Source organism: Cibotium barometz, chromosome 23, assembly GCF_041138505.1.
Source record: "Cibotium barometz isolate CiBa-2024 chromosome 23, ASM4113850v1, whole genome shotgun sequence".
Classification (NCBI taxonomy): domain Eukaryota; kingdom Viridiplantae; phylum Streptophyta; class Polypodiopsida; order Cyatheales; family Cibotiaceae; genus Cibotium; species Cibotium barometz.
The window spans coordinates 15,635,347-15,707,435 of NC_141068.1; the positions used below are offsets into that span (position 1 = coordinate 15,635,347).

Consider the following 72,089-nt stretch of genomic DNA (forward strand, 5'->3'; position numbering starts at 1 on the left):
CACTATTTGATGGGTGGAAAATGTAGACTTACCATATTAACCACATCCATCCAATTCACGTTCACACCCTCTTGCTCAAGTTGCTCGAGGAGGGCATATGTGACGTGCATTCGGGTGGTGTACCTCGCACCACTTGCTGCACGTGACCGACCACCCTTTTCTAGAAGCATGAAGTATGAATACTTAACAAAAATGAAATTCCCATTATGCCAATAAAAGTGAGTGATGTTACTATTAATACTTACAAAGTACATGTGGAAAGTATCCCAACAACCACTTCTTCCGAGATGGGATCTCCCTATGCTCTCCATTCGATTTGCTGTGGCCTCCTCTTGCTGCTTATACCTGCAGGGATTTGCATTGTGCTTTGTGCACTCCTCTTCCAAATCTCTTGTTTACAATGCCAAGGCTTTTCTCCCCCTATCTTTACCTTGCGTGTTATGTCGTTGCGCCAATGCTTCATTATGTTCACCATGTGATCTTTAATCCATCTAGGATGGACCTTTTCACTGCTTCGTGCTAGCATAAACTCACTCTTCATTTGACTGACGACATGATCCTTCTTTGCACTATCAAGTTTATGCCATGTAGTCATTCAATCATGGGCAAAGGCTATATGACATAACTTGTGGATTCAATACTTCATCTAGTTGCCAACATAATTTAGGACCACATTTTTGTCCACTACTTGGTATCGATAAACGAGCCAAATTGGATTTCGACGCCTCCTTTAGTTCACTTTTTCATGCAAATTCTCATTCAAATTTTGAATTTTTGGCGGCCCGACACCTTTACATTAAAAATGAGAATATACCAGCTAGGCCATGCATAAACTATAAAAGAAGCTCCACCTCCCCCTCATTGAAACCCAAATTCACATGCGTATTCAACATACATGGAGCCTGTGAGTGCTATGAACCTTTCAATTTTGTCAATTTAGAGGAGAAAACTTTGTTTCCATGTAGTCGTTTGTAAGTACCAAGTCACCCAATGTCAAAAAATTTGCAAACGAGCATTTCAAAAAATGGGGCATATTTCAAGTGGAGCACTTGCAACATCCACATCACAGTGTTATCTTATTTCTTCTTTAGTATATTTTTTGCATGCCTTCTCCTCTAGCTTGCTAGGGTTGTAAATCACAAATTTGACTATCTCAACCAAGAGAAATGGAGGTAGAAGTAATCATTTGATGGGTTAAAGATGATGTATCAACTACCTAGTCTTCTCGAAGCCTATCTCTCAAGCAAGAAAAACTTCTTGTAAGTCATCAATATCTGGGTAAGTTTCATCATCCATTATATGCCATGGATAGCTTCAATGTTGTGATAGACATTGCAAGTGAGTCATCATTCAACATGGTCAGAGAATGTGGATATTGAAGGTAATTTTCATTACATCATTGACTCAAGATTATCATTGACATATATTAAGTGCCTTAAAAGAGCCTAAGTTAGGGATGCTAGCAGTACAATAATCAACCGTGAGAGCCCTCCAAGATTTTCCTCCAGTATGCCTCATGCAGACTATAATAAGCCATCACTTCCATTGGGAGTTGTAAACCTAGATTCTGATGACAATGGGGAGGAGGTATCTCAAAGCATCATACCTTATATATAATCAAGACATCAGCAAATATATCAGGAAAGTACACAAACACCCTTTTTATTATTTTGCTTTAAATTCTTTCGAGATTAAATAAATAAATTGATAAGCATGTATATGAGAGAATGTGAGTTGAGGTATGTCATGCTTTTAGCGGTTGAATTTATTAATTATAAATGATCACCTTAGTATAAAGACTCATAGAATAAACACTTTTGGAGTTAAAGAATTAGAAGATAAAATACTTGACTAGTTTGTGACTAGATTTTAGGTATAACCTTCATTAGGGACTATTTTGAAGCATTTGTCTTTCCGTGTGTTTAGAATCAGATTTTGACATAAAGACAAAAGTTGTAGACGAAAAAAATCTCTACAAGAGTGTATGAGACGCTAGAAAACCAAATCCCTTTCGTTTTTGAGATATTCGAGTGCAAAGTGGGGCACTTGGCTGTTTTTGACAGTTTTATGCTAAAAACACAACTTTGGCCGTTTTGAATGCTTTCAAAGAGACCTTAGAACTCATTTTGAGAGAACCATCATTGTTGTTGAGACATGCTTTATAGAGCATTAGAAGTCCTAAAACTTTATAGTTTTGACTTTTCTCTAATTCTAAATAGATTGAAAGATATAACTCTCCCAAAGAGACCATTTGTTACGCTTTGGCTTAGAAATTGCTATCAAGATTGACTACCTTCTCTATATAGACCAGATGGACTAATACGTAAGCATAGTTATGACTTAGATATAACAACTGTAGATAATCTTACTAGTTACAACGTGATAATTCAAAGACGAAGAGAAGTTAAGGACTATTTGAATTAAAAGTTTGTTTCTATACTTGAGGTTGATTTTGATTGATTTGAATATGCTTGTCTTGAAAGAATGTGGATTAGAGATCAGTGTAAGATGATAAGAATGACTTGTGATTGCTTTGTTTTGAAATGAATGATTGATATGCATGTGTATGATGAGACTCGACATGAGATTTTGAGATTCAGGTCGGCCATCCTTAGACAGGGAACGCCGGATAGAGAACAAGATTTATGTCCTCTGGGAGCCATGTTGTAGAACCTAGAGAGGGCATACCCTAGATAGCCACGATGTCTAGTATGGAGGTTGGGTGGACGGGCATCAGAGAAAGCCCTAGGAGTGGCTGGATTTTAGTAATTATGACGACTAACCATGCTGTCGAGCATGGTGATGATGACAATATCATTGAGATAGACACATACATGGTGATTGATTGAGATGTTATGTTTTAATTGATAGAGATTTTCTATTATGTGAATGTTTGCTTGAGATTCTACAATTCTTTGCTGATGTGATAAGAATCTTGGATATGGCATGCATGCTTATTTTTCTATTTGAGAGGATCGATTTGATTGTATTACTATCTAGAAATATCACGATTAAGTAAGTATCAATGTTTGCTTAGATTAAGTTATACGTGTAAGATATGATCAGAATTTGGGACCACCACATTTCGAATGAAAGAGACAAGGCCTTTCTCGTTCTTCCATGGGTTGTTCAGGGTTCCCATCATACACTACCCTTATGACTCTCCAATTGTCTTGAGCCTCATCAGCCACCATAAACCCATAAAAATTAGCATTAGCAAAGCCACATTCCCTCATTGTATTATTTAGCATGTTGCAGAATAGTGTCTGGCTAGTTTCATCTTCTTTCATTTTGCAAGTTTCAATAGTCATTAGTTCTTGCACAGTCCAAATCAAGTTGGAAGATATAAAGTTAGTGTCCCAGTTAATAAGTCCTCCCTCATACACATCCAAGACTTAATAGTCATTAGTTCTTGCACACTACAAATAAAATTGGACGATACATTAGTTCTTGCACACTACAAATAAAATTGGATGATACAAGGTTAGTGTCCCAACAAATAAGTCCTCCCTCATACATATCCAAGACATAATACATACACAAGGCATGCCATTGTGTTCTATTGTAACATAACCCATGAGAGGTCCAAGTTTGCTTCGATTAAGAAGATCCACTCCAGAGGCAGGTCCTTGGCGGACATCTTAAATAGAACACATCTTTCCTCTAGCATTCCTTGTCATGGGAATTAGCTACCATGGACAAATGTATACCGTTGATCATGTATAAAGTGCTAACAAGCTATTTTGTAGCCTTCTCCAACATGGATATTTGTTCTTTCCTCTTGGGCGATGAATCTTCTATGATTAGACAAGTAACAAATTAATATCATTAATGCATTGAAATTAAATTAAATCCTATATTCCTTACCTTTGGTTCTCCACCAAATTAAATCCTATATTCCTTGCCTTTGGAGGGCTTAGTTCTCCCAAGAAATTGGTTAGCTCAACATACCCAACCATTTTACTGGTGTCATAATCTTCAGACTCCTCTTTCACCATAGAGCTCATCAGTAACTCTTTTGCCACATTCATTTGTATCTTCCTTGGTCTAGCGTTCTCATCAACCTTCAACACATCTACAACTAGTTGCCTAGTCTTTTCTATTTCTCTTTTAGAAGTGCGTGGTTGCACATGGTGATTGTGCTCAGCAATGTGTACCATTAGTCGTGTCATTGTATCAAAAGAAGGTAGAATGTAGTAGATTTGATAGTTGCAAGTAGCGACACAATGAGCAAGGCTCCGATAAAAGTGGCATACTATCTTGTTCTTTTCTTCCTCAGTCATCATTCCCAAGTCACACTTTGGTAGTATACCTTGTGGCATTCAATGAACCCCACACAACGACTCATCCTAACTGTATAATTGAGTGACATCACTGGTCTTGTCTACAAATTTCCATCAAATTTTTGTTCCATCCCATCATCTGTTGTTTAATCTTCCCAAAGGTAGGTGGAAATTCCATGATAAGTTCCGCATTATATTTCCTTGGAACCTCTTTGACACAAGTTTTATGCTCAATGTTAGCAATATGCACCTTCAACATAGTGCTCCCTCAAAAAGTTGTGGAAGAATCGTTTGTAGATTTGGCAAGGCTCTTAGATTTATTGTTTAGGGCTGCAACTTGCAACATGTATAACTTCGCACCGCGTTAGTTATCAGAAACTAGTCATGTGGATACTTAAAATTACCAAAACGTATGCGGTCTACAACCCAGCATAAGAGAAATCACTAAAATCACTTGTATATAAAAGTTGACTCCAAAAATAGATCACATTTTACTTTTTTATCAAATTTTATTTGCATGTCCATATACACACTAAAAGGCTATCTTTGAGCGCATTAACTAATAAAAAATGCAAACTTAAATTTTCACTTAATTTTAATACTTAGAATTTTTAATGTTGAAAAACTGTTAGAATTCTTTACTGAAATTTGTAGAATCCAAAACTTAAGATTATCTTTAATCATAACTTGGTTATTCTCGAAGATATGTTACATTCTCTCCCCATTAAGAAATCGTCATCCTCAATGATAAAAATATCTTATCCTCAATAATTAGACCTTGAGAAATAGTTGTTCTTATTCAACTATTATACTTGATATAGTACTTTAGAAGTCGTATACCTTTTCCTTTCAAGAAAAGTATATCTTTGTCCTAAGATCTCTTCAAGTAGCCTTGGAACGAATGACTTGCTTGTCTAAGATCTTAACTTGATATAAAAGCTCTTAACTTGATTCTTCATTTCTTACCTATCTCTTGGATAAAATCAACATACTCGGTATTCACTGCATCTATTAGACTCTCAATAATATAGCATTCTTTTCTCTCAGTATTGTGCTCTCTTTCATTCATATCCCCGATAGATCTTATCTTGGATAAACGATGTTATCTGTTAAGCTAGTCATGTATACACTAGAGTTTAGTAGGTCTCCTAAACTCATCTTAATTCCATAAAATTTAACTCCAAATAAGAAACTAGATAGATTTTAAGGCATTACAAAAAGTATCTTGATCTTGTAAATCAGTCACTATCCATGTCATAAACAAGCCTTCTTGGAATCACAACTTAATAAACAGTAATAAATCCGATAAAAAACATTATCGCGTAATGTCTTAAACTTCAATTAATTTGTAAACTCTTATTTTCGCTTTGCTTGCAGCTTTAGACTTAGTCAAAGTTCTTCAACAAGAGAGTGATCCTCTATTCTTTCTTCAATTAAGGAGCTTAGAAAGCGAAACACTTTCAAACTTTACAAACAAATGTGATTACATAATCTTTCTATTGATGGACTTGCAACCTCCACAATAGATATAGATTTTGTAACCTACACTTATTTACTTCACGATGATAATTTACTACTTAATAAGAAAATAGTATACTACATGAAATCCTTTTCTTGTTCCTTCAAAGCAGACATCATTCTAAATTCTACATCACACCTTTGACACTGTAAGCAATAATCTTTACCATCATCTCTAATCATGCAAACCTTCTTCTCATGACATAATACCTTGGCCTTTCTAGGCACTAACCAATCTATCCCTATATGGCATCATATCTTCTCAAAGCCAACACATGGAAATCAGCTTTTGACTTGAGGCTCTGCCTATAAACAAAAGACATGGAAATCAGCTTTTGACTTGAGGCTGCCTATAAACAAAAGACATATTCTTGACATACTCCTTACATGTCTGTTGATTTCCCGAAAGCAAGCTCTACCATAAGCTTATTTTTATAAAATTAAGTTATTCCTAACTGTTTTACCATGTGGGGTAATTGAAAACTATGGGTGCTTCCCAAGTCAATCAACACTTGAAATACACTATTCACAATCTTAATATGAATTTTAATAATTGAAGCTTGGTTTTCGACCTTACCTACTTAAACAAAGGCATTGACATGTGCATATTCTTCAATCTCCTCGGTCACAGTTGCAGTAGCTTTTCCTCTTGCTCCATGAGCGTTGTCATTACTTGAAAATCCATGTACATTCTCTTACACATTTTGCCTTGTTTTCTGATCTCTTGTAGTTAATCCCTCATGCACCTCACGTGATGTTGGCTTATTTTTGCACTCATTAGTATTATGACCCTTTTCTAAACAATGAAAACATAGGTCTTCACATTGCACCTTTTTTACCATCTCTCAATGACAAATATGTGAAATACTGGTTACCATTCTTCTTCTCGCCCATCTGCATTCTCATATTCTACATAAAATTTTTCCTTCTCGTTTGACCCTATCTATCATCAAAATTTAGATGATCTTGCATCTCTTCATCTTCTCAACCACCCTCTTCTTCTTCATTCCAATCCATGGAAGTTCGAACGCGCATGGCTCTCATTCTTTCCCCCAATTCTTCATGCCTATCGAATAACTCAAAAACGAAAGAGATTTGGCTTTCTAGCGTCTCATACACTCTTGTAGAGTTTTCTGTCGTCTACAACTTTTGTCTTTATGTCAAAATCTCATTCTAAACACACAAAAAGATAAATGCTTCGTAAAATAACCCCTAATGAAGGGTATACCTAAAATCTAGTCACAAACTAGTCAAATATTCTATCTTCTAATTATTTAACTCCAAAAGTGTGTTTTAGACTAAGAGAATCATTTATAATCAATAAATTCAACCATTAAGCAAGCCATACCTCAACTCAAATTCTCTCATATACATGCTTATCGATTTGTTTATTTAATCTCAAAAGAATTTAAAGAAAAATAATAAAAAGAGTGTTTGTGTACTTTCCTGATATATTTACTGATGTTTTGATTGATTGGGAATCCATGTTTACTCTCCAAAAGTTGTGGAAGAACCATTTGTAGATTTGGCAAGCCTCTTAGATTTGTTGTCAGGGTTGCAACCTGTAACATGTATGACTTCGCGCACAGCTATCAAAAACTAGTCATATGGATACTTAAAATTACCAGAACATATGCGTTGTACAACCTAGCGTGGGCAGAATCGCGAAAATTAGCTATATGTAAAAGTCAACACCAAAAATAGGTCACATTTTACTTTTTTATCAAATTTCGATTTTCATGTCCATCTACACACTTAAAGCCTACCTTTGAGCACATGAACTAATAAAAAACGCAAACTTGAATTTCCACTTAATTTTAACACTTGGAATTTTCGCTGCTGCTGAAAAACTGTTAAAATTCTTTACTTGAATTTGTAGCATCCAAAACTTAAGATTATCTTTAATCATAACTTGGTTATTCTTGAAGGTATGTTATAGGAAACAAAGTCAACACCAACATACTGCAAAATATATCAAGAAAGCACTACAACAAGAACACATCACATTGTGTGAATCATGGAGAACTTGCCAGACGAAGGAGGATGCACTCACCCAAAGTAGAGTAATAAGGAATTGGTGGAGAGGAGGATCTACTAAAGAGCCAAAAAAATGTGTCAGCTCTAGATAGTTCGTTTTCTTGGTGGGAAGTGAGAATAGTACATTGGAGATATATCATGTCCACGGTAATATATATTTTACCATCACTCCTTGATCCTTGAGCTTTTTACCAAAGGGAGATTTTAACTTAATACCAAAGCACAACAGCCAAGACATGTAGACCTAGTAGAAAAATAGCAAGCAAGAAAATGTGGAAGGTTATGTGCAAGCAAATGCTCAAGATGATGTTGGCATCTAGTGGTCATAGAGGAGAAAAATGGAGACATGGAATATCTAAAGCGGGAAAAGATTATCAGATGCTATATCCATGGACTAGGTGCTTGAAGATGAGATTGAAGTGGAAGCTATGAAGAGTGTGATACTCCTTGTGAAGTGTAGAGAATCTAAGGCTAATTAAACACCTTATCATGTTCATGTGAAGAATGAACCTCCTTGTTCTTGTTTGGATTTCAAGAAGAGGGTTGAAAAGGGAAAGCCATACCTTGCTTGCAAGCACATCTATTTCATGTTATTGTGAGTTGTAGGTCTTCATCAAAATGAGCACATGTTCACACACCTGCCATACCTCTCAACCAAAGATGTATCTCATGCTCTTAGTCATCCATGGAGAATCGTGGATATATGATGATAATATTTGCACCCCTCACAGAGGATATGTATGTAACTAGCTAGAATAAGGTTTTTTGTTACTGAGCATTTGAAGTTTTCCCTAATCTTCCTTTAGTAGCGGAAGTCAAGTCACACAGATTTGTAGCAAAAGCCTTCTCACACATGATATGTATCCGGTTCACCAACTAGGATTAGGTTTTTTGGTGTGCTCATCAATTGAAGTGTTTTGTAATTTTAAGTGGCAACCATATGTTTTGGGGATATATTCAAACCAACATAATAGTCTTGATTTTGTGTAATGGAATGTATCCATCTTAAATTTATGTGCAACCAATCCATGCTTTTGTATGTCTTAGTATATTAGTTTTTGTGTGCTAGAGTTGAAAAAAAGCTCACAAATATTCAAAAAAAAAGCTCGCTTACGGAAGCTTGCAAAAAAGAATCCCCCTCATCTAATCTGTATTTCTTGTTTGCATGTTACAGCAAGCATGCCCCGAAGATTAAGTATCCTCATCAAATGTGATTTTGCCGAATTCAATGAGGATTATGGGCTCAACCTCATGATCAAAAATCCATGGAAGCTCGATGATCAAGATGTCATCGACAGTATGTGGTTATCAGTCTTCAAAGAGACCCACAAAGGGGCCTTGAAGATCCACGTCAAGATGACTAGGGAGGAGTTCTATAAGGACCTAATGCTATTGCATCACAAGGTCTACTAAGATCCCCCCCACACAATGTTAGTTGCATTTGCTTGTGGCTTTGTGCTAGAAAATTGCAAAGCTAGGAGGAGTCCGACAAAGAAGGGGAAAAGTCCAACAAAGAAGCCATGGGGAGAGGTGGGCTGCTGCATGGGCGAAGTTTGCAAAGAGGGTGGTGAATAATGCTACACACAAAGGGGGGCTACACAAGAAGATTGACAGCTGGAGGTTGGTGAATGGAAGCGCACGTTTGGGATCGTCCTTATGCTTGCTCGAACAAGCCGTGCATTCAGATCTCAGAAAGCATGTTTCGATTGCAAGGGCAACGGAACGCGTAGTGCATGCATAACTTGAAAGCCATGTTCTAACGGCAAGGACTATGGTAAGCACTGCATCTAAGAGGGTTGATGAGAAGGAGTGGTTTGAGAAGCTTATATATGATGCTAAAGCCCGTCGCTTAGGAGTGAAGGGTTGTCGAGTGTGTTGTGGCAACAGTGAAGGAAAAGCTAAGGGCTTCACGTTTTCAATTGCAGAATGTACAAGCAGTAGATTTTGTTGACCCACACGTGGTCTGCAAGCTCAATCAAGGCTGACATACATGCAAGCACAGATATTCTACAAATTCTTGGAGCTTCTACGAACTCGCTAGACATGGAGATGATGCATGTGGCATCCTTGCAAGTTCGTAGAAGTGGTTCTTGATGATGTTTAGTTTTTTGTTCCTCCTGTACATGTTGGGGATAAGATGGTTAATCATTTCTTTTTAATGGGTCTGTTCTATAGTTGGAGCAGAATACCTTGTTCTATAGTTGGAGCAAGATACCTCCGCAAGATCACTTGGGGAGGCTGTTCATCATCTAGAGTTTTGCCAAAGGGGTTTTGATAGTCAGGTGGAGAACAATGCTTTCGCTCTCGTTCGACTATGACAATTAAAATTGATGTTGATTGTGCAGCATGCAGACTAAGGTTTCACAGCGAGAGGTTGTGGGTGTTTGCATTTTTCGATGCAAACATCCCTGCCATCTTTTATGCTTTGTCCACTTACGTAGCAATCAAGCTAGTTGCTTACATGCAAGCTGCAACGAAGTTGTCTCCTGCATGCAAGATGATTTTAGGTTGCCCATCTCTGATTGTGAAGGCCACTGCATCAAAAAGTATGTTAATGTATCTTTTATGTACACTTTGCAAAGGTTGTCTTTTTGAGGATGACATTATATCAAAGCTTTCTAGAACTAAGGCAATGCTTTCTAACACTGAATCAGAGTTCTCTAGAACTGAGGCAATGGCTTCTAACACTGAAACAAAGCTTTCTACAACTAAGGCAGTGCTTTCTAGCATTGTTTCAAGTACTAACGCAAGTGGTAGAAAGCATTGTGCTATAGCGATTTCTAGCATTGTAAGAAATGCTTTCTAGCAGTATAGCACATGCTAGAATGCACTACTGTAGAAAGTGCTTTCAAGGATGGTGTCATCAACTGAAAGCACACTACATCAACTGAAAGCATCCAAAAGCACCTTCATTAAAGTCATGTGATGCTTCTAAATACTTTAAAGCACCCAAAAGCACAAACTCAACAAAAGAAAAGCTACTTCCAAGCACCCAAAGGCGGCCTATTACTTGTATGGTTACTTCTGAACTTCTCTTTCAATTATAATGCAAAATGCATTCCACGTGATTTGGTTTTTTTTTTTTTTACTTTGCCAAAATATGTGTCGTATATGGTAGACTGTTGACATGACGAGAATCCTTCGATCGGCCTCAAGGGGTTTTCAAACACGTTGACAGCGAAGAGGTCACCACGGCCCCTACTTTCGGATCAGCACTAAAGCAACACGGAAAATTTGGAGAGCATAATGCAGCAAAACCATTGAGAGCTCTGTGACCTCCCTCCAATATATCTCCACCAATCTCATCCACACTCTTCAAGGCGGCTTCTATGCCATGCAAAAGAGGCTATTTCCCCCTAACCCACCACCACCCCACCCCCGGCCCTTTTCTCTTACCGTCATAACTTCTATATGAGGTTGCCGGGTTTTCCTTATGATTGTTCACCGTAATGATAGATGATTGTTGTTCTCAGAGGAAAAAACAACTGTTGGCATCTTCAACAAGCCAAATAGATTCAAAGCTAGAGCTAAAAGAAATCAACATAGACTTTCATGAAACTGGATATTATCCATACAAACTGACCATCAAACAATCAATGTAGCAGAAATTTGAATAGTGTAACATAAAAGCACTGGCAATATCCAGCAGCAAGATGTTAGATACAATTTGGATTTGACTGGATAGATTCTAAACACAAGCTTGTCTGCATCCTGCCATGTTCAGGCAGAAACTTTCAGAAAACAACACACAACTATGGGTTTTGACATGGACACAAGTAAACTCAGACGCCCACATTGTTGGCATCTCTTCTGAAGCAATAACTTTTAAGGGCATGTTGGTAGTGTCACAACGCATCAAACAAGAGAGTTATCGTCTGCAGGTAATCTGCGAAGACATTTACAACGCTAAGATTCAACGCCCTAGAGAGTGTATGGCCAACCTGCAAGTACTTCGGCTTTTCAACTCCAATGTACACCAGTGGAAGACTCTATGGACTGATGCACATTACCATTTAGCGTGCAAAGAGGGCCTTTCAGTTTCACCGGCCTTGTGGGCAACTTGACTTCAAAGTTCGAGTTTTGACTGCCACCAGTGGAGGCTTGTGGAATGACTTCACCTAAGAATTCTTGGGCAACATCACCATCTTCATCCATCATAAGCTTCTCTGCATACCACTGCAAACCCTGCAATTGTGTTTTTTGTTATTCATCACTCAAAGCAGGACAAGGAAAGGAGATGTTAAATCCAGTCACTTGTAAATAGAATAGATTTGGCAAACAGAATATCATGTAAATCAATCGGATGACGATAAGAGAAGAAAATGCTAAATCCAATCACTTTTAAACAGCAGATTTGACAAACAGAATATATGCATGCATAAAGAGTGCACTGTAACATGGGTGCTTGCGGAAGCGTGTTTATGAATTGATTGATTGCGATTAGCATCTAATCAAAGACTTAAACCCATGTTCAAACTTCTTCTTCTTCATGCTCAATACACAGTAGAGAGAGATGACCTAATCTACCATCTATTACTAACATGAAATGTATACAATGCTAGAGATACTCGATGCTAGCCCTACTCTTGAGTTCTCAATGACTCAATGATGATCAGTGCTGAATATGGCTAAAGCGTAGACAGCTATTTATACTTTGGCGAGTTGCTACCAACTCTACCAACCCTAACAATAATGTCCAATTAGGTGTGTTCACACAATAACCCAGTAACTGTCCACACTAGGCTGCTCATTGGGCGCCTGGACAACATTACAAAGATCTCGCACATAAGCCCTTACAAACACACAAATCTGGCCACATGGTCGACCTCTGACCTGGCCCATGGGTAGTAGCTTGTCCACATCACACTCAGGAGAGTGCACGTGACATCCACTTCCACTTAACATGGAGCATGGGTGCAACTAATACTCCATCGCTCCACCCCGGTACAAATCTACCACACCTGTCCGAACTCCAATAGCATGGCTAGTCGACCTCCTATCTCCAATGATGTCTCCGCCACTGCCTCCCTGAGACTACGGACACTGGAACTAGCCCCTCTACCTCTCGATGCTCAGCTACCATGGTAGACACCACTACCGAATCGTTCATCTCATTCTCCTCAATGGATTTGGAGAGAAAATTGCGGACTCCTCTTTGTCCTCGGAAACGGAAATGGACTTTGGGTAGTGTCTGCTCCTTGGGCACGTCCTCCAAAATCCGCTCCTTACTTGGGGACTCTATCACTGATACAACTTCCTCTCCTGAAAGCTGTGACATCCTCGGACACTCGCGCCTCTTGAGCTTCATCTATGGATGGATTTACCGTTGTATGTGTTGCCTTTCTTTCTTGGATCTCTTGTCGGTAAGCTGTCAGCTGGCTCTCCAACTGCTGAATAATCTCCTCATTCCCCTCTATCTTATATGTTGCCATTAGGCTCTTGTAAAGATCAAGGTTGATGGACCATCCTTTCCCCCAAAAAACCAAAGAGCTCTCTAACATCTGCCGAAACTCCATGTTCTGTGTCTGCCGCACATGTACTTGAAGAAAACAAACACACATTTGTGGTCAAGGATTGGGCGAAGGTTTCATCCTTGCGTGGTGGAGGAAGGGTTTCATCCGCGGCCAATGGGGGAAGTTGCAGGATGGATCTGACCACATGCGGAAGCGGCGGGAAGCTTTCTTGAGGCTCTGGCGGCCTAACCCTTTTCTCACTGATAGAGGTGGTGACCTCACTTGCCACTACAGACCACCTGTGTGTTTTTTCTCCTCCCCATCACCACACACGCCCTCCCCCGGGCCCCCCCACGTATGAGATAGCCTTCTCCTCAAAGAGCGGCCAACCGGAGGAGAAGCGTCACTAGTGTTCCAAGAGCACGCACATCACAAACACTCCCGTACTTGCGCCTAGCTCTTCCCGGGAAAAAAAAAGGATCTTTTTCCCAGAGAAAAAAAAAGTCACAGTAGACCTTTGGAGAGAGTGTCACTAGTGTTCCAAGAGCACGCACATCACAAACACTCCCGTACTTGCACCTAGCTCTTCTCACCCAACGATGATGGGAAAGTTGGTTCTCCGTAGAACTGGTAGGAGATAACTCCCGGTCAGGACTTAAGTTGAGAAGCGCCAATGTGGAGCCACACTCCACGGGTGGCCTCACAGAGTGATATAGTCTATGGGGTATTCATGCTTCAATTTTTTCTTGAAAAAGCTTTACAACTTCTTCCACGCAGTGCAAGAGAGAGAAGCGTGAAGTGAGTGTGCTTGCTCGTCAACTTTTGGGCACCTAGAGCTAGCCCACACAATTACCTTAAGTGTGTTTGGTTGCCCAGGTTGGGCACCCTTTATACGTTGGGCCCAGGCACTTCCCCAAGAATTCATATAAATTGGGCCCCTCTGTTTTAATGAAGTGTTTACTTATAAAGTCATAAAACCTTACAATAAAATAAAACAAAAGTTTAGGCAACCACAAACAACGTTAAAGACAAGGCACACACACGGTTCACAGGTGGGTGTCCCCTGCACAAACAAGTATGCAATTGACACTAAGTAGATAGAACTATGCAGTACATAATAGCTAGACACGCATAGCAGGCACTCACACGAAAACAGTTCACGCAAAAACAAATTCAAGCACGCATGTGTACGTGCAACTTTGCCATGGAAAAATCTCCCTTTCATGGAACATTTAAAGCACGTTCTTTTCCGGGCACAAGTTTGGCTCACTGAAAAGCCCCCGGGGGTCAAGGATCCCTAGCACTCATGCCCACGCACTAGCCTCAGTATGGGCAACACAAAGGCTGCTTGGCCTCCCGTAAAGCAACACAAGTCTAGAGAGGACCACCTGGGTGACCAAATGTTGACATCCCCCCAGCTTCTAGATAGTTCAACTCAACTAAAATTCTCGAGATATGCTTGAAAGAAGCTACGGTAGTCGGTAAAGTAATCCTTGTCAACCCACTTCACGTCGATAGGTAGATAGCTTAAGGTATCTCCTAGAAAGCTTGCCACCAACTAGCTTTTTGTCCTTGTGAAAAACAATCTGCTCAGTGTGGAGAATCTCCTCTGGCTCATCAATCTCTGGCAGAAGCTTTGTCCCACCTACTTCCACAATAGACTCGCATGAAAAGCATTGTGAATCCACCAATGATTAGGTAATGCCAACATGAAAGCAACCTCTTTAATCCGCTTGATCACCTCAAAAGGCCTTCTTTACCGGCAAGAAGTGTGCTTGCTTACTAAACCTGTCCACAACCATCCATATAGCATCATTCACAAGTTGGGTTCTAGGCAAGTCCATGATGAAGCCCATATCAAAACTATGCCATGGCTGCAAGGGAATAGGCAATGGCTGAAGCAAACCTAGAGCCTTCTCTTTGTCAAACTTCACTTTCTGACAAGTGATATATGCACGTGTATATGCCTCTATGTGTTTGCGCATGCCTCGCCAAAAGAAGTACCACTCAATCATGCATGTATTAAGCAAGATGCCTCTATGACATCCATAAGGAGGACCATGGCACTCATCCATAACTTTTTGTCTCTTGCTAGACACAACACATAGGAAATTATCCTTCATGGGATAACCCACTTTGACACACAAGAGGCATGTGCATGGGATAACCCTCTTTGACACATAAGATCACCCCTCTTTGACACAAGAAATTATCCTTCATGGGATAACCCTCTTTGACACATAAGAGGCATGTGCATGGCTAGCCATTAATTCAGCCCATAAACTGTTAAAATCAGCATCTATATGATACATATCACGCAAGGCAAACAAGTCCCCATGTGAAGCACCTGTAGCCACATGGTTTTCTGGAAAATGCATCTACCACTACATTCTTCTGTCTTGGAGTGTGCACAATCTGAAATGAAACATAGAGGAAATTTGCCATCCTCCTCTCCTACACTCCATACTGAAAGGCTTTTGCAAGTTCAGAATTTGCAACACCGGACCGCTTATGATTGCATCCTTGAGACCGTAAAAGGCATCTTCTTGTCTCCGGCCAGATTTTTTTCTTCATATGTCCACTTAAACACTGCCTTCTCCTTGGTTAGCTGCCCATGTAAAATGTCTAATGAATCGCCAATAATATGAACATAATCCAAGGAAGCTACGGACATCATGCACGGATGTCAGCTCCAGCCAATTCCACATGCTATCTATATTTGTTGCGGGTTCCATTTGCACCTCGTCCTTTAATACAATATCGTTTCACTCTCCTCAATGGAGGAACGATCTTGTGGGCTTGGGCAGTCCGTAAATAACGCACTTTACACTATGGATAGCCAAGCAAAAGATGAGGAAATGCCCGATTCCAAATGGGTATTCCAATGGCACACATGCTTCAGATGCCTTGCAGGACAGATATGCTCATGTTGCACATGATCCTAACTTGGTATTGGTGGGAGAGTCGCCTCCTGGTAAAGGAGAAAGTGCAAGATGGGAAGCTCAATGCATTAAGTGCTGAAGTTGAGCATATGAAAAAACTTCTCCATGCCAAGGAAGATGATCGCATGTTTAGAGAGCGTCTAGAGCACACGAAGAAGGACGAGAACAGAAAGCACCAATGAGAGAGATACACACCTAATAGCTTAACATGTGTTAGGGGTTTAGGAATTACTGCTAGGGACACATTTGTAGCATTAGGAATAAAAGAATTAATAACCTTAGTACACACTTCTTTTTCCCCCCGGGAAAGGGATCTTTCTATTAGTTTACCAAACAAAACAGCCATGCTGGCTACGTACAAACTCAGCTCCATAAGAGGGAAGCAACAATCAAGTAAATTGAGAAAAAAGTGGGAAGGGTGCTCTTCTCCCTTGGCTGGCAGCTCTGGGGGAAAAGGGGGGGAAAACCACACAGGTGATCTATAATGCCAAGTGGGTTCACCACCACTGTTAGTGAGAAAAGGGTCATGATGCCAAATCCGTAGGAAGGCCTCGCGACGCTTCCACATGCAATTGGAGCATTGTTGACACTTCACATAAGTTAGGTGGCTTATACATGCACCCACCTCCTTCGTATTGTTAGGCAAAAGAATGAATAACATATACCTGAGGCTTCTGTTGACTCTCTGTGTGCTTCTGTGTGCACCATCTTCTTCCTATAGGTGGTCTTGTTCGTTGAGACTCTCTCACACCTAGGCAACCAACAATTGGTATCAGAGCTCAGCGTCCTGTTTGAGGGAAGAAGATTCTTCGTCTAAGCGATTCCATCAATTTTCCATCCATCCATCCATAATTCTGTCCGTCAGTATTTTTGTCCATAATTTCCTCCGTCAAAATATCCGAAAACCCTAAGCCCATCATTCAGCCAGCTACACCTCCTACCAGGATAGCTTTTCAAAGAGCAGCTGGGAGAAGTGTTGAACTTAATGTACCTCCTCCCAATGCACATCAAAGGAGATGGGATTCTCGAGATGCACGGGAACATTGGCCTTGTTCAATCTTGAAGGCAATTTTCAAAAAATTTAGAGAGAAATTTAGCACCATTGAGTCTCTCTAGGATGTACTCTGTTCTGGGCATGGGGAATCTATTCTTAATTGTTATCTTGTTTAGCACCCTATAATCCACACAGAAGTGTGGGGTCTTATCCTTCTTTTGGACAAACAAGATGGGAGCAGCAAACGGGAAGGAGGAAGGCCGGATAAATCTAGCCTAGAGTAGCTAGAATAGCCGCCAGGTGCAACAATATAAAGTCCCCTTACTTAACATCATGCATTGGGTTGAATTCTTCCCTTGGATGGTCCTTAAAACCGGTCTATGGACACATAAAGCGGTAATTCATTCACAAATAACCTGGACTTACTCAGACACACAATCATAGAATCCTCGCTCCCTCGCTCAACAGCACATTGGCCCCGAAGTCCGGCGCCCCTTGCGGTATTTCTTTATTGTTAAAAGGTTGGAAATTACAAAGCACAAGTGCAACATAGCACTCTACTTGCATCAACTGAGTTTTACAAATTCTGGGAGAAATTTGCCAGCATAACTGCACTAAAATTGTTCCATAACATCTCAGAATGAGTCCCAACTGACAGGCTCACTTCCATAGGCATTAGACTATCCAATGGAGTCCAAAACATCACAATTCAGCTTGCTGTAATTTTCTGCACAGACCTGTTTTCAGCTCTGTTTTCAGCCCAAAATAACCCTTGTACTGTCCTGGAGGACTTTAACAAAGTCCTACTGCATTTTGGCATCAACCGGGCAACATAACAGCCCAAAAACAGCACCTAAACAGTGCTGAAACAGCATTGTATTGAAGAGGTTATCACCCTCTTCCGTCCCTGCTTTGGTGTAGGAACTAACTACACCGGTTCCTGTTCAAGGAGGCAACTAGCCTTTGCATATAAGCATGAAATTCACACAACTGTACCTGATTTTATCTGATGAGAGCATTTCCATAGTCTGCAAGAGAGAGAAAGAGAGAGAGAGGCTGTGGGGAGCGAGCTCAACCCTCAATTCATGAGTTGTAGGGCAAGGGAGTGCACCACCATAGCTGTTTTTCTTGCAACAAAACCACACGATGGCTGCAAAATGAGCCTCCTCTTCCCAAATTCCCACGCTTCCCTCTTCTCTATGAGGAAAATGCACCAAAATTTGACACTTGGCACATTTTTAAGCCTTTTCCACATGCAATCTTCCAGGCTAAAAATCTCCTGACTGGTTCACATTCTCACAACAGTCCTTTGTCAGCTTTTGGTCCCCTTGACATTCCGCACAAACTGACGCGAACACTTTTCAATTCCGACACTGCCAAAAATAGCAGTTCCCTAAATTTTAGGGATGATGTCATCTGCATTCCTTTTGGTCTCCTGACTATCTTTGACCACTATGGTCACTTCAGAATTTGCTTAGAATTCAAGATACATTCACATTTCGGTGGCGGCCACTTACTAATGTAAACTGGTCTATACCCTCATTCAGTGGCCATGTCCTGGACACTGTCCTTCCATCTTTCAGTGCCCATGTCCTGGACACTGTCCTTCATCTTTCAGTGCCCATGTCCTGGACACTGTCATTCATCTTTCAGTGCAGTTCTCAGGCTTAGCCAACCACTGGTCCAAAGTCCCACTGGCTGACCCAATCTGACATTGCAATGGCCCAAGCCCTTCCAAGAGATACCGGGGGAAAGCAACAGCAACCAAAGAGAAAGAAAAGAAAAATATATATATTTATAAAGAAATGTAAATAAGGAAAACAACTGCAAAAAGTTTCACCTCCTGGTGACATACCCCCCTCTTGAAAGAAGCAAGCGACCTCGATTGCAAGTCCACATGCAAACGGATGACACAGGACGATCACCAGATTCCCCAGGTGATTAGTGTCATCGCATGTATCTCCTGCCAACGGATGACACGGGGCGATGATAGGAATTCCCCACTACCATTTGTGCCATCGCAGGTTCAAGCCTTTCAAATACATGTTTCCGGATGCAACACAGGGCGATAGCATATATTGTACTATTAGTGTCACAACATGTAAATCATTCATTTGAAGCGTAATAGATACAACTTCAAAACACTGAAAGTTCATTCATTGATTAAGTCATTGACAACAAATGTCAAAACTGTACATTGCCAAACATATAATACAAATGTACAGGTCATTCAGAATTCAGCTTCAAAAAGCATATTAAACCACTGCAGGTTCTAACAGGAAGGCTTCCTTGTAAAGTTGCATTAACTGAGGTGAATCAACCAGTTCAACCTCATCCATCCATTTAGCATCCATTGGTGAATAATTTCTGAATTTCACCAAGTATCTTCTTGCAACTTGTCCTTTCACTTTTCTGTCTTTATGGGCCAGAATCTGCTCAGGAACTAGAATTTCATCCAATTCCTCCACTTCAGGCTGTTCCTCTGGCACCATATCTTCTGGCACATTGCCAATAAAAGGCCTCAAAAGGCTCACATGAAATGCATTATGTATCTTCCAGGTTTCTGGCAATTTCAGCCTGTATGCTACATCACTTATCTTCTCTGAGACTTGGAAAGGACCATAATATCGCATACTCAGCTTAGGAAACAGACGTTCCTTGCCCTTTCTTTTTCTCAGTCGTGCCTTTTCAAAGCGCAATAAGACCCAGTCATTCTCTTTAAACAAAAGCTCTCGACGATGCATGTCAGCAGCTCTTTTCTGCTTAGCTTGTGACTTTTCCAAGGCATATTTGACCTTCTTATACGCTTCTTGCCATCCCTCAACATACCGATCTGCTTCAAATATCTTATCCTTTGTCTGCAGAATGGGAGGTACTTTCTTGCCACCTTCAACAATTTCAAAAGGCGCCTTGCCAGTAGAGGAATGCACTGTATTGTTGTAAGCATACTCTACTAATGGCAAATAATGCTCCCAAGCTGCCTTATGTTCTGACACATAACATTTCAACAGATCCAAGACAGTAGAGTTAGCCTCTTCAGTCTGCCCATCAGTTTGAGGATGAAAAGAAGATGAGAATTTCAAGGTCGTGCCCATATTCTCAAACAATGCTTTCCAAAACAAGCTAGTCATCCTTGGGTCTCTATCACTGACTATAGACTGTGGCATACCATGGTATTTAAAGATATTCTGCATGAAAATCTTAACCATGTGCTCGGGCTTTATCTTCTTTCTAACAGGAATGAAGTGTGCCTGCTTGCTGAATCTGCATATAACAGTCCAGATTCCATCATTCCCTGTCGTTGTCCTTGGAAGATCAAAAATGAAGTCCATGGCAATACTTTCCCATGGTCTCTCTAGAATAGGCAGTGGTTGCAATAACCCAGGTGCCTTCTGTCTATCAAACTTGACCTTCTGGCATACTAGGCAAGATCTGACATAAGCATCAAGATCACGTCTCAAAGCTGGCCAATAAAAGAAAGTCTCAACCGCTTTCACTGTAGCATCAGTGCCTCGATGTCCAGCATACGGTGGAGCATGACTTTCTAGCATTACTTTCGGCCTTAACTGCTTAGTCACACATAGCTTTCCATGCATCATGAGAAAGCCGTCTTTCAGAACATAGTGATCATGATGTTGATTATTCATTAGCTGCTCATAGATTCTAGAAAAATCTTCATCATTGGCATACTGTTCTTTCATATCATCCAATTCTTGGTGATAAGAAATAGAAACAGCTGACACTTGTGGTTTGCGAGACAATGCATCTGCAACCACATTCTTCTTGCCTTCCACATGCACTATCTGAAAATGGAACATTGACAGAAAATTTGCCCAGTGCATGTGTTTCTCTGATAACTTTGCCTGTGTGAGAAAGTATCTGAGCGTCTGATGATCCGTTTGCACAACAAAATCAGCACCAAGCAAATAGTGTTTCCAACTAGTAAGTGCATGGATCACAGCTAGCAGCTCTTTCTCATAAATCTGATAGTTCTTCTCAGTGTCAGAGAGTATTCTACTCTCATATGCCACAACTCGGCCATTCTGCATCAAGACAGCACCAATGCTGTTCCCACATGCATCACACTGCACAACAAATGATTTAGACAAATCTGGCAATGTCAACACAGGATCTGTAGTCATTTTCTGTTTCAGGCATCTAAATGCTGATTTCTCTTTATCTGTCCATTGCCATTTAATGGCCTTCTTTTCAAGCGCATGTAACGGTGAAACAATCTCTGCAAAATGCCTTACAAATCTGCGGTAGTAAGAGCATAGGCCAAGAAAACTGCGAACATCATGCACAGTCTGTAAATCTGGCCATGAAACGATTGCTTCAATCTTAGCAGGATCCATTGTGACACCATCCTTTGATACAATGTGCCCAAGGAAGTGAATTTCTTCCAGAAAGAATTCACTCTTCTTGCCATTAATGAGCAATCTGTTGTGTTTCAGCTCATTAAAGACTGCTGTCAGATGGTCTCTATGCTCCTCTTCACTCTTTGAATAGACTATCATGTCATCAAAGAATGTGCCCACAAAGCTTCTGTGAGAACGGAAAATTCTGTCCATCATTCTGTTAAATGTGGCAGGAGCATTTGTCAATCCAAAAGGCATGACTAAGAACTCATAGAGACCAAATGTAGTGCGAAATGTCGTCTTGTGCACATCCTCGGGTCTGATTCTAATCTGATGGTACCCACTCTTCAAATCTATCCTGCTAAACATTTCTGCTCCTTGCAAACGGTCAAGAATATCATCTATGCGCGGAATCGGAAATCTATTCTTGATCGTGTTCTTGTTCAAGGCTCTGTAGTCAATACACATTCGCCATGAACCGTCTTTCTTTTGTACTAGTAACACAGGTGAACAAAACGGGGAACTACTGGGCTGAATTAGTCCCTTCTCTAACAGCTCATTAACCTGTGTCATAATCTCTTTCTGCTGGGCTGCACTAACCCTGTACGGTGGCCTATTGGGCGGACTAGACCCTGGAATAAGATCTATGGCATGATCCTCTGGCCTCTCAGGAGGTAACTCTCCTGGTAAAGACTCTGAAAAACAGTCTCTGAACGTATCCAAGAAAGCTTTTCTACCTTCGTCTAGTGTAGACAAATCAGTTTCAACTTCATTCACTTGCTTTGCAAAAACCAAGTACGCAGAAAGATGATTTTTCATTACTGAAGTTATAGCAGAAGCAGAAATAACTGGGACAGACTCTCCTTTCAGCTTCACATCCAAAACATGGGTCTTGTCCCTATGTACAATTGTGATTTTCCTGTTGAAAGCATCCAACACTGCATGTTTCCTATGACACCATGGAATTCCCAACAGGACATCACATCCTTCCAAGGGCATGATAAGAAACTCCTCTGTGTCCACATAACTCTGTATATGCATACGAAGTTTGCCAAGTATAGGAGTGACAGGAACTGAATGCCCAGGGCATGCCAAATCAGCCTGTCCAACTGGTCCCATCTCTTCAGCACGAATTCCCAACTTGGCTGCCAATGCCGGTGAAATAAAGTTGGCTCGAGTTTTGGTGGTGGATCTGTTTTCCAGGCCATGGCTAGACCGCCCACAGTTTTGCCAGGATTGATGTCAAGGGGGTCACCAGGAATGATGCCTATGGAAGCTGTGAACCCTCTTTATGCCAATATAGGTGTGCAGCCCGGATTGCAAACTTATTTTAGTCCAGCTTTGGGGCCCGCAGCACCTGTCAATGTGGCTGAATTTTCTCAACCTAGTGGACAAAGAGCAGTAAGGACTGATGCAGAAAAGGTGCAAAAAAATTTCAAAGGAGGAGGTCAAGCAGTAAAGTTTGAGACTTTCAGTGGGATGCAGGACAAATTGAAAGCGTTGACTTTCATTCAGCAGTTTGATGCAGCATACACTGGGGGTAACCTTACAGAGTCTTCTAAGGTGCGGAAGGCTGTTACTTTCTTGAAAGGTAATGCATTGCAGTGGTGGACTTCATTGTTGATGCAAGGACAAGCACCTGCTACATGGGTTCAGTTTAAGCAGCAGTTCTCTTTTGCCTGGCTTACAAATACTTTTGAAGTGGATGTTATGACAGCATGGCACAAACTTGATGCAGCCAACTGTATAAATTTGGAAGAGTATAATAAGAAGTTTTGGGATGCACTCTTGCCAGTAACTTCCTACAGGACAGTGCCATTGTCAGAGCAAATAGAGAAGTATTGTTGTGGTTTGCCCAAAGAAATCAGGGATTATTGCATTAAGACCAATGTTTCTAATATGACTCAGCTCATTGAGAATGCAAACATGGCTAATGCATTGCTACAGGGAGGTTCACGTGGCTTTAAGAGCACAGTGAATAAGGAACCTCAGGGCAAACAGGAACCACTTGTGAAGAGGGATTTCCCACCTAGACCATTCTATAGAAAGAAGCCATTTGAGAAGAAGACTTGGCAATCACAATCTCAGAAAAGTGTTGGTCAAGGCAAAGGACAGAAGAGGCCACTATATGGCAAGTCATTTGAAGAGAGAAAGGCATTGATGCAAGCTGGGAAATGTTTCATCTGTGAACATGTGGTATCCTTGGCATTTGTTCCTGTGCCCTGTCAACTGCATGCTGAGATGATTCAGCCTGGGAATCCCCTGTCCTTGACTGCAAATACCTCTTCATCCTGGGATTCTTCACCAACTGTTCAAAGGTACCAACCATGCTCAGGAGCTGCGCATGAAATAAATCCTCTTGTTCCTGTTCTTCCTCTAACAAGGCTGGCTGTACTACTGGCTCCATCCGAGCAGAGGCTGACACCTGGGCACCTGTCACCTCTATATGCTGTCTGCGAGTAGAAGAGGAACTCTCTTCGACAGGGAGCTTGCCTTTTCCTTTGTCTGTCATACTGTCAACCGAAAGTTTAAGGGAACCTGTATCCAAAGAAAGAGACCGTACTCTTTCTCACCTGTAATCAGTTGTACCTGACTATGTGTGTCTCTTGTTCACCCAATCCAATCCGTGTCCGGGCTCTTGCAGAAAAGAGGACCCTATCCCGGCAATGGAACCATAAAACCGGTCTATGGACACATAAAGCGGTAATTCATTCACAAATAACCTGGACTTACTCAGACACACAATCATAGAATCCTCGCTCCCTCGCTCAACAGCACATTGGCCCCGAAGTCCGACGCCCCTTGCGGTATTTCTTTATTGTTAAAAGGTTGGAAATTACAAAGCACAAGTGCAACATAGCACTCTACTTGCATCAGCTGAGTTTTACAAATTCTAGGAGAAATTTGCCAGCATAACTGCAGTAAAATTGTTCCATAACATCTCAGAATGAGTCCCAACTGACAGGCTCACTTCCATAGGCATTAGACTATCCAATGGAGTCCAAAACATCACAATTCAGCTTGCTGTAATTTTCTGCACAGACCTGTTTTCAGCTCTGTTTTCAGCCCAAAATAACCCTTGTACTGTCCTGGAGGACTTTAACAAAGTCCTACTGCATTTTGGCATCAACCGGGCAACATAACAGCCCAAAAACAGCACCTAAACAGTGCTGAAACAGCATTGTATTGAAGAGGTTATCACCCTCTTCCGTCCCTGCTTTGGTGTAGGAACTAACTACACCGGTTCCTGTTCAAGGAGGCAACTAGCCTTTGCATATAAGCATGAAATTCACACAACTGTACCTGATTTTATCTGATGAGAGCATTTCCATAGTCTGCAAGAGAGAGAAAGAGAGAGAGAGGCTGTGGGGAGCGAGCTCAACCCTCAATTCATGAGTTGTAGGGCAAGGGAGTGCACCACCATAGCTGTTTTTCTTGCAACAAAACCACACGATGGCTGCAAAATGAGCCTCCTCTTCCCAAATTCCCACGCTTCCCTCTTCTCTATGAGGAAAATGCACCAAAATTTGACACTTGGCACATTTTTAAGCCTTTTCCACATGCAATCTTCCAGGCTAAAAATCTCCTGACTGGTTCACATTCTCACAACAGTCCTTTGTCAGCTTTTGGTCCCCTTGACATTCCGCACAAACTGACGCGAACACTTTTCAATTCCGACACTGCCAAAAATAGCAGTTCCCTAAATTTTAGGGATGATGTCATCTGCATTCCTTTTGGTCTCCTGACTATCTTTGACCACTATGCACACTTCAGAATTTGCTTAGAATTCAAGATACATTCACATTTCGGTGGCGGCCACTTACTAATGTAAACTGGCCTATACCCTCATTCAGTGGCCATGTCCTGGACACTGTCCTTCCATCTTTCAGTGCCCATGTCCTGGACACTGTCCTTCATCTTTCAGTGCCCATGTCCTGGACACTGTCATTCATCTTTCAGTGCAGTTCTCAGGCTTAGCCAACCACTGGTCCAAAGTCCCACTGGCTGACCCAATCTGACATTGCAATGGCCCAAGCCCTTCCAAGAGATACCGGGGGAAAGCAACAGCAACCAAAGAGAAAGAAAAGAAAAATATATATATTTATAAAGAAATGTAAATAAGGAAAACAACTGCAAAAAGTTTCACCTCCTGGTGACAGTCCTCATGTCTACTGGGTTGGAGATTGGGTGGAAGATCGTCTCACAACATAATGTCAGTGTATTGAGACACGAGACCAGCCATCCTCTGCCCCAATGTAGGTGTTGTCTAAACACCATTACACTGAGAGAAGATATAAATCATCGCGCACTCTGCTCCTTTTCTTATGGCCTATTAAGGGGTCTGTGTGAAGGTGAGACCAAAGTAACAACTTCCCCAATGAGTTGAGGTGTGCTGCCACATGGACTTTGTCTTGTGGATCTATGATTTTAGCTAATGGAAAATGTGCTTCAAACTAATGAATAAACTGAGTAACAGCAACGTGATCACACTTACCATCATACTTAATCATATTTGGTGAAGTTCAGATGACGGTGGTGATTGGGGTGCTGGAGAGGACAACGGATTTGGAGCCATCCTAGGAAGGGATGCTAGAATTTGTGCAATCGTCTGCTAATGCTGGATTTGCAAAGCCCCCCAGTTGAGTTTTTGTTGAAACTCTCGGTCAACTTCTTCCCGATGGTGTTGTTCTTCCTTAAACTTGCATGTGGCTTCCTCGTCCCTTTGTTCCTCCGCACATCTTGTTTCTTCTTTTTTTCTTTCTTCTTCATCTTTTCTTCTTGTTGCTTCACGTCTTTCTTCATCATTTCTTCTTTGTTCTTCCAAACCAAAGAACATTCTTGCCAAATCCGAGAGACCTTTGGGCTTCTCTTTCTTTGTTGCAAGCTGCATCTTCACTGAATTGATTTGCTCCATCATTATCTTGAGGAGCTCTTCTGTGCTTGGCGGAAGGGTATTTTCTTTGGGTGTGTCACTTTGGAGGCTTTGTACGTCCACAACTTTCTGTTGGCTTTCTTCTTGACGAGATGTCTCTCCTGACATGGTGGAGACCTGGGTGGTTTTTCCTAACGCAATATTACAATCCACTGGATGCTCTCATTCTTCAGGTAGCTGAGTTCGGTCACCAACCTGATGCTATAATACCAATACTACATGCACTGAAGTTGACCGTGGTACACGCAACAAAGTCTTCTTTAAACCTTTACTTTGGTGAGATCTTTAGCATCCATTCATTGAGTAGAGCACAATATTGGGTCCCAAATGCCCTTTTAAGGGCTCCCACAGGAGTATTTGATTTTATTACTTCTTTGGAGAACTTCTATACAACGCTTGAGAGCAAGAGTTACAACTGCCCAACGCAAGGACGAGGAAGACCGTGCGTTGACTGAGAATCCACCAATCCAAGGGCACTATAGAAGACTCTTATGGGCCACTTATGCAAGTCCAGGGTAGCTATAGGACTGCACATATGCTGGCTGAATACTGAAGAGGAGCTTCAGGGTTTGCCTAGAGAGGATGAAGACTAAATTCTGCTTTAATGCTTGATTGATGCTTGATGGGTTAGGCTCAGGACTAGATGCTTGCGTTTATAGGACATGGGGCTGCTGGTCGGCTGAGGCAACTGCAGTCGGCCAGTTCATATTGGACAAACAATGCTAAAAATAGCATTTAATGCTGCACAAAATGTTGCTGCCCATAGCTGCTGTCAGCCAATGCTTATGCTCCATATACTGTTGTCGGCCAGTACTGATGCCCAAAGCTACTGTCAGCCTGTCCTTCATACCCACTAGGGGCTGCAGACTACGCCCTACAGCCTAGATGGGTTGTTGTATGCGCTGCCCAAGAATCCCCATGAGACGGGGGCTGCCCATGGCATAATGTAGGGCAGAAAGTACTATAAGCTGCTGTCGGCCTGTCCCATATGCTGCTAGGGGCTGCCGACTATGCTCTACAGCCTAGATGGGCTGTTGTATGTGCTACCCAAGAGTGCCCATGAGCCGTGGGCTGCCCTTGGCACAGTGTAGGGCTGCAAGTACTTATTTCTACACATGCCCATGTCTGCCTACATGCTAATGATGCTTCTAATGCAATACCTTAGATATGGCTGACTGCTACATGCACTTATCTGATGGGGTTCTCCAAGTGGGTTAAGAGGATTGACTCCAGACTGACCTCTATGGCTCCGAGACTAGCCTACGTAGCTCGTGCCTGACTATCCCTAGACTGAGGGCTCACAATGGGGTCACGGCGTATGACAAATGTTCCTAAAAAAAGGTACTATTACTCGACAATTGTCGCACTGATGATGATGCCAGTGTGTCACTGTGTACCCCAATGTAAGGTGCACGTGACATTCCCTCTTGCTTAGCTTGGCGGCAGGTCCAAGGCTTCCACGTAGACCGCCAATAACTAGGGATACTCCTGAAAGAACTCTCCGTCCAACCATACTGCTTCATGGTTCCTCGGTCCTTGAACTTCGTATAGAACTGTCTAATTCTTCAACGGAAGCATGCTTCCATCTGTGGAAGAGAAGTTGTTTTAGCTCTATGACTTCTGCTTTGTCAATCATATATGGTTGTTGGTCTTCTCATACATCCTACAATGCTGGACCTACATATGGCTTCAACCAAGAAACATGAAAGACATTGTGCATAGTCCAACTTTCTGGCAACTTTAACTCCAAAGGGAAATCACTTAACTTCTAAATGATTGAAAAAGGGCCGAAACTATAGAATGAAAGCTTGGGACAATACTAGTTCACTTGCTTCAATCGTTGCTTCATGATCTCGAGATATACCCAATCCCCTTCATAAAAATTGACACCTCTCTTGGATTTGTTTGCTTGCCAGGTATAAGCTTCGTAAGCTTGGCAAGGCGCTCCTTAACTGACTCAATGATTTCCAAATCTCGTTGCCTTCTAGGGATGGTGATACATGTCTAGTCAAAAGAGATGAGAACTACACGAAACGCTGCCTCATACGACGTCTGGCCAATGCTGGATGAGTATCATTCAGGATTGCCTATACCAACAGAACATATTGTTCCCATTTGGACTTCATGGCAGCATGATTTGAGAACATCAAAGACCAATTGATTATATATCTCTATTTAGCCATCTGTTTGTGAATGGAATGCACTGGACAGCTGTAACTTAGTCCCAAAGTTATCAAACAATGCTCTCCAAAAATGGGACGTGAACTTTGAATCTCTATCTGATGTGATTATCAGTGGTAAACCACCAATGGGATACCAAAACCAAATGAATAAGCGAGCTATGTCCTCGGTTGTGGCTATCTGATTGCATGGAAGGAGCATGCAAAACTTACTACATCTGTCCACAATAGTCATGCACTGTGTGTTTCTAGATCGAGTGATGCGGGAAGAAGGCCTACGAAGTCCATACATTTTGACCGCCCTAACTTCACCAGTATACTATTAAAACCTCTATGACCTCCGACAAGAGAATCATGGGTATCATGGAGATGTACTTGGCGCTTTTCTTTGCGTACACATAGGCAGTTCTTGTAAAACAACTAGCCATCCTGCATACTATAGTGGCCTGGTTCTAAACTGAGGGCCAACTGATACTGAGTCCCAAATTCTTCTGAATCCACATTTTGTGCTTTCATGCTTTCCAAGTCTTTTCCTTGAATTTCTAGCCCAATGAACTCCTGCAAAGTTTGAATTGTGCCTTTGCAACGGGGTTATTCTTACCAGGGACGTATACAATCATTCTCTTCCAAACTGTCGGAAAAATTGACTCCATCTGGATTGCATGTCACTCCATTGGACACTGGGCATGGTTTGCAACCACTTTAGTGCCTGATGATCTGTCTTAACTGTTAAATCTCTCCCATAAAGGAAATGTTTCCAATGCTTAAGCGATGTCAATAGCTCTTTGTCATATGCCGAATTATTATTTTCGGCTACATTCATCTTGCTGTAGAACAGCTCCAATGGCTAGGTTATTGGCATCGGTAATTACCTCAAAAGGATCATCCCATGATGCCAACTTCAAGACTTGTGACTCACAAGCAACTTTCATCAATGCCTGGAATGTCTTTCTGACGGTGAGTCTTCACGTCCTTGAGCAAGTCTGTGAGAGGTGTTGCAAGGTCAGAAAACTTGTCCATATGCATACTGCAAGCTTGACAAAGACCCACAAATGAGCGATTTCTTGGGTTTTCTTAAGAATATCCCAATTGAGTATGGCTTGTACCTTTTCAAGGTGGAGGCTAATACTTGATGACCTAATGATATATCCTAGGTAATGTATTTCCAATACTCCAAACTCACTCTTATTCGCATTGATAAACAGCTCATTGTCCTGCAAGAGTTGTAAAACTTTTGCCACATCTCGCTCGTGCTACTCTGCAGTTGTTGAGAAGATAAGGATATCATCTAGAAAGATAAAAACGCATTTGCCAATGGGATCTCGAAAAAACCGGAGACATCATCTTGTTGAACGTTGTTGGTGCATTGGTGAGTCCAAAAGGCATCACAACAAACTCATAGTGGCCTCCCTCGGTCCTAAAGGCGGTTTATGGAATGTCAATCTCAAAGATCCAAGCTTGACGGTAGCTGCTGTTAAGATCTATCCTAGAGAAAAATTTAGCACCACTGAGTCACTCTAGCATGTCCTCTATTTTGGGCATGGGAAATCTTTTCTTAGCAATTAGCTTGTTGAGCATCCTGTAATCTACACATAAGCATGCAGTCTTATGCTTCTTTTGGACAAACAAGATGGGAGCGGCAAATGGGGAGGAGGAAGGCCGGTTAAATCCAACCCAGAGTAGCTGGGATAACTGCTATTCTAGCTCACTCTCCAATGCCTTAGAAAGGCAATAGGGGAACTTGCTGTGAGGCTTTGAACCAGAAACCAACTCTATGCGATGGTCCTCAAATCTATTGGGTGAGAGGTCGTCTCGCAACATGTTGTATTGAAACAAGAGACCAGCGACCCTCTACTCCAAATGCGGGTGCTGTCTCAACAGCATTAAATTGTGAGCGGAAATAAATCAACAAACTCTACTCCTTTTCTTATGGCTCGTTGGGCCTGAATATGGAAAATGATTGATATTCCAGGAATGCTCCTATCCACGCGAATCATCATGGGCTCAGGAAAACCTTCAACAATAGTGAAAGTTTCTTGCTTGCAATCAGGAATGGTTGCATACTGTCTGAACCACTGGATCCCGAGGATCATGTCACACCCTAAAAGAGAGGAGACAATGAAATCCCTCTAGAATGTTGCCTTCTGAACCTGGAACTCAAACTGCTTAGCATTCTGAGAGATATTTGTACGTAAACCAAGTGTAAACCCGTCAACATCTAAATGATAAGGAACCAAACTACATCTCCTTTTGTTTGTCGACTGCGAAGAGATGGTGTTGCATGCACGGAAGCCCTGCTGAACTGATCCATAGTCCTAAGCCTAATTAAGAACAAGATGTTGATTTAAACATAACTAAGACAGAGGAGAGAGAAGAGAGACAGAGAGAGATTGGTGTTAGGCTTTTTGGTGTGTTATATTGTACAAAAAGGTGGCTGAATGTATGTACATGGCTGAGGCCCTTGGTCAACCCCGTAGAGGTGACCTCTGGCCCTACATGACTTCTATTGATGTTTTCTACTGTTGAATATGATGAAACTACTGAATGACTGAATTAATTTATGGCTTCATGCAAATATATGCTCCTGAGGTTCAGATCGGCCAGCAAATGTATTGTCGGCCAGTAGCAGCAGACACATAATAATGATGTTATGCCTTTAAATGCTGCGCTTTTCACTTAACGCTGCCCAGTTGACGCTAGCTTTCAATATTCCTACCGCCTACTGCTAGGGTCTCAGGGCTAGCTGTCGACTGCTACTGTATGGCTGCGAAACGGTTCCCTGCATTCTCCAATGCTGTAGATGATGATGGTAATGCTATTCATGATGATGATGATGATGCTGATGCCATGCTGATGACATTGCTGCTAACGTTGGCAATGCTGCTACTGCTGATGATGTTATACTGCTGAAGAAAATGAAGATGATCCTGATGATGACATACATGCTGTCCTAATTGATGATTAATCAAGGATTAAGACTGTTCATGCTAGAGATTCCCATGACACAGGCATGTGCGTGACATTCCCTCCTGCTAAACTTGTCACGTGCATCCCGCACTTGGATGCCACGTAGACATATATGTACAGAAGATGTAGGACCTGAAATAGTAAACTAGTCCCATGTGAGCCCAGTCCGGGACGAGTCAGCCAGAGATCCATCCTAGTCGTCCGAGGTCAGGTGTGCATTTTCCTGCACGAGTCCAAGGTCAGGTGTGCACTGTCCTGACATGAAAAAGTGCCAATCCGCGCTGTGAGTCTCCCTCTGGAATGATGTCAGTGGTTTTGTGTATCTGGTATGGTACTGGATGCCAGATCATTGTGTAGGTAGTTAAGGTTTGCTTTTAGGAAAAGGGGCAGCCCATAGGGCTACCCCAAGTCCTTGTGTGGGCATGGGGATAGTGTAAAACCACCCCCATGAGGGCCAGGAAGGCCCTGGCTGAACCCACCAGCCATGGAGGGGCTGTAGGACAGCCCCAGGGGCAGCCGACAACACATCCAACATTATGATGACTATAGGGCAAGTGTGGGGCAGCCCACACAGGCTGCCCAACCCTCAAAACAGAAGGGATTGAGTGCCCAGCCCCTAGGGAATCAAGCGCCTAGTGCCCAGCCATCAAGAGGGACTGATGTGTAGCAGTTTATGGGAATTATCTAGCATTTAATGCTATTATTTCAGTCGTGGGCAGAATTAAATCTGGCCGCCTAGACTTAAGCTGGCTGACTGCTTATTTGGAGTAGTATAAATAGATGAGCCACAATCCCATTGTGTTCTCTCATAATTCACCAAGTGCTAAGGCAATCAAGGGCCAGGACAGCCAAGGAGTGCTAACGCAAAGGGGTGAAGGACTACAGGTCAAGAGCAGAGTTATCTTAGCCAAGAAAGGTCAAGTTTTTCTGTATTTTCTTTTCAGATTTACATCATTCTAATAAAGCAAATACACCATTCATGGTGGGGGCCCTATTTGGGACCCAATACTGTGTCCTCTCCTCTCTCCCTCTCTCTCTCTATTTTTTGCATATCTTCATTCAATTTGTACGTTAATTCCGTCGCGAAAAGAGTGCTGATTTCTGAGCATTGAAGTTACCGATCTCCCCCAAAGCTTCCGCATGTTAAAAAACTTGATGACGGGGTGGACACTCTATCATCCTTCCTCCATGGACTACTGACTCCGACCTTCTACTTTAACTGACTTTGACTTTAACTGATATTTTTTTTCTAAACACCTTCACTCCTGATCTCCACTTCCAAGTCTTGTTGAAGAACTGAGCATCTGTTCCACTGTTGTTCCCATGCTTGCTTTTCCCTTACGCTTAACACAGCGGTGGGTCACATGTCGGAACTGATCAGGCATGTTGCTAGGCCTTTGGAACTGATCTGAGAGCTTAATGATGTTCTAGTTATGCGTTGTAACATGCACTCTGCACTCAGTGCATGGTGACAAACTCGCTCATCATCGGCAGTGCAATAGTTGTACAATATTAGAACCCAGTAGGATGATATTTGTCGTACGTCGTGACCCCATTGTACATCCTCAGTCCAGGATAAGTCAGGCACGAGCTACGTAGGTCGTTCCTCAACCTTAGCAGGTCAGTCAGTCAGTCAAGTCCCTTAACCCACTTGGAGAGAATCATTCATGCATGTAGAGTCAGTAGAAGCCTTAGGGTTTGCATTAGAAAGCACTCTGCATCCTGCATAATATGCATTCATATGCATGTGCATCATTTAGAACATCCCAGAACCCTTAGGGAATTTACTAGGATTTATCTGGTTTTTTTTCCATATTTTATAGTATTTATTTAGCATTTATTGTCATTTATAAATATAAACTTTATTAAATGACCAGCCAACTTGACCAACCTCTAGTTATTTAGCATTTATTGTCATTTATTAATATAAACTTTATTAAATGACCTGCCAACTTGACCAACCTCTAGTTAGTATAAATAGGCTTGCATAGGGCTTAGTTTCTCATTCAGCCTTCAGTGTGCTAAGAGCTTTCCTCCTCAGCCCTAGAAGTTCCCTTGCCTTCAGCACTAGACTAGTCTCATCCAGCCCTTGGAGTGCTTGAGTTTGCTTCAGCCAACCTTGGTTCTCCAACGCATGCATCTTCAGCAGCCCTACAGCCATAAGCGCATCAGATCAGCCCCAAATCAGCATAAGACCTGCGTTTTCTGCATGTGAATCAGCCGCCTACAGTCAGCCTACGTTTACAGATCTGCAGCACCTCCAGTTCTGCGTTTTCTGTCCAGCATCAGTATTCAGCAAGTGTTTCAGTGCAGCATCAGTTCCACGCCAGAAAACAGCTATTCAGTCCTCCGTTCGCAGATTTCCAGCAGCCCCTTTTGTGCGTTTTCAGTCCCACTGCAGTTTACATCAGTATTCAGCATCATCCAGTCATACACCAGCCCTCTAGTGAAGCCTCAGGTGTGCAGCCCTTCCTCATGCCCTTGGGAAGAGTGCATAGGCTCGAGATCAGTTCATCGAGGTGTTTCTACAGCCGTGTACAGTTCAGCCAATCTCCGATTCCTCCGAGATCTTGCGTTTGGCTTATCTACAGTCCACAGTCATTCTCTCTAAAGAAATAAAGCAAATACTATCTCGTTATCGGGATAGGGGGCCCTTCAGTGGGTAATTCGAGACCCAATCTGGTGTACAGTTCTCATATCTCTTTAAAGTTTGAAGTATTAAAGTGGATTTCTAAACTCATGAAACTCAGGATACAGAAGACGGTGTGAGCATTTGTGTGACAGGATCTTCCAATACAAAGACTTCCACTGCATATCACATTGGTATCAGATTCAGATTGTCCACACACACCGTATCCTAGCGTGGGGGCATCCTTGGATGGTTAGATTGCGTCCCGGCACGACCACCGACTTCAGCATCATTCGATTTTGAGATTCGTTATGAACTGTCGGCCCTTGGCAGAGCCATAAGCTCAGATCAGGCTTTTTTGTGTGGTTGTTGCCTCACCCTCCTGCTTAGCATCAAGTACCACACGGATGGCATGGAATGCATAGAAGGTAAGATCTGAACCACATTGGTGGTAGCAGGCACGTCTGGAGGAGCGGGGGATACTGCGGCAACTGTGGCAGAAGGCTCTTTGGAGACTTGCTCCGCTTGTCTTTTTGGACAATCCTTCTTACCATGCCCAATGGTATGACAGAAAAAACATCTGTTTTCTGACTGATACTGTCTTTGCTCCTCTGGAGGAAGATAGCCTCCAGTGATGCCTGCTTGAGCCTTTTCCTCAGGGATCTTCTTAGGCTTGGATTTCTTACTCCCTGAACTAGAGCTAGGACTGTTGTCTGTCTTAGTGTCTTTAGAAGACGAATTACCCTTCCCCTGTTGGGGTTTGGTACTGGATTGAGATGACTGCTTGGGCTTGCCTCCGTTCATCTTCATTTCTTCATTCTGAGCGAGAGTCAGAGCCCGGTCATATGTACTTGGTTCAAAGTTACGAACTTTGAACCGAATGTTAGAGTCCAATCCACGAATGAATTGCTCCATCTTAGCCTGCTCAGATAACCCTAATTGATGTGCTAAAGTAATAATCTTCCTGGAAAACTGAAGCACTGGGGATCCGTTCTGTCTGAGTCCATAGAACTCGTCGTTCAGACCGGTCATGTACTGGGGCGGGAGAAATCTGGTCTTCAGGTCATGGACAAAGATGTCCCAGTCAAAGGCTGTGACACCTGTGGCCTGGTCTGTATGAATAGATGGTGGTTGATGCTGCTGCGGACTGCTGGCTGGTGGCACCTATGATTGGAGAGACCGAGGAGAGCTGCTGATACCTCAAGTGTATGGCCTCTTTTTCCGTTGGTGCTCGAGTAATATACGTTCTCGATCAAGCTCACGTTGGTGTTCCCGAGTGGCGAGTTCAGCTTGACGCCGGTCTTCGTTGATCCTGCGTTGGGCTTCCTCATAGTCCCGTCTTTCTTCTTTTTCTCTTTTCCTTCGGGCCTCATCCTCTCTCCTTTGTTGTTCCATCTGAAAGAAGAGGGAGATGTAGTCGGGTGCTGCTGGAGAAGTAGAAGGATGTGTTGCTGCTGCCTCCAAGAGTTGGAGACGCTCCATGAGCGGCTGGTTCTGAGCTCTAAGAAGATCTATGGTGTTTGCTATAGGCGGAAGAACATGGTCTCCTTCGGGGGAGACGTCTTCCGGCTGATGAGTACTCTCTTCTGTTGGACCCTTTTCTATAACGAATCTCAAAATCAAAATCTTGCATTAACTCAGCCCAACGAGTCATCTGATCTAGGGAGAGGATAACGGTTCTTAATTGTCAACTTGTTCAATCTCTTGTAATCTATACACATTCTCCAGGTGTTGTCCTTCTTTCTCCTAAGCAACACAGGTGCACCCCAAGGTGATTTACTTGGACGGATCTGGCTCATCCTCAAATAATCTTCGAGTTGTTTAGCCAACTCATCTTTCTCAGCTTGGCTCATCCTGTAAGGTGGAATACTGACAGGATGGGCACCAGGCATTAAGTCAATACGATAATCTACTGCCCTTTCAGGTGGTAAACCCGATGGCAGTTCCTTAGGAAATAAATCTTGAAACGAATCAAGTATCTTCTGTAATTCTTTGCTTTCAAACACACTTAATTCATTTACATCCATGGAAGGGATGAGAAAGGAAGAAAGTGGAATCAATACACAATGGAAAGCGGTATACAAAGAAGAATCCATTATATTTCCAAAATCAATTGTATTTACAAGAGGTCCCTGAGAGGGATGTATGCAATCACCTAAAATACTATACTGGATGTCCTTATGCTGAAAAGAAAAAATATGACTAGACCAATCTATCTGGACATGAAGAGTCTTAAACCACTCAATCCCTAATAACAAGTCTACATTTTCTAGGTGCATAACATAGCATTCCAGAGTATCTTTGTAGTTCTGAATCTGGATTGGAAGCATCTCCACCTTTCGATCCCATACTTGCCTTCCCGCAGGTAGGCGTACCTCATAGGTATGATCGCTGGGTGTCGTATCAAGACTCAATTTCTGCACAAGTTTGTAGTTAACAAAGTTTTGTGAGCTGCCAGGGTCTAGAAGAATGTGAATTCTATGGCCATTCACTTCTCCATAAACTCGGAGAAGATCATGCAAGCCAAATACTTTAGAGTTGAACAGACAATCAGAACATGTACTAGGACGAGAAAGTACGGTAACTGACGTACCTATCAAAGACAACTGGTTAGCTGCCTTTGGCTTGGATCCTACGTTGGGCTTTGCACCCTTTTGCTTTGGGCACTCATTACGCATGTGTCCTTTTTCTTCGCAGATAAAACATCGTCCTTCCTTCTTGATCTTTAAAGCCTTAAGGAGTCGTTTCTTCTTCACTGGTGTCAAACTTGAATTCTTCGAAGGTTGGTCCGAGGACTTTCCTTCAGTCGTGTTAGCCATAGGTGCAGAGAACTTTCTTTTATGCTTGTTCCCCCGCTCGGTGACGGGTTTCGACTTGGAAGAGACCATTGTATCATCATAGATACGAGCTGAATGAATGGCTTCGTCCAATGTTTTGCATTTGTTATTTTTAACCTGTAAACGGTATGACTCTGGTAAACCAGCTACGAAGAATCCCAAAAGAGTAGTGGGATCCATCTTTGTAGCTTTCATTTGCAAGTCCCTAAACTTCTGGAGGTAGACCTCATAAGTGAGGTGCTACGAGGTCATGGTCAAAGCTGTAAACCGGACAACAACATCATAATCATCCTCTTTCTTGAGGAATTCCTTCTTGAAGACGTCTTCGAATTGTGCCCAAGTTATTGGCTTAGGATTGAGTTCTTTCCACCAAAGCAAAGCTTTGCCTAAGAGGAAACCTGCTGCTAACTAGATCTTTTTTCCATCATCATATGGATGAAACTGAAAATGGACCTGCCACTTATGTAGCCAAGTGTCCACGATCTCCTTGGTACGCTGCTTTTGCTCGCCCCCGAACGGTTCCGGAGTAATATTGGGGCCTAAAGTAGAGACCAAGGTATCCATACCCGAAAGAGTAGAGAGAGTAGTGGTCAATAGAGAGATGGAGTTTTGCAAGGCTTGCATCTGGGCGGCAATTTGTGCCTGACGTTCTGAAGAAGAAGCTTCGAGAGCAACTTTGAACTCTTGGAAATCTGATTTTGACACATAATCGTCAAAAAGATCGGCATCCGTATCTTCCGTAGCCGGCAAGCCTTCGCGTTCGACAAGGGGCTCCAACTCTGATTCTTGGGTCGACATCTGGAAGAGGGCAAGTGGAGAGAAAATTCGATCTTTGTACAATAAAAGTGCGAGGGAACTTGAGAGCTTGAAAACTTGAGAGATGAGTGGCAAGAAGCCCACTTAAGGGGTTTATATAACTGTCCCCAAAAGCTACTTGAGCTTTTACTTTTGTGTTATATATAATATACATATACATATATATATAATATACATATACATATATATATATATACATATATATACATATATATATATACATATATATATATATACATATATATATATATACATATATATATATATACATATATATATATATATATATATTACATATATATATATATGTATATTATAGACGTCTACATGCGTCGTGTGCTTGATGATGAAGCACAAATCAAGATGGATGAGGAGCTCATTGCCTACAACAACTTGACCGGGCAATCGTACACTCGTTCTACTTCTAGAAGAAGAGAGGTGATGGTGAAGCCACTCTCATAGTGGGAGACGTATGGCTATTCCATCCCATCTCTACAAGCTTTTGCCATGAGGATCCTTGCCCAGGTGACGGTCATTTGCCATTGCCTCTTCTAATTCTATTTACTCATATTATTAAAAAAAAAAAAAATTTCTCTTAGGATTGCTCTACGGGTGCATGCGAGAGGAATCGGAGTGCATACTCCCTCGTGCACACGAAGATTAGGAACAAGCTTAGCACTGTTAGAAGTCATCTCCTGTCTAGATTTATACACCAGGGCCTTTGTTGTGGGTGTGCCCGCCCTTATGAGGTGTTTTATCATTTTTTCCCACACTCCGTATTTTTCCCCTATTTTTCCCATTTTTTCTGAGGCTTGGGAGGGCTGCCAGAGGGTGCCAAGAGCAGTACAGTGCTGGCGGACTGGGTGTTTATCAGTCGTGGGCACTCTTGCTGCTGGCCGACTGGTTTTCATCAGTCGTGGGCACCAGTTTGCTGGCCGACTGCATTTATGCAGTCGTGGGACCTTTTTATCAGTCGTGGGCTTTTCTTTATGCTGGCCGACTGCCCTCTAGGGAGGTATATATAGGACCCCAGCCCCCATACCTCATTTGTATCATTCCTCGGGATCTTCTTGTGTATATCAGAGCAGAGTTACACGCCTACATCTCTCTCTCTCTTGTGCTGTTTTTCTGCCTGCGTTTTTGCTCTTGTGTTCCCAGATCTGGTCATCATCTCCGCTGCGTATTCTGACATGGTATCAGAGCCCTAGGCTCTAGATAGGTCTTGGGATTTGTGTGAGCAAGAGGGAGACTGTTTTGTGGCTGATTGGTGGACTGTTTTGGCTGATCGGGAAGAGGAGAAGCAAGAGGAAGGCGGGCTGATTTGCTGGACAGCCACTTGCAGGTTTTAGTTCTTCTTTGTTCCCACCCACCCACCCTTTTCAGAGTACATCCCCGCAATGGCAGATCTGTATGAGATGGCCGAGAGACATGTGAAGATTCCGACACTCCCCACGTTCCCGGTGGACCATCAGTTGGACGGGAGCAACTACGGCATATGGAAGGTGATGATGGAATCCGTTCTAGAGTCTTACGACCTCGCCGATTTCGTCGTTGTTGGTGTTCCACGGCCGGAAGTAGAGGAAGGGGAGTTACCGTCGATCCGAAAGGACCGGGAGGCCCAGACACAGATGTGGGATCGTGTCAACGCCAGGGTCCGTTCGTTTATTTTCCTCAACTGCACACCGCAGTGACGCTAGCCAGAGGTATATGGCAACATTTGGCCTCACTTTACAACAGGGTATTGCCCATGAAGAGGATTTCCTTGGAAGTACAGATGCGGGTTATGAACCCTGCAAAGTCGTCGATGATGCGGGAGCATATTAACAAGCTGCAGGCTCTTCAGCAGGAAGTTCTTCAAGCTGGGAAGGAGATATCGTCAGAGGACATGGCCATCACGTTGCTGTCACATTTGCCCTCTTCGTACTCAGCATTTTACTCCTCTTTGATTACCAGTGGGCAGCACCATCACGTGGGAGGAGCTTGTGCCCATGGTCCTGGACCAGGAGGAACGATTCACGAACCCTCCTCAGGGTGGAGGTTCGGAGGCCTTAACTGGCCAACGGTCGAAAGGCCGTAACTCGGGCAAAGGGAAGGCTTCCTCGGAGAAGTCTTCTGAGAAGAAGTCCGACGCTGACCGCAAGAAACTGAAGGCAGAGAGGACCTGTAATGATTGTGGCGAGAAAGGCCACTATTGGAGGCAGTGTCCCAAGCGAAAGACCGAGAAGGGTGAAGACTCCTCAGCAGCAATCATGAAGACTCCGGCTTTTGTGCACCTGGAGGTGATGGACACCGATGCTTCATTTTCTTCAGGCAGGGAGGAGATTGGAGGACTCTCCGCAACGGATACTCGGGAGTGGATTCTCGATAGTGGTGCTTCCAGGCACATGACTCCTTCCCGTTCCGGTTTACAGGATCTCTGCAGGTGTTCTGGTCATATTCTTACTGGGGATACGTCCACTATCCCAGTTCACAGTGAGGGCAGGATGGAGTTAGTTCCCGATGGCAGAGGGGGGAAGCATTCCTCCCAGGTGTTGTATGTTCCGGCACTTGGTTTTCATCTGTTGTCAGTGCATCAGGTTTGCAAGACTGGCGTACGGGTGGAGTTTGATGAGCATTTTGTTGCTCTCCGGGACAAAGCAACAGGCCAAGTGGTTTGGGAAGGTGGAGTGGAGAATGGAGTTTACAGGCTTTCAGCACTCTCTCTCCCAGGTCCTCAGGATTGTGATGAGTGGCAGTTTGGTAATGGCTACTCAGGTGTGGATACGCTGCAAGTGCGGGCTTTCCGAGACCAGGTGATGGATAGCTTGCCAGTAGATGGCAACAGTTGGCAGGAACTTTCCAGTACTGATGATGGTAGTTCTTGTGTTCGTGAGTCAGAGGAAGCTGAACAGGTCACTTATGCTCTGATGTCTCGTCGTGTTCGGGACATAGAACTTCCAGTAGTTGAGGATGTTCTTTCCACGGGGACCTTTCGGAAAGCCAGGCAGGTGACAGGTGATTACTTGCAACGGAGGGGGTTTCTCCAGGCTTTGTGGTTCCGGATTCAGAGGGGGTGGTTGACAGGTTTCATCAGGTTTCCAGGACTTGTTTGTGCACCGTAACAGGTGTTGATCCTAGTGAGCAGTGTGATGTCTCTTTGACTCAGAAGCTGTATGGTTCATTGATCTGGTTGATGGACACCGGATTGGACGGGAGCTTCCTGATGAGGCAGTTGAGCTCTTGGTTGCGGATGACTCTTTGGGAGGCAGGATTGCATTTCCTGTGGTTTCTGCGGCATGCGAAGGATCATGGACTCTTGTACACAAGAGGGGGATTGTTGGATGGAGTCCGACTCCACGTTTGGAGTGACTCAATTTGGGGAGGAGATTCGGACACGAGGGGATCTCCTTATGGCCCAGGAGCAGTTTTACGGAGCAGGAGGAGGTTGCATGGCAGGTTTGGGCTTCCACTGGAGGAACCCATGGTCATCCAGAGGCACTTTGTTCGTGAACAGATCGTTGCTGATGACATCTTGCTGGATTTCTGTTCGACGGAGAACAGTACGGTGGACCTCTTCACGAAGTCGCTCTCTCAGGATTTGCTCGGTCGGCACCCCAGCTCCCAGTGGTTGGTCACACAGCCAGGAGCTAAGAGGGGGTGTTAGAAGTCATCTCCTGTCTAGATTTATACACCAGGGCCTTTGTTGTGGGTGTGCCCGCCCTTATGAGGCGTTTTATCATTTTTCCCCACACTCCGTATTTTTCCCCTATTTTCCCCATTTTTTCTGAGGCTTGGGAGGGCTGCCAGAGGGTGCCAAGCGCAGTACAGTGCTGGCCGACTAGGTGTTTATCAGTCGTGGGCACTCTTGCTGCTGGCCAACTGGTTTTCATCTGTCATGGGCACCAGTTTACTGGCCGACTGCATTTATGCAGTCGTGGGACCTTTTTATCAGTCGTGGGCTTTTCTTTATGCTGGCCGACTGCCCTCTAGGGAGGTATATATAGGACCCCAGCCCCCATACCTCATTTGTATCATTCCTCGGGACTCGGGATCTTCTTGTGTATATCAGAGCAGAGTTACACGCCTACATCTCTCTCTCTCTTGTGCTGTTTTTCTGCCTGCGTTTTTGCTCTTGTGTTCCCAGATCTGGTCATCATCTCCGCTGCGTATTCTGACAAGCACATCCCAATTAGAGCGCCTCGTATATTGCCGCGCTAACTTGTGGATGGTACAAAATCTTCAAGAGCTTCACATCCCGAAGCAAGTAGGCATCTTGATTCTCTAATAATCAAAATTTGTAATTTTAATGCTTTCCATTTAGTCTCGACTATCTTGTAGCCTAGAAGTTACAACTTACATGTTATTATTCTGGAGGACCAAGACTCGGGAAGCAGGAATGGCCACAATCTAAAAGTGTGCAAGCTGAAGGGCAAGACTTCCAACATCCTCCTACCTTCGTGACCCATTAATCATGCCCCATGTGATGAAGCAAAGAGTACTCGTTTTGAAAGTGAACAGCCCGAAAATCCTCCACCAGCCTACCGACCTTTCAGACAGTCCCAAAGGCAATGTCATTGGGTCTCCACCACAATGGCTACATAAAGGTGGTTGGCCTATGACAGCCAGCCACAAGTCCACCACAAGACTGCAGTGTGCAAGCAGCCAAAGGAAGAGTAATCTTATGAGGCCGTAAGCTGCTCTGAAGCCAGTGCTAGTAATCCATTTATTTTTTTAAAAAAAAGAGGCCCGTTGTTCGCCAGCTCCCACCGGCCGCAGGGGTACCATCTAGCTTTTGTAATAGAACGTGGCAGCCCTAATGAGTTGAGTACTCAAGAGAGGGAATGCCGGTAGCCTTCCAGCAGATAGTCAGATCCTGCCAGCACTACTCCCCTGATCCCAGGTAAGCTGAGCTATGGCGCGGTTCTCCTAGAGGCAAAGTCACCACACCGGATCGTCTAGTCTCTAGCGGGGAGGGGTGGACCACCTGTGGTTCTTGAATCCCACTACCCCCATCCGCTGTGGGCAGGAGGGGTAGTCCTCGTCCCTTAATGCTACATTGAAGAATCAAATGCCAGGAAACCTTGATGCTAGATCAAATAGACTAATGAGATGGTGCATGAACACCCAATTTTGTTAAGAACCCGATAAAAATCCTAGTGCTAGATAGACTTATCAGGTCAGAAATCACCAGGAACCCTAATGCTAGATTGACAGAAACCCTAGTTGTAGATTCACTGAAACCCTTATTGTGGATTTCCAAAAACCCTAATACATTGTAAAGAAAAAATGCTATAAAAATAATGGTACCTGGACACCCCCAGCACCAGGCGTGCATTCGGAGATCACAGGTGCAAGAAGGGACTTCTCTTTGGGTACGGCCACTTTGACAGTGAAGCCAGCGGGGGCGTTCTCTGCGCTCTGCTCGTGATGGCGGCTTTCATCCTTGAAGAGCCCAAAATGCCCAAAAATCTTCCTGAAAAAAACGGCCATGGTATGTGGGTAGCTTCTGCTTGCTTTCTGGATGATCAAAAAATTATGCAACGGTGTCGAAAAAATCCTCGCCCCTTCATGAGCAAAATCAGAGAGAAAACCAGAGATATTGTGAGACCTTGACCCCTCCTCCCTTCTTCTCGAGCTTGCCCTGAAATTAGTCCTTTTTTCAACGACAAAAGAAGATGCTATCGGTGATGCTAATGCCTTTATAGTGTAAGAGAGAGAGATTATGGATCATTAAATCCCCGTTTTTAAGTATAAATGGATTCCCACACCCCTTGAGTTTATGTGCATTATTTTGAGCTATATTATTAGCTACTTGTGTCATGACCCGTCTTCGAACGACAAGAGTATTCTAGTCCTCATTGGAAGATGAGAAAAAGGTCTTATATTTGAAGCCCACTTTGGGCCTCTCATGGTCCTCAACTCCTCAACTTGACAACCTATATATATATATATGAGCATACCATGCTTGTCATAATGTCAGAGTTCACTTACTTTTCTTTGAATAAGCACCAGACTTGGCATACATATGTATCTAGCATTCCAACCCAGTGTAGTGGTGACAACCAAACACACATGAGCAAACCATTAAAACAATCTTCGAACGATTAGATTATCTCTCCCCTTGGAAGCCTATCCTCTTCCTCACCGCGATCTGTCCAAAATATATAAGACAATAACATTAGCTATTGCAAGATATAATTTTAAAGAATAAAAAAGCTGAAAGATAGAATCTCACAAAACTCATTTGGTGGATCAATATTTGAGATGAATGGCGTTTGAATAGGCCTGTAAACAGCAAATCGAAAAATTCTGTAATGTCTAGTGCCTAACACCGAAAATCTAACTTATTAGGCTTTTCATAGTCTACAAACATTACATGTACATGAAGCTGATCCGCAATCTTTTGCAATCTTAGATTGTAAATTCCAAGTAGCCCAAAGCTCTCGTTGTGTAAGCATCAGGACCATAGCAATAATCTAGGTTCCAAAATATAAAGATATTCTCTGTTTTAAAAAAATGTATTAATAACAATTTATATTTATAACTAAACGCACAAACTACCAAAAAAATAAGTTTTTATAACGTAATACACCTATACACTCTAATAGTTCGATCATTAGAGATGTTGCTTGTCCTTCCCAAGATGGAGTATCTACAATTGAGCCATGAAAATTAAATAGATTATGGTAAACAATGATGACTATATTATAGCAAACGTCAAGACTAATACCTTCAATATCTTGTTCATCGCCATAAATAAATAAAAATGATCTCCTTGCCACATACATCCTATGCAATATTACCTGTGATATCAAATATAACACTACACTTCACTAATCATTCACGTAGGATTATGAGCTACAATTATCCATGTGTGAATACTTGTGTGTCTAAATAAAGTCCCAATCCACTCAATGTTTGTATTTATTGACATACCAAAAGCTAGCCTCACAGGAAATTGTCTCCTTCTCATGTCAAAAGGCAATTGAAGCATTGATGAAATGAATGTTATCCTCGAAATGAAGACCCTATCTCCAATGTTTGTGCCTGTAATAATTTTTGCTTCTATTACCTTTGAGTGAAATTGCTTACATATCAGTCTGGTACCACAAAGTCCCTGCCCTGTCTCGAGGGTCCAAATTGTGGAAGAGCATGATAGGAACATTCATCTGTAAAAGCAAGCAATGAGGAGGATAACTACCACCCAAGTTTAAACTATTCAAGTACTCAACTGCATATAATATTATGTCACTCTCAGAAGAAACAACCGAATCTACACTAAGGTATTCTCTTTCAAGACCAGGTAATGCAGTCAAGGCTAGTTCATTAATCTTATCCACCTCTTGATTTTGTGGTGCAAGAATAGAGTGCTCTTTAAAGAAGCCTGCATGATCCTCTACTCTTTGAAGATCTCTGTACACCCATTCTACCAAACTCAGTAGAAAGTTCCCATGGATCAACATTCATGGTGAAATTACCACTCTACCTTGATTGTTTAGATGGTCTATAGAGCCATCCCCAATTTGTAAAGTCCAATTGACAAATTCTAGTTCTGTACAATCATAACCACTCTGAATGACCCGCATGTTTTGGGTGAGCTTTAAAACATTCACATATCTCCGAATATATAACTGGCACAACGTTGTATCAACAATATCCTCACGTGAAACAACAGGTAAGATTTACCTAAAGTCCACCAAAGCATAATTTTGCCACCGAACACTATATCACTTTGCATGATATCTTTTAATTTCATATTCAATTCTTCATATACAGACCTATGCATCATTGGAGTCTCATCCCAAATGATCAATCTTGCAAGCTTCAACATCTCAACCAATTGACTATTAGCTTTAATACATGTGTAAAAGTATTCAAAACCAATGGTATTTTGAAACCTCTTGGAAACGTGAGTGTGTAGTGCGTCCATTTGAAAGTAATAATGTAGCTATTCTTGAAGATGCACATGCTAAAGCAACTTGATTCTCTCCACGTAATCAACATAGCAAGGCATTATAAAGATATGTTTTGCATGGTCCACCTGGTCCATCAAGGAAAAAAACACCACCATTGTTCAAATTAATGGCCTCAAGGATGGTATGAAATGCTCTTGATTTGACTCCTTTCCATGGAAAGAGCCAAATCAACCTGTTGAACATCATCTCTTCCATCAACAACCCATTGTTGACAGTAGCAACAATTGATCTATCGGGAAGAGACAACCCTTCAAAATGATGTAGAGGTTTTTCATATTTTTGTAAGAGGTCTTGCATGTGTAACAAATCTTGATTCTTAGCTATAGATTGGCAAACACTAACGTCAGCACACCTTCTCTACAAGCCATGGAAGAAATCATCTGAAAGTTTGGCATAAAATTTGACCCAAAGCTGTCTGGGAGTTATAGGCACACAAAAAACCAGAATAATGATAAAAAGTTGACGTAGTTGAAATCCTATTTTCTGAAATGCAGCTTCATGAAGATACATATACCACTCATCATCACTCTCCAGCATTCCTCTCGCTTCACATGTAGCCTTAAAATAAGGATACAACTGCCCATTCATTGTTCGTACTTCCTCAATAGATTTGCAACCTTTACACACTGAGTAGCATGCGTATATAGTATTTCTCACTTGCACACTCGGGCTAACATTATACATGCGTCCAATCATATTTCTCCTTTTTCTTTTAGTCCATGATCGAAGAGCTATATTCCACACCCACTTGCAAGGGAAATCAACATATAGTAAGCTATTTGTATCTGCATGCAATTGATTAGCTCTAAACCATTCAGTGAGAGTAGATCTTTGGTTTCTATCACATATAGTAAGCTATTTGTATCTGCATACAATTGATTAGCTCTAAACCATTCAGTGAGAGTAGATCTTTAGTTTCTATCACATCGCGCAAATCATTCTGGTCATTGAATATGACATGATTTTGCAAGGGAAGATGAACATGCAATCTTTGTATATCTGGCTTTTCATCATACAAATCATACTGGTATAAGCGCTAACTTTCCTCTAATGTAGACACGTACCGTGCATTCAGATATTGACTAACCTCAATAACCCCATGTGTATCTTGCAACTCTATAGTAGCTCTATCATGTCCCTTATATAAATACTTATACAAATATTTCACTACTGTGATGGTAGAGCATACTTCTATGTTAATATGGGCTTTGTATCTCATAGAGAGAAAGGGGTTATATGGAACAACCCATTGACTATCCACCCTATGATTCTTTACTTAGATAAAACTACCATCATCTCGCCGCATGAAAGTTGGATATCCGTTGTCATCAATAATAGTAGTCTCAGAAAACTTATGGATAACAATGTTTACAACTCTTGTTAACCATGCAAGGAGAGTGCATATTTAGTTCCCCGCATGGTCCATGAATATTATAATGCTTAATTATCTTGTGCAACTTGGGAAACGTCGCCTTATTTGGAAGTTCAGCACATAGCAACTTATCATAGTGAGCAATCTCAGTAGGTTACATGTACCCTCCAATATCAATAATATATGTGCATGTGGCAAGCCTCTTCTTTGAAATTTAATAACAGAAACAAATCCCACTACCCTTCCAAATAATGTTTTTTTCACCAATAAGTGCAACATATCCTTATGCTTCTCATCGAAGACCCGTGCCATCAAGTCAAGTTGATCTTGGGCAGCTGACCCATAATAAAGCATTGCTTATTCCATCCCACTTTGGATTGCAAGTAAAGTTAATAAAGAGGTCAGGTTTATCAATTTTCCTAACAATTGCCATTGAATTCTAATACAATTGATGCATATATCAAGACCCCCAAGTATATGTAGATGGTAGAATTATCCTACGTCTAGCAATGCCCCTAGAGACTCTATTGAACCCATCACATACATTAACCATGTCTACAAGCCCTTGGTATAATTCAGCACGCAATTCTTTCTGATTATTGCATATCCATACTAATCTTGATTCTTCCATACTGCTATATGCATCAAAAATACATCAACAATGTACTATTGCAAAAGTCAACCACCGCGTAGAAGGTAAGCATTTGTATCTTCCCTTGTTTGTAATCTATATGCATAATATTGCCATTGAGTTACAATCTTTGTCTCCTCATTTGAACCTTGCTTATTCCTACCATGGAGTGGAATTCCAATATGCCAACCAACCTCTCGAGGAAACAGAAGAATATATAATAGAGGCATAAATGAATGATGTAAGTTAGATATTCTTTTTATAGCACTTCTGCGAGACATTATTTGAATATCTCTATGACTTACATGAAAATCATCCCCTTGACCCAGCATGATAGCAGCTACCTCACTACCCCATAGGAACCAAGTATTACCTTGAGGTTGATCATGCTTTAGTGATGACCATTCTCAAATCTACATGTGGACTAGACTATAACATTTCTCTCATTGTACGAAATGCATGTGGACTGAATTGTAACATTTCTCTCATTGTATGAAATGCATCGGCATATGGATTATGTTCATACATCATTGTTTGTAATCTTTCAAGCACATTATAATTCAAAGAAGGCATCCCATGAAGTCTATTCTCCAATTCATACTTTGTATTATACAATTAGGCAAATTGAGGAGCTGCATCATCAGGTATCCAACACAATGATAGGTAGTACCATGGATTCAAAAATTTAATACACCTTCCCTCTAGTGAACTAATTATCCAAGTGAGCACCCAATGAAACGAATGCTAAGGCATTGTTATAAGAGCATATATTCTTCTTCTTGTATTCCTAACTTGCATTATCATTACCAAGTAACAAATCAACTAATGTAGGAGGACGATTTTCCAAAGGCAGTAAAGAGATGTTCCCACTTGAACAACAATGTTTTCCCACATATTGTTGAACCTTTCTTGACGCCTCACATTTCCAAATTAGTGCCTCACAAAAATGGCACTTTGTAAGCAAGGGTCCCTAAAGAGTGAAGAGTACAATCTCCAGAACATAACACCATGGTTGTTGGGTGCTTAACATTATGAGGAAATGAAAACACATGCTTATAAAATGACATCCGAATTTATTGCCTTTCACATCGCCAACAGAAAAGAAATAGGTTGAACATTATCAACATGACCAATCTCATTTATCGCCTCATTTAAATTAAAAGAAATAGATCCTCCTCTGCCATATCTCTATGTGCTCGAACATTCAAATGTTCATTAATAGGTTCTTGAAGAACTGTAGCAGTAAGAGTTGCTCTGTTAACCGAATCCAAGTGGATTCCACAATAGAATTCTCTATGCTCCTCCTCTTCAACCCTTCCAAATGTTTCGATTTCATTTACATTGAAGGACTCCATTAAATTAGCATGAATTTGTTTTCTAATGCTAGCCCTTGTTCGCAAACAATTATAGTGAAATGCGTGTGTTACATCCAAAATTCGAAGCTGACAAACTTGGTTTGAGCATAGGTATATATAGCTTCTAACCATCTTCAAACTCCTTTGAAAAAGAAAAAAAGCAAATACTAATTTCTTTTTTCATTTATTATCTTATTACATTTATTCTACTTTAAGTGCCATTATCCTCATGTATGATCTTGGCACGTATATCATGCATATGACCCTACTCTCAAGGATAGACTCCGCACATTAGCAAACATGATGTAATTATTAGAGAAATTTATAATAGAAAAGTTGAAAAGATGCAAGGGGGAAGAGAGCTTGAGCTCTTGCAAGCACACACACACACTCACAAAACCCTAATAGAGAACACACAAGGTGAGAGGCTGAAATCTTCTTCTTCTTCACTCAACACTCAACACACCATATACAAGAATAATACACACAATATGAAAGGTACTCAACCAAATACATACACAGGTTCTCTATAGTGTGAACCCGACTAAATGAGCTGGCGCTATAACTATGCCAGTCTCTAGAATGGCTGTCACACAGCCTGTCATCCCACTGGCCGCATATCACCCAAGATCTCACCAACCATGCCAGTGGTGTAAGTGTGGGGCCTATCCCCCAGGCGGGTCATCAGTGTCCACCGCCTTACTAGACGAGCTCGATATCTCAACACCCCCTCGAGCTCAACTCCATCTCATGTACACCAAGTGAAGCCCTGAATCTGCGGAGCTTCTTTGTACCCAATGCTTTGGTGAAGATGTCAGCTACCTGATCCTCTGTGCTGACATAAACAAGGTCAAGATCTCCTGCCAAGACCTTCTCTCTGACGAAGTGGTAGTGGACCTCTATGTGCTTCGTACGAGCATGAAAGACTGGGTTCCTGGCCAACTGTATACTGTTAATGTTGTCACAGAAAATGACAACTTGTCTATCCACTGATAGACCCAAATCTGCAAGTAGCTTTCTCAACCAAGCTACCTCACATGCTGCCATAGCAGGTCCTCTGTACTCGGCCTCTGTACTGGATAGAGCAACTGTAGGCTGCTTCTTGCTGCTCCAAGTCACAGCAGCACTCCCCAAAGAAAACATGAATCCACTGGTAGATCTTCTATCTGAGATACTACCAGCCCAATCAGCATCTGTGTCCCCATGTACACATATCTCTGTCCCAGTCTCATAGAATAGTCCACAATGCAAAGTAGACCTCACATACCTCAGTATGCGTCTCACTGCATCCAAATGCGGTTTTCGTGGAACCTGCATAAACTGACTCACCAACCCAACAGAATAGCTCAAATCTGGTCTAGTGATCGTCATGTAGATCAAACTTCCTACTATGCGCCTGTACATAGTAGGATCCTCCAAGATCTCTCCTGAATCTGCACTCAACTTGCCATTCTGATCCAATGGCACAGAAATAGGCTTACAGCCTGTCATACCATACTTGGACAACATGTCCAAGCCATACTGTCTCTGCAAGTAATCCAATACCATGTGGTGACCTAATCACCTCAATGCCCAAGAAATATCTGAGCTCCCCCATATCCTTCATCTCGAACTTCTGTCTAAGCAAGATCTTTACATCAAGGATCTCTGCATCATGGTCCCCCATAATGATCAAGTCATCTACATAGATGACAACAAGCACAACCCTCTATCACCATGTCTCACATACAGCGAGAAATCTGCATTGGCTACATGAAAGCCAATAGTGACAAGATATTCAGAAATCTTGTCAGACCATGCTCTTGGTGCTTGCTTTAAGCCATACAAGGCTTTCTTCAACCTACAAACATGCTCGGGGTGACCCACATCCTCATAACCAGGTGGCTGCAACATACACACCTCTTCTTGCAAATCCCCATGCAAGAATGCATTCTTTACATCCATCTGATGTAAAGACCATTGCTTTGACGCAGCCACTGCTATCACAATTCTCACCGTTGCCATCTTGGCAACTGGGCTGAAAGTTTCCTCATAATCAATCCCATATGTCTGCGCATATCCTTTGGCTACCAATCTTGCCTTGTACCTGTTTATGCTTCCATCACTGTTATGTTTAATTTTGTACACCCACTTGCATCCAATGGCTTTCTTGCCTTCAGGCAATTGCACTAAATCCCAAGTTTCATTTCCATATAGTGCATCCATCTCCTCATCCATAGCTTTCTCCCAACACACATTTCCAACAGCCTCATCAATGCATGTGGGCTCTAGCAACCTGCACAACCTTTGCCATATATGCATAGTGATGTGCCACATAACCATCATATGTAAATCTTTGCACAGGGTTCTTCACTCTCCCTGATCTTCGCAGCTTTTCATTCATGGCTTCCATAGCCTTCTTTACACCAGGTGTTCTCATAGCTGGGATCCCAAGCTCCTCATCAAGGCTCATATCTGAGCCACTAGACTCTCCATCAACATGAGAATGCCCTGCAGAAATGTCAGGCATACCAAGGTTCTCAACCACTTTCTCCTTTCCTTTACGTGATGTACTAATCACATTTGCAGGACTGGTATTATGACGCAGCCTGCCACTCCATGGTCTATCAATAGACCCACTAGATGAGGACTCTCCTGGTCCACTCAAAGACTGTGATTGCTGACCTGCATTCTGTGCAACCACACTTCCACTCACATCAGCCCCAACAGCTTCTTTTTCAGCAGCATACCAGCTGCTCATCTCATCAAAGACAACATCCCTGCTTACCCTCAACTCACGTGTAGCAGGGTTATAACACCTGTATCCCTTTTGCTCAAGGGAGTATCCAATAAACACACATTTTTCAGTTTTTGGATCCAGCTTAGTTCTCAGCTCATCTGGCACATGCACATATGCAATGCATCCAAAGACTTTCAGATGAGACAAATCTGGTTTTCTGCCAGTTGTCCTGATGGAGACCTTGACCAAGCAAGGTGTTTAAAGTACGAACATTCAACATCTTTGGTGGCAAGGTAGACAAAGTTGGAAAGTCCATACATGCCCAATATGACATTTGAGCCGTTGTTTATCATTCAAGATCTCCATTTGCTGAAATCCAAATTGAACATCTTTAGGCTTTGCAAAATCTCTTTGTATCTTAGTTAACATGTTTTATAACCCTATATACCAGCACTATATACATGTAGATACCTCCTAGTTGCAAAGAGGAAATAATGTATACTCTTAGCGAGGTGTATAATTTCCTCTTTAAAAGCTTAATATTAGCAACCATAAAGAAGTTCTTTACTCATCAATCACATTTCTCTAATGTTTAAAGGCTAATATAGTCAAAGTACTAAAATAATTTACATTTAAATACTATCTTAGGTCATATATTCTCTCTCTAGAGCTTAGTCTATGATCAAATGCAATGGCCTAGTAATTGAAAAGTTTCTAGCGTAGCCAGCCTTTCCACTAAGGTATTAAACACTATTTATGTGCACACACTAAGGTATTAAACACACCAAAAACTTTATAACAAACATAGAACTATAAAAAATGTTGAGAGAAAGAAAGAAGAGCGAGAGGATAAAATATAAAGGGAGATATAAAGACTTCGAGAAAATAGAGTTTACTTGTAGCAAGCCCTATAATTTCCTCTTCAAAAGCCTATTATTAGCCACCATAAAGAAGTTCTTTAAGGACACTCTAAAAGCCTAATATTAGCAACCATGTAAATAAGTTCAATACTTTTCAAGCACATTTCTCTACTATTTGAAGGATAATATAGTCAAAGTACAAAAATAATTTACATTTGAATATTCTCTTCGGTCATATATTCTCTCTCTAGAGCTTACTCTACAATCAAACGCAATGGTCTAATAATTAGAAAATTTCTAGCTTAGCCAGCCTTGCCACTAAGGTATTAAACACTATTTATGTGCACACACTAACATGCAAAAAAAAAAAACATTATAACATTCACATTTTCCATTCCAATTATCAATTATAAAACATTCAATGAGATGAAAAGAGATATATAAAGTATTTTAATGTGTGGTGTTCTCTCTCTCTCTCTCTCTCTCTCTCTCTCTCTCTCTCTCTTAGTTAACGAAATATATCAACATAAACAAATCTCTTTATCTATACATCACATATTAACTGCAAACACACAAATAGATAGAGAGAAAAGGGCAACAATAAAACCTACCTCAAGTTTAAGAGAGAATGATATTTGAAACCACCCACTTTGCTGACTATCAACCTTATGCCTTACCTCTACACAATCACACACACAAACCAAAACAACAAAAAACTTATGGTCTCTTTCTCTCTCTCTCTCTCTCTCTCTCTCTCTCTCTCTCTCTCTTGCACACACACACACACACACTCAGACACATGTAACACACAAATAGTTACTCTCTCTCTCTCTCTCTCTCTCTCTCTCTCTTGCACACACACACACACACACACACACACACACACACTCAGACACATGTAACACACAAATAGTTACTCTTGCGATTTCTCAAAGGCAAGAGTAACTATTTGTGTGTTACATGTGTCTGAGTGTGTGTGTGTGTGTATGTGTGTGTATGTGTGTGTGTGTGTGTGTGTGTGTGTGAGAGAGAGAGAGAGAGAGAGAGAGAGTGAGAGAGAGAGAGAGAGAGATCCATTAATAACCTCAAAGATTATTACAGCATCAGCCTACATCAATTTCCTTCTGGGAATGCACTTCAGTATTTTCGTAAGAATGAAGCGCTTTTCCTCAGGGCTCCTATATCTGCTACCCACAATATAGAACCCATCTAATAATCCTAATGCCTCTTTAATTAAGAGGAGCTTGATATTTTCCTTTAATCTACAGGGGTCTAACACTATATAGATATACCATGGATTAGTATCATCCCATCCATCAAATCTATAAACTTCCCATTTTGGGTTGGGTTGGTATCCATGGTATATAAAAAAAACCAACTGTGAAATCTCTTTAAAAAAGAGATTTCACAGTTGGTATCCATGGTATAAAAAAAAAAAAGAGATTTCACAGTTGGTATCCATGGTAGATTTGAAATCCATCAAATCTATAAACTTCCCATTTTGGGTTGGGTTGGTATCCATGGTATATAAAAAAAACCAACTGTGAAATCTCTTTAAAAAAGAGCGTATCCAACAATTTATTGTTTTCATAGACCAACGTTAATATGTTTAATGACATATCATTGCATAAAACATAAGCAAACTTTACATCATTAAATAACAATCATGATCTGTTTTTTAGTGAGCAAGAGAGGGAGAGCAAAAGAAAAGGAGTGAGAAACAAAGATAGTATATATAAAACACATTAAAATACTCAAAGAAACAAAGATAGTATATATAAAAAACATTAAAATACTCAAAGAAACCTTCTAGCACCAATGGTCACCATATTTAATATTTAATTAATTTGCGGTTCGGAATACATTTGATAACTTTATCAAATACATGTCGTGTTTGATCTTTGTTACCAAAGACCATATAGTCTATTAGATAAAAATCTATCAAGCCTAGATTTTCTTTTATACACATGAGGACTATATTTTCTTCTAATTTTTTTGGACTTAAATGTATAAGAATTTTAAAAATTCAACGCTTCAACAACCTCCCATCCCCCATCAAAAAAGTGATGCCCGAACTCTGTAGCCATATTCACCCTTTCCTCAAAGGAAAGGGTGCTCCTCATGTGCTCAAAAAAATGCGAGTCACCTCTTTCATATGCTCAGTTACAGATACATACTTATATAGTAAGATGTATGACATATACGTAGATGTGATATGTAAATAACACGTCAGTCACCTCTTCCATTTGCTTAGTCATACATACATACTTATATAGTAAGATGTATGACATATTCATAGATGTAATATGCAAATAACACGTAATTACAAAAAAAACATGAAAATAAAAAAACATACACACATAAAAAACATGAATATTTAGAAGAAGGGTTCTCCTCTAACAATGAAGGGTGTAACTTGAAAAGGATAAATTTTTGATTTGTCTATATATGTGTGTACGTATGTACACACATACATACATACATACACTGTTATAGATACATACATACATACATATATACATGTATGTGGTATACACATACATAGATACATACATTACTCTCATAGATACATACAAAAAATACTCATATAGAATTACTAAGAAATTCAAAGTTAGACCATATAAATGTATATGTATATGTTTGTGAGTGTATGGATGTCTATGTATGAATTTTTAGAGTGAGATTTGTACTCTACATGGATGATAATCTCATCAATACTGTGTCTAGATTTGGTTTCCAACAAACATACATACATAAAAAACATGAATATTTAGAAGAAGGGTTCTCTTCTAAGACGTCTATTCAGACTCGGGAAAACATTCCCAACTTTACATATTTGGTGCCTATGCTGATTATAGAAGAGAAGAACTTGGGTGAAGACCAACAGTCTTCACAAACCAAAAACAGTTCGGAGCAACAGGCCTTCTACACAAGTTCAGGCAGAGGACGAGGTAGAGGAGGCCGTGGACGCGGTCAAGGAGGTGGCCGAACAGGTAATCAGAATTATGGCTAGCAGCAGCAGCAGCAACAACAACAGTCCTAGAATTCACAACAACAACAACAACACGTAGGTGGAAGAGGCAAATTCAGAGGCAGGGGGAGTCAAAGAGGCCGTGGAAATTGGCAAAGGAAGTATAATGATGCACGTGAATGCTATTATTGTGGTAAGCCTGGACATGTGCAGGCAGAATGTTATAAGAAGCAGGCTGACATGCAAAATGGGAAAGTGCAACAAAACAACTATGCATCCTCAAGTAGAAATAATGAGGACAATGAAAGGTTGTTTGTTATGCAGCATGTCGTGAATGCCATGTCTGAAAATGTTAAAGCAGCACAAAAAGATGATGTGTGGTATGTGGATTCAGGTGCTTCCAACCACATGACAAGTCATGGGGAGTGGTTCAAGGATATGAAAAACCCGGAAAGACCAGGTTTTGTGGAAACAGGGGATGACACTGCTCATCCAATTGCCCATGTTGGAGATGTACCATTGTCTATGCAGGATGGCAAAGTGAAGTACCTTGCAGATGTACTTCACGTTCCGAACATAACAAAGAATCTAGTTTCAGTTAGCCAGATGATTGAGCATGGTTTGCACGTTAGGTTTAACCCTGATGGTTGTTATGTTGAAGACTTTAAAGATAAGTGCAGGTTGGTTGCAAAAGGCAACAGAGTGGGCAGAATGTTTACGTTGAATGTAGACATGCCTGAAATGAGTGCTGCAATGTTTGCAAATGGTTCAGGAATTGTTGCAGACACAGACATTTGGCATGAAAGGATTGGACATGTGAATGTGCAGAGATTGAAGTCTATGCAGACTAAAGGAATTGTGACAGGGTTGCCAAAATTTAAAGTGGAAGGTATGCAGAAAATATGTGAAGCATGCCAATTTGGGAAGCAAACAAAGCATGTGTTTCCACGTAACAGATATGTGAGCAGAAATGCACTAGATGTTGTGCATTCAGATGTATAGAGTACTTCTCCAATGAGTTCTCTGAATTTTTGAAAAAGAATGGTATTCGGAGACAGTTTACATGCAGATACACTCTGCAGCAAAATGGAGTTGCTGAGCGAAAAAACATGCACATTGCTGAGATTGCGCGAGCATTGATGGAAGAGAAGAATATGCCACATAGCTATTGGGCTAAGGCTGTTTCTACAGCAGTATACATCATGAACAGGACTCTAACTGCAGCCATACATGATGTAACTCTAGAGGAGAGGTTTACTGGCAGAAAACTAGATTTGTCTCATCTGAAAGTTTTTGGATGCATTGCATATGTGCATGTGCCAGATGAGCTGAGAACTAAGCTGGATCCAAAAGCTGAAAAATGTGTGTTTATTGGATATCCCTTGAGCAAAAGGGATACAGGTGTTATAACCCTGCTACACGTGAGTTGAGGGTAAGCAGGGATGTTGTTTTTGATGAGATGAGCAGCTGGTATGCTACTGAAAAAGAAGCTGTTGGGGCTGATGTGAGTGGAAGTGTGGTTGCACAGAATGCAGGTCAGCAATCACAGTCTTTGAGTGGACCAGGAGAGTCCTCATCTAGTGGGTCTGTTGATAGACCATGGAGTGGCAGGCTGCATCATAATACCAGTCCTGCAAATGTGATTAGTACATCACGTAAAGGAAAAGAGAAAGTGGTTGAGCCCCTTGGTATGCCTGACATTTTTGCAGGGCATTCTCATGTTGATGGAGAGTCTAGTGGCTCAGATATGAGCCTTGATGAGGAGCTTGGGATCCTAGCTATGAGAACACCTGGTGTAAAGAAGGCTATGGAAGCCATGAATGAAAAGCTGCGAAGATCTGGGAGAGTGAAAAATCCTGTGCAGAGATTTACCTATGATAGTTATGTGGCACATCACTATGCATATATGGCAAAGGTTGTGCAGGTTGTTGAGCCCACATGCATTGATGAGGCTGTTGGAAATGTGTGTTGGGAGAAAGCTATGGATGAGGAGATGAATGCACTATATGGAAATGAAACTTGGGACTTAGTGCAATTGCCTGAAGGCAAGAAAGCCATTGGATGCAAGTGGGTGTACAAAGTAAAACATAACAGTGATGGAAGCATAAACAGGTATAAGGCTAGGTTGGTAGCCAAAGGATATGCGCAGACATATGGCATTGATTATGAGGAAACTTTCAGCCCAGTTGCCAAGATGGCAACAGTAAGAGTTGTGATAGCAGTGGCTGCGTCAAAGCAATGGTCTTTACATCAAATGGATGTAAAGAATGCATTCTTGCATGGGGATTTGCAAGAAGAGGTGTATATGTTGCAGCCACCTGGTTATGAGGATGTGAGTCACCCCGAGCATATTTGTAGGTTGAAGAAAGCCTTGTATGGCTTAAAACAAGCACCAAGAGCATGGTCTGACAAGATATCTGAATATCTTGTCACTATTGGCTTTCATGTAGCCAATGTAGATTTCTCGCTGTATATATGTGAGACATGGTGATAGAGGGGTTGTGCTTGTTGTCATCTATGTAGATGACTTGATCATTACGGGGGACAATGATGCAGAGATCTTTGATGTAAAGATCTTGCTTAGATAGAAGTTTGAGATGAATGATCTGGGGGAGCTCAGATATTTCTTGGGCATTGAGGTGATTAGGTCACCACATGGTATTGGATTACTTGCAGAGACAGTATGGCTTGGACATGTTGTCCAAGTATGGTATGACAGGCTGTAAGCCTATTTTCGTGCCATTGGATCAGAATGGCAAGTTGAGTGTGCAGATTCAGGAGAGATCCTGGAGGATCCTACTATGTATAGGCGCATAGTGGGAAGCTTGATCTATATGACGATCACCAGACTAGATTTGAGCTATGCTGTTGGGTTGGTGAGTCAGTTTATGCAGGTTCCACGGAAACCGCATTTGGATGCAGTGAGACGCATACTGAGGTATGTGAGGTCTACTTTGCATTGTGGACTATTCTATGAGACTTGGACAGAGATATGTGTACATGGGGACACAGATGCTGATTGGGCTGGTAGTATCTCAGATAGAAGATCTACCAGTGGATTCATGTTTTCTTTGGGGAGTGCTGCTGTGACTTGGAGCAGCAAGAAGCAGCCTACGGTTGCTTTATCCAGTACAGAGGCCGAGTACAGAGGACCTGCTATGGCAGCATGTGAGGTAGCTTGGTTGAGAAAGCTACTTGCAGATTTGGGTCTATCAGTGGATAGACAAGTTGTCATTTTCTGTGACAACATTAGCAGTATACAGTTGGCCAAGAACCTAGTATTTCATGCTCGTACGAAGCATATAGAGGTCCACTACCATTTCGTCAGAGAGAAGGTCTTGGCAGGATACCTTGACCTTGTTTATGTCAGCATAGAGGATTAAGTAGCTGACATCTTCACCAAAGCATTGGGTACAGAGAAGCTCCGTAGATTCAGGGCTTTGCTTGGTGTACATGAGATGGAGTTGAGCTCGAGGGGGAGTGTTGAGATATCGAGCTCATCTAGTGAGGCAGTGGACACTGATGACCCGCCTGGGGGATAGGCCCCACACTTACACCACTGGCATGGTTGGTGAGATCATGGGTGATATGCGGCCAGTGGGATGACAGGCTGTGTGACAGCCATTCTAGAGACTGGCATAGTTATAGCGCCAGCTCATTTAGTTGGGTTCACACTATAGAGAACCCGTGTATGTATTGGTTGAGTACCTTTCATATTATGAGTACTCTTATCTTGTATATGGTGTGTTGAGTGTTGAGTAAAGAAGAAGAAGAAGATTTTCAGCCTCTCACCTTGTGTGTTCTCTATTAGGGTTTTGTGAGTGTGTGTGTGCTTGCAAGAGCTCAAGCTCTCTTCCCCCTTGCATCTTTTCATATATGAGTTTCCTTTAGGCTAAACCACTCACTATGACCCTCTTATACATTATCTAACATGGCTAAGTATAGAATAGAAATCACACACAAATAACACCACAAAACATGCATAAAAAGTCCCAAACTTAACCCAGAATCGACATATCTAAATTCCTAAACTTAATCTTTTAAGTCCTCTATGTATTTCCTAATTTTTAACATTAGATATAGATGCTAAAAATTACTGAATCAAATGGACCCAAAAATACGTACATATGAGTACGTTACATTCTCCTCGGGTAAAAAAAAGAGAGCGCTGTCCTCAGTGCATGAAGTGAGGATAGTGCGTTCTCATATGATCCTCAGTGGTGGACAACCAACCGTCATCTTCAACTGGATATGTCTTCCATTTTATCAAGAGATCGACTACGTCCCGTGTCTAAGCTTCTTAACCCTACGATTTGAAATTGTCTGTGGTTCTATCTCAAAATTGCCCACTTCTTCCACTCTTGTACTGTCACCCAATATGTGATTTGGATTAGCCATGTACTTCTTCAATAAGCTAATGTGAAATAATTATATGCTTTAACTCCTTCTAGAAGTTGTAGGCAATAAGCTTGTGTTCCAATCCTCTTAAGTATCTTGAAAGGTCCTGCATATCTAGGTGCTAATTTCTTAAACTTCCCAAGACTTAAAGAACTCTTCTTTGGTTTCACCTTAAAGAATACCATTTCACCTTCATTGAATTCTCTTGGCTTTGTTCTCTTGTCTGCATAACTCTTTTGATGATGACTTTGAGAAACTCTTATGCATTCCCCTTATGTCTCTTGTATGCATCTCCATTTCATCAAGCATCTGTTTACTTATCTCAACCTTCCCAATAGGATCATACCATAATACAGGTGACATGCAATGTTTCCCATATAACGCTTTGAATGGAGACATTCCAATAATAGACTATGGACTACTATTGTATGCATATTTCACCATATGTAACTATTCAACCCACTTTCCAAGTTCATCCATGCAATACATTCGTAACATATCCTCCAAGATTTGATTCACTCTTTTTGTTTGCCCATCACTTTGAGGATGATATGCAGTACTCATATCAAGTGATGTCCCAATAGCTTTAAAGAATGTTTACCAAAAATTTGAAGTGAATTGAGAATCTTGATCCGATACTATACTTTTAGGCATACCATGTAACTTGAAGATATTATTCACAAATATATTTGCCACATCCATAGCGGTATATGAACTCTTGATAGGCAAGAAATGAGCGGCTTTTGTAAGCCTATGTACCACCACAAAAATGCTATCATAACCTCCTTTAGTTCTTGGTAGCCGAGTAATAAAGTCCATTGCTATACATTGCCATTTCATGTCTGGCACATCCAATGGTAACATAGAACTTGGTTTCTTTACATGCTTAGCTTTCACGTGTTGGCATTTTAGACATTTTGCCACATAATCTCGTACATAAGCTTTCATTCCTCGACAAGAGAAACTCTTCCTGGCCTTAGTGTATATCTTCTGAAATCCAAGATGTCTTGCTATGGAAATATCATGAAGGTCATGCATCAACTTGCTCTTGATGATGTCCACAACATGAGGTATGCATAACCTTTTCATAATATAATATTTTATCAACTACTTCATACTTTGCAAATACATCTATTTCCTCTTGTGACCTATATTTCTTTGTCAAACTCGCAAAAGCTGTTTTGAAGAAAGAATCTCTTGGAATCTCACTCTTTACCTATTCTCCCAAACTATTATGTATAACAGTTATTGCACTCACTAAAGCAACTTCTAGTTTTCTTGATCAATGCATCGGCCACTTTATTTTCTCGTCCTGGTCTATTAATGATTTCAAAATCATATTCCTGCAAAAATTCTATCCACCTTCTTTGTTTTGCATTCAATTCTTCTTGAAGAAATCCATAAGAACCTTGAAGACTACATTAAAAAAAGAGACCTCAATAGTAATGATGGAGCCAATTCCTAATCTAAATGGCTTAGAAAATATGGGTGCCCACACACCTACTCCATTCTCAAGGGTTTCATGAAGGCAATTTCTTCATATGGATACCTGAATAAAACACTAAAAATAAAGCCTTACCACCAACCTTAGTAACAAATGTCCTCATGCTAATAAAGGCACAACATGTGAGACTGTTGTAAGGTTACAATCTAGGTTTACTTTATTGAAAGACTTTTACTATTTTCTAAGGTTAAAAGCCACAACTTGTTACAAGCTGTGTTCCCTAACAAGCTCTTAACGAATGTTTATAACCATCTATCTATTCCTTTTCTCTTGTTCTTTGTAGGTGATTTTGACATGGTGCAGCATCCTAAAATTATACCATGATGTACACATATAGCATGCTGCATATCTTTTTTATTTTCATTTCAGTTTTAGTTCTAGTTTCACACATTTCAGTTTCATTATGCTTTCTTATTTATGAGGCTCCTGAGCACATCGACTTATGTATTCATGTATGTTCGACATATGTCTCATGGACCTGTTATGGTCCTTCGAAGACAATAATAAAATTTCATTTCATTTCTCTCTCTCTCTCTCTCTCTCTCTCTCTCTCTCTCTCTCTTGCTATTTTAAACACTCACTCTTTCTCTCTAACCTACTTGCTTTACCTTTCTCTAGCTAACTCTTTCTAACTCTCTCTCTCTTTAATTGTGCAACTCTCTCTCTACCTCACTCTCACTCATTGTCTCTCTCTCTACCTCACTCTCGATCGTATTTCTCTAACTCTCTCTCTCTCTCTCTCTCTCTCTCTCTCTTTAACTCTCTCTATTTCTCTTAAACTGATCGCAACTCTCTCTAATTCTCTCTCCCTCTCCCTCCCTCTCTCTCTCTCTCTCTCTCTCTCTTTAACTCTATCTCTTTAATTCTCTCTCTCTCTCTCTCTCTCTCTCTCTCTCTCTCTCTCTCTCTCTCTCTCTCTCTCATATCTCTTTCTTTCTATAACTCTCTCTATTTCTCTTGAATTGACCAACTCTCTCTCTTTCTTTCTCTCTCTAACACACACACACTCTCTCTAACTCTCTCTTTCTTTACCTCTCTCTCTCTAACTCTCTTACGTTAACTCTCCCTTATTTTTGTTTCGAATTGGCCAACTCTCTCTCTATAACATTCACTCCTTTCTCTTTCCAACTCTCTTTAACTTTCTCTATTTCTCTCGAATTAGCTAATTACCTCTCTAACATACTCTCTCTCTAGCTCTCTTTAACACTCATTCACTTTCTTTGCCTTTCTCTAAATCTCTCTAATTCTCTCTCTATAACTTACTCTCTTTACCTTTCTTTAACTCTCTCTCTCTCTCTCTCTCTCTATAACTTACTCTCTTTACCTTTCTCTAACTTGCTCTCTCTACTCTCTCTCTCTCCCTCTCTAACACTCACTTTCTCTCTCTAATTCTCTCTTTAACTCTCTCAATCTCTCTTACTCTCTCTATTTCTCTTGAACTGGCCAACTCTCTCTCTCTCTCTCTCTCTCTCTCTCTCTCTCTCTCTCTCTCTCACTCACTCAATCTCTTTACCTTTCTCTAACCCTCTCTAAATCTCCCTCTCTCTTATGCTCTCAAACCTTAAGCTTTTTTTGGTTTATTCTCATATTACAGGTGTTTCATTAGGCACTTTTCATGGACTTCTTCGCCATTGAGAGAGAGAGAGAGAGAGAGAGAGAGAGAGAGAGAGAGGCAAAGAGTTAGATTAAAGGGTTAGAGAGAGAGGCAAAGAGTTAGATTAAAGGGTTAGAGAGAGAGACGATAAGTTTATAGAGAGAGAGTTAGAGAGAAGGGGAGTTAAAAAGAGAAAGAAAGAGATTTAGAGAGAGTTAGAGAAAGGTAAAGAGAGTTAGAGAGAGAGTTTATAAGAGAGAGAAAGAAGGACCACATAGTGGCTCTAGCTATCCCATGTGGCAGCTCATCCTTTCTTCTCTTCTTCTATACGATATAACTACTCTTCTATACTATACTACTATATACAATTGTATCCTAAATTATGCTGAAGTATTATCAAGATTCTCATTTTGACTCTACCGAATTACCAAACTACCTTAAAATTGACTAAAATTCTCGTATGGATCCTTGTATCTCTTCCATTTCTAATTAGGCTATATTGCTTATCACAATTACCATTTTGATTCTAAAATTTACTATAATTTTCACATTGACCCCCAAAAACTAACGCTAGCCTAAATTGTAATAGAATTTTGCAAGAAAGTAGAATAAATGGACAATAAATGATAAATAATAAAGCATTTTAAATAGGCATTACAATACTCTCAATTTGTCATCTTAGTTTGAGTCTTGATGATACAAATGCCATGCACATTAAATTGACAATCTGCTTGAAACAAAACCATGACAATCACTTCTCTAAACACAATACTCTAAATCATTTTTACGGGTGCCTTGTAAGTTCAAGAATTGTGGCCCATTTGGGACTCACAACTTGAGCATATGAAGATACGTTTCTCTCTAAAGCGTTCAGTGTGTGAATATGGGTAGGAATGAGGGTTCGGCTTTTTAAGTCGTAGCATTAGTTAAGAAGAACAATAAAAAAGAAATTTCCTCTATTCACCCTAAATCAATAGCATGGTAAATCTGGAAACCATCCAATTACGATTTGAATATTTGAAACCATAACAATGAGATACGCTTTGAAGACTGCTTTAGAGAGGAATGTGTCTTCACATGCTCAAGGTGTGAGTTCAAAACATGCCATAATTCTTGCGCTTTGCAAAGCACCCATAGTAGCAAACTCCTAAAAGAATTTACAGGATTGTGTTTATAGGAGTGATTGTCATGTTTTTGTTTCAAAAAAATTGTTAATTTGGTGTGTGTGGCCTTTGTATTGTCAAGACTCAAACTAAGATGACAAATTGAGAGTACTCTAATGCCAATTTAAGTTGCTTTATCATGTGTCTTTTATTGTCCATTGCTCCTACTTTCTTACAAACTTCTACAACAATTTAGGGAGCCATTAGTTTTTGGGGGCCAATGTAGGAATTATAGAAACTTTTAGGGTAAAAATGGTAATTTTAATGAGCAATACAACCAAATTAGAAATGGTAGAAATATGAGGGTCATTAGCAGAATTTAGTTAGATTTAAGACTAATTTAGTAATTTGATAGGGTCAAAATGTGAATTTTTAAAATACTAGGATTAAATTGGGAATTTTGAAAATACTAGAGTCAAATTGGGAATTTTTGAAAATGCTAGAATCAAATTGGGAATTTCAGCATAATTTAGGAAAAAATTGATAATTTTTCCTAATATATATATATTCACACTACTACTATTACTATGTACAATATATATATATCTTATTTGAGTGTTAGGTTAGAGGGTTAGAGAGAGAGAGAGAGAGAGAGTAATAGTATAGTATATGCACTTTGATTTCAAGTCTAGGGATGGCTTTAACCACCCTTGATCCAAGCTCTAACTTCAATGGAACCACTCACCTCTACTCACCTCAACGTGTTGTGGAGATCTTTTTGATGGTCGAGCTTGTAACCCTTGAGGTCTCCAAGCTTAACACCACCATGGGTAGCTTACCATTTGCCTTTTTTAACCCTTGCCGGAGACTTTACTAGCATCAATGTTGGACACACTGAACAACTTCTACCTCATATTGGCCACAGGCACTTGGAAGCCTAGTTTTCATTATTGAGCACTGTAATGTATTACTTTATGTATCTGTTGTCGATTATCTATTAAAGGCACACCATAAGACTTTTTGTATCTGTTGTCGATTATCTATTAAAGGCACACCATAAGACTTTTTGTTGAGGTTACTATCAATGGCTAAGTGTTTGCACTAGTGTAGGAGGCCTAGGATGCCCGAGGACATGATTTTTAAGCTTTAGCCGTCCAAGGGTGTAAACCCTAAAAATGAATTAGATTAGGCCTCTTGTAACCAAAACCTCTCATTCTCTTATGCATAATCTAAGAGTGCTCTTCTTCTCTACTCTCTTGCCTATTATGATTAGAGCTCTTGTATGCTCATTGTAGAGGAGAGTCAAGTTTTCTTGGTGTACGGTGTGATGGTGCGACAGAGTGGAGCTCTTGGTTGCTTTTGCATAGTGAGACAATGCTACCTACGAGAATCCTAGGCAACCTGCTTTCACGAGATGAGTGACGCACCTTGATTTTGCATTTGTGAGCTAGGCCATGGCATTTTGGTTTCTTGGTTGAATTGTTTGTGCTCTCTTTGTGCTCCCGAGTGAGGTTTTGGCCAAATCCCCATGATATTGGGTTGTTCCGAGCATTCTTTCCATGGTGCCATGACATTCCACAAGTAGCATTGCTATAAGGTAATAGCCCTACCATATAGCTACAGTGCATTTTAAAAGCTTGTAATGGTTTAAATCTATTATATTTTTGGTTTTTTCAAGAATGGAGTAGAAAGAAAATTTCAAAAAATCATTTATTTTGCTCCATTGTTCTTGTTTTTTACTGTTGCATATGCTTATTATCTTGAGAAATCTGTGTTTAGTTTTCTTGTAACTTTTAAAACTGTGTCTTTTATTTTCTAGAATTCCTAGTCAATTTTTACAATTTCTATTTTTTTTCTCTCATTTTTCATTTTTTCACAAAAAAATAATAATTTAGGCTTGAAATTGAATGAATTTGGTTTTTAGGCATGGGGTTTACCCCAATTTTGACTCCTTGCACGAATTTAGGATAAAGACAAGGATTTGGATAGGCCATAGTGCTTGTTCAATTTGTGGACCATCACTTATTACATCGTGGGCCGAGATCATCTCAAGAAGGTCATGTATGAAAATCATCTCATCAATTTCTTCCATTTAATCATGAGAAGTTTATTCCATCTATAAAGGGAGTTCTCCTATATCCTCTTATAGTATGTGATTTTAGGAAGTGGTGTGGAGAGGATCAACCCAAATACCACCATTAGGAATAACAAGGTACTCAATCTTCTTCCTCCTTCCATATTGGACAAAGCTAATTAATCATCTTCTAGATCTAATTCACATCATTTAAAATATGGCATCAAACAAGTGGGACCATTTAATTAGCAAGAGGTATTCTCTTTCGGTTTGGGAGGACTTGAGATTGACTGATCATCTCCCAACCATTTGGTCAATCATTCAAGAGAACAAAAATGTGGTTTTATCTGTCGTACCTTCAATCTTGACAAAGAAGGAAGATAAGAGAGTAAGGATCAAATTGCATTCTTTCATACACCTATAGGCGTCATACGTTCTTTAAAAGGGACATTCACAAAAACAAAGAAGAAAGGAGGAACATAATTATATGGAATAAAATGATTGGCACAAGATGTTATGGGTATGTTTAATCTTTATATATATTTTTCATAATTATTTGATAACGACGATAACATAATATTGATTATAATGTTTTGTTGTATATCTATTCATTCTTTCCATATGCATTACTGGGTGTGGAGATCAAAAAGTGTGCAAGGCCATGTATAGAAAATGGGGTAGTGGTAAGGTATGCATAAGAAAAATTCAAACATGGTTTTCTTTTGTATTCATGCTAGTTCAGAGGCTTTGTTATGCTTAAATTCAGTTATCTCCATATTATATACATAAGTTCCAAGGAGATACATCCATCCACTATTGATGTTGCTCGAGTAATGGTGGTGGAGGCAGTGTGTATGATTGAGGAGAGCTTCCCAAGATCTATACTCACATCAGCTACATCTTATGGTACACTTAGTAGATGAATTGTCCATGTGCAGTGTTATGCATGCTCGATGGGATATCCTTCCTTGAGCGGCTCATATAGACCTTGAAGGATTTTATTAGGTAAAGTGCAAGGTTGAAAGGAAGCATGGCGAAGGGGTGATTAGTGCAAGATATGTGCGTCCATATTTCATAGTATCTCTCACCAGTCGATCCCACAATGCTACAATTATGGAGCATCTACCACAAGGCATAGAAAGAGCAAGGAGAATGGACATAATAATGATGAACAAGGTGAATAAATTTTGTATCCTAAGTAGTGAAGTTATAAAGAGGTGGGTGGCAATGTATGAAGAGGTAAAAAGGTGATGAGAAAGGGCATCAAAGTAATGGGAGTCATAGATGGTGGTGCAGGATTGAGCATAATCACCAAGAAATGTTGGGAAAAGATGGCTAAGCTATGTCTAGAAGTCTCACATATCATTTGTCAGCTGAATGGCGAGACTATCGCCAAACCTATTAGGATGTTAGGAGATTTAAAGACAAAGGTTCTTGAACATCAAGTTAAACATACTTTCATTATTGTTATGGAATTTTCCAAATAATCCGAATCATATGAGATGATCTTAGGACTCCTAGGGCCTCATGAGAGGAAAAGATGGTGCATGATTGGTCTAAGAGCCATGTCTACCTCCAATTCGATGATTCCATCATCAGGGTTGATCTTGTACTAGCTGTGTACATCCTATCAGTACTGGAGGACTTTTTGAAACCATCACTCATTGAGCGACGTTGCAATACTACTATACTTGCAGAGAAGAGATCGATGTATGGAAGAACTCATCCTAAACGATCTATTGAGCCTAAATATGATCTAAACTAGATGAATATGATGGCTATATTCAATAGTTGAGGAACCTGAGGATCTACATGGGTTACACTTGATGGTGAAGAGCATCCCAAGATTGTGCCATTCCTCTCTCTAGAACATTTTCTCTGTGTAGGCCAAAACAGGTAGAAACAAGATCTTTTTTTATTTTGAAAAGGGGATTGATTACAAGGGAAAAAACTGGACATCTTGAGGGGCTGGGAAGAAATCTTACAAGGGAAAAAATTGGACATCTTGAGGGGCTGGGAAGAAACTGGACATCTTGAGGGGCTGGGAAGGAATCTTACATCCTTTCCCACTTGAAAAATGCAAGATGTCCTTATCTCGCAAACTGGGGGTAATCTCGCATCAGTTTGGCTTCTTTCTCCCAGGTGGCATCTTCAAAAGGATAGAACTTCCATTTGACTAATAATCTCTCAGAATTCTGTTCCTAAGAACCTTCTCTCAAACGTCAAGGATTTCTTCAGGTTGGAGTTCCATCTGCCCTTGGGTTGAAGAAGTTAAGAGTTTATCACTAAGCACATGATTCGGGCTCGGTATATACTTCTTAAGTAGGCTGACATGAAATACATTATATACTTTGAGATGAGGAGGCAAAAGAAGTTCATAGGCTAAGTCACCTACTTTCTTTGTAATCAGATATGGCCCACAGTATATTTGGGGGATAACTTCTTGTACTTTCCAAAAGATAGAGAACTTCTTTTGGGGCATACTCAAATGAAGACTATATCTGCTTCTTCGAATTTTTTGTCTGACCTCTTCTTATCTGCATATAGCTTCTATCTATCCTGGGTAGCTTTTATATGCTTGCGGATTGACTGTATCTGCTGCTCCATGTCGTCAAGCATCTATCTAAACATCTCGACCCTAATCAATGGGTCAGACCAAGTTAATGGTGTTAGGCAGTCTTGTCCATACAGAGCTTTGAAAGGGCTCATCCCGATACTTCGGTGATAAGATTCAAGCATTGTAGGCGAATTCGACTAGGTATAGATAGCTTAGCCACTTCTTGGGTTTCCTGCCATAGCATGACCGAAGTATATCTTCGATTACTTGGTTCACCCTTTCTGTTTGACCGTCGGTCTCGGGATGGTAAGCTATGCTGAGATCCAAGAAAGTTCCTACTGCTTCGAAGAATGCAGTCTAGAATCTTGACATGAATTTGGTATCTCGATCACTTACTATTTTCCTGGTGGGTAGGCCATGCAATCTGAAGATTTCCTTGAGGAACACTCTGGCCACATCCACTGCAGTGTAGGTTTCTTTTACTGGAATCAGATGCGCAACTTTGGTTAGTCTGTTAACTACCACCTGATTGCACTGAAGGTAGTCTAGTAATAAAATCCATACTGATACATTCCCACTTCATATGGGGGATGTCTAATGGATGTAACTTCCCAGGCATTTTAACTCTCTCGGCTTTGACTTTCTAATATATCAGGCATTGACGTACATGATTAAGTACATCCTTTTTTAGTCCAGGCCAAAAGAAGCTTTTCTTTACAGACATGTAGGTCTTGATGAAACTTGGATGTCCTGCTATAAGGCTATCATGGGATTCATTCAGAATTTGACCCTTAGTTCCCTCATCTTGGGAATGCATAGCCTGCTATTATAATACATAATTCCTTCATCTAGGCTGTACCCTTGAACTCGGTTCAACTCCTGAGGAGTTTTTCTTTCCTGCATAAGTAGGATAGCAATAGGGCCAAAGAATCTTTCCTGCATGATCTTCTCTCTTGCTTCATTAATCAATGGATTTGACACCACTGTGATTGCAAGCAAGGAGGCTTTTCTGTTGAGGGCATCTGCTACCACATTTTCTTTGCCTGGGCGGTACTTGATTTGAAAATCAAATTCTTGCAGGGTCTTCATCCACCTTCTTTGGCATATGTTGAGATCCTTCTAAGTGAAGATCCACTTTAAGCTCTGATGATCTGTCATCAAAGTGAATCTTTGATCGAGTAGGTAATGTCTCCACAACTTCAGGGCATATACGGTGCATTATCACTATGTCAGGGAGAGACTCTCAGCAGGAGAGATCAGCTTGGCCTATGTGCCAACACAGGACAACCTCGTCGATCTTTTTACAAAGGCGCTTCCTCGTGAGATGTTCGAAGCTTTCCGCAAAGCTTTGGGCTTGCTCCCCTTTGTGGATTGATCTACTTCGGGCATGGCACTCCCCTATACAACATGAGTGCCAGCTCTCGTTCACACCATCACTCCCAAGGGGGATTTGTTGCCATATATATAGGCAGTGATGTGTGTGAACACACTTAGGACCGCCGGGGCACTTTTTCCCTCTTTAGGAGGTTTTTCCCTCGGCTTGTATATACGCCCATCATTCTAGGGCTAACTTATCTTTTGTATATTGACACAATCTAATACATTGTGTGTTGTGTGCATTCTTGCTTCTTCTTCTCCAAGCTTTGTGTACTTTCCTACAACCCTAATTCCAACAATGCATAGAGGTATGCATAAAAGATTATTATTTTATTATAAAAGTGTTATGCATAGAGGTATGCATAAAAGATTATTATTTTATTATAAAAGTATTACTTTTATCATAATTGATTTTCATGCATAGAGGTATGCATAAAAGATTATTATTTTATTATAAAAGTGTGACTTTTATCATAATTGATTTTCATGCATAGAGGTATGCATAAAAGATTATTATTTTATTATAAAAGTGTTACTTTTATCATATTTGAATTTCATGCATAGAGGTATGCATAAAAGATTATTATTTTATTGTAAAAGTGTTATTTTTATCATATTTAAATTTCATACATAGAGGTATGCATAAAAGATTATTATTTTATTGTAAAAGTGTTACTTTTATCATTGCGTAGAGGTATGCATAAAAGATTATTATTTTATTATAAAAGTGTTACTTTTATCATAATTGATTTTCATGCATAGAGGTATGCATAAAAGATTATTATTTTATTATAAAAGTGTTACTTTTATCATATTTGATCTTCATGCATAGAGTTATGCATAAAAGATTATTAATTTATTGTAAAAGTATTACTTTTATCATATTTGATTTTCATGCATAGAGGTATGCATAAAAGATTATTATTTTATTGTAAAAGTGTTAGTTTTATCATATTTGATTTTCATGCATAGAGGTATGCATAAAAGATTATTATTTTATTGTAAAAGTGTTACTTTTATCATAATTGATTTTCATGCATAGACGTATGCATAAAAGATTATTATTTTATTATAAAAGTGTTACTTTTATCATATTTGATTTTCATGCATAGACGTATGCATAAAAGATTATTATTTTATTATAAAAGTGTTACTTTTATCATATTTGATTTTCATGCATAGAGGTATGCATAAAAGATTATTATTTTATTATAAAAGTGTTACTTTTATCATATTTGATTTTCATGCATAGAAGTATGCATAAAAGATAATTTTTGTATAAAAGTGTTACTTTCATCATAAATGATTTTATGCATAAATTAGATGCATAAAAGAAATTCTTTTATATTAAAAGAGTGATTTTCATCATAAATGATTTTATGCATAAATAAGATGCATAAGAAAAATTCTTTTATTCTAAAAGTGTAATTCCTACTAAATTGGATTTATGCATGGAAAGATGCATAAAGAAATCTATATTTAGTTCAAAAGAGTTATTTTCGTCAATTTTGATTTTATGCATAGGAAGATGCATTAAAGATTTGATTTTCTATTCAAAAGTGTCATTATTTAGAATGAATTTATGCATAGGAAGATGCATAAAAGATTGATTTTTATTTTGAAAGTGTTAGTCTCCTTAAAATGGAATTTATGCATAAATAAATGCGTAAAG

At 40.8% G+C, this 72,089-nt stretch overlaps 1 protein-coding gene across 2 annotated transcripts; it reads right to left on the reverse strand.

Moving 5' to 3' along the window:
* Positions 1–11,386: 11,386 nt before the first annotated feature.
* LOC147625667 (uncharacterized) lies at positions 11,387–43,606 on the reverse strand. 2 transcript variants are annotated; one of them, XM_086817182.1, is made up of 3 exons: positions 43,234–43,606; positions 11,849–12,023; positions 11,387–11,724 (listed from the first exon to the last, which is right to left on the reverse strand). In XM_086817182.1, the coding sequence occupies exons 1-3, from the start codon at positions 43,414–43,416 to the stop codon at positions 11,684–11,686; spliced, it is 399 nt and encodes a 132-aa protein (XP_086673308.1). In that variant the 5' UTR covers positions 43,417–43,606; the 3' UTR covers positions 11,387–11,683. The 2 variants fall into 2 exon arrangements, with proteins under 2 accessions (XP_086673308.1, XP_086673307.1); XM_086817181.1 differs by having other exon boundaries at positions 11,387–12,023.
* Positions 43,607–72,089: the final 28,483 nt, after the last annotated feature.

Excerpts from the sequence above, each read along its gene's own strand:
- LOC147625667 (XM_086817181.1), bottom strand. The coding sequence starts at position 43,416 with ATGGCCGTTTTTTTCAGGAAGATTTTTGGGCATTTTGGGCTCTTCAAG. Across the intron at positions 12,024-43,233 it reads CTGGTGCTGGGGGTGTCCAG|GGTTTGCAGTGGTATGCAGA; the intron begins GTACCATTATTT and ends ACACAATTGCAG.